Source organism: Rhipicephalus microplus, chromosome 2 (assembly GCF_043290135.1).
Source record: "Rhipicephalus microplus isolate Deutch F79 chromosome 2, USDA_Rmic, whole genome shotgun sequence".
Taxonomy (NCBI): domain Eukaryota; kingdom Metazoa; phylum Arthropoda; class Arachnida; order Ixodida; family Ixodidae; genus Rhipicephalus; species Rhipicephalus microplus.
Window position 1 is genome coordinate 167,110,827 of NC_134701.1, and position 60,948 is coordinate 167,171,774.

Here is a 60,948-nt window from a genome sequence, read left to right on the forward strand (position 1 = left end):
TAGCGAAACTCTTGAGGAGCATCAATGGGATGAGCCTTCTTTATCGACCATGCTAGACAGATTTACCTCCAGCTTAAGTAGCTCTACTGTGAAAATTATCTTCGTGTGAAGACGTCATCATACCACATCATGATGTCACATAATGGTGTCACAGATCACGCAGATCACAACAATTTTGTTTTGGCCCCATCGCGAGATCGCATGATGATTTCATAACATAACATTGTGACTTGGCCAAAATTGGTACTGTCTCCGAGGTGAGGCAGAAACTGCATCACCTTTAGGATTGAGTTTCTGCCTCTTTGAATCATGGAACCATACGGTGGGGCAATAATCTGCCGTACATCGACATGGAGGCCGACCAAAAAAAAGGAGGTTTGTAGGGGAAAGCTTTTAGAGGGGTAGGGGGGCGTATAAATAAATTGACTGACAAGAAATTTAACATATCTTTCTTTCACCTTTGGCTTTAGTGTTTTTGTCATCTTCATCGTCGTCGCCGTCATTGTTGTTGTTGTTGTTGTTGTTGTTGTTGTTGTTGTTGTTGTTGTTGTTGTTGTTGTTGTTGTTGTTGTTGTTGTTGTTGTTGTTGTTGTTGTTGTTGTTGTTTTGGGAGAGGATTCTATCGGGTCTGAGTGGCAGCGTCCACTTAACACTATTGGGACACTCACCACCATACTTGGTTAATACATCTGTAGTGTCTGAACAAACTCAAAGTTCAAGCATTTGTTGAAGCAGGAATTAGGAACAGCCAGCCTGATTGGGCTGGCCAAAGGCTCAATTCGGCAAACCTTTTCACCATTCCTAATACATCTGGAATAGTGGTCATTGTCATTGCCTGGTGAGAATTGAAATGAATGTGTGATAAAGTCGTAATATTTTCAAAGTTACTAATCCTTTGTCAAAATAGGTGCACTGTACCAAATTTATTTATTGGCAATATTTTTAAAGCTGGAAGGCGCAAGCTGTCATTTAGTTTACACAGCTATGCCCGCTAGATTGTATTCGTAGGAAAGCAGCATCACTCTTACTTAGCATTAATCCATAATGATCGTAGAAAGGGTCTCGAAATTTAGTTGCTTTCTGTGGATACCCCACAGTCCCACCAGCAAAGGGCATCAAAATAAGGTAAACGCCCAGATGTAGGGCAGACAGATGGCGGGAGTTTGCGAATTGTGGAATCACACGAATGTCGAAACGCACATTCACACTGACAAGTGCCTTGTCCGAATCGATGCCAATAGTTGCGGTGAAAAGAATTTCACCATCAAAGAATCCTGCACTCAATAGCTCAGAATTTCTGGTAGCACGAGGCTTAATAAGGCAAGATCAAACCTGTTTTCACAGAATGTGACTTTTCGAAACTCGTAAAAACGATTGCAATACTAACATGTGAAGAGACTGCAACCACTGGCACATCTGTGACAGAATTCATCAACTGATATAATTTGATAGGGCGATGAGTCAATAATCAGTGAAAACCAGGTGTAAAACGCAACCTTTTGTTGAGAGACAACACTGAACATTTGGATGGACAAGTAATTAAAATTTAGGATCTTCTCTGGTTCAACAACTAACTTGTAAACACTAGCATGCATGCCTCGCAGCCCGAATGAACTTGTGACACAAATGCCCAGAATTCATAAAGCCTTACATATTGCCCCATTGTCATTAGTTACTCCTCCAGCATGTACGCACTTCTTCACTAGTGAGCATGAAACTTCTTCAGGTCCTTGTTAGACAGCAAGCCTAGCAAGACACGTGTAAAAAAGAGAACAATAAAATAACAATTGAAAATTCATTTTACAGATATATACGAATCAAGATCTAGTAGATGTTTTTAATTGTTTCAGAACTTCATGATATTTCAGAGGATCTGTTGGTCGAAATAAGTTGACCAGCACAAATCCTGAGAAGCCTTTACGAAACTGCCCTACGCATGATAACCTCTTATACACCGTAATAATGCCAGAACCATTCGATTAGTTTCTTGTAAGCGAATCACATGCTGTGCTGTTAGGGTTCAAGACCCCGCTATGGAGATTTTGTCCAATTTATTGGACAACGGTTCTGGGAAAGTACAAAAATAATGGCTGTTCTGACGCCCCTGAAACCGGCTGTCCAACAAATAGGACAACTACTAGCGCCACCAGCGGCGTGGGACAAAAATTGGTCGAGAGCAAGCCTGGTGGGACGCAGTCAAGATGGCAGCCTTCAGCGGCGCTGCGTTTTACGGCAGCGTGCGTGAAAGTTAGTGAGATTTTTCTACTTTTCGAGTCTTTTGCCATGATTATTACGACCAGAAAGAAAGTATAACGTACCCAGAACGCGTTAATTTGCGAGGCGGGTACAGAATTGCATCCGTAGTTTCTACATCTCCATGGGATAGTGATGTACAATTTATTGGACAACGGAACCGAACCCACATTTTTTTGCCCGTTCGTTTCTTTCAATGTGTTTTTATTTGTTTAACGCTCTGCCTGTATTTCGCTTTCTCGTTTTTTTTTGGTAAAAGTGTTACTACTGTTTTTTACAGGAAACCGACCACGCGTTTCTGACGAAACGGCCGAGTGAATACTCGAAAGAATTGCAGCCAGGGAATCATCCGACTTGGACCTGTCTGACAGCGATGAAGAAGCGCCTGAGGACGTTGCCGTTTTGGATGACCTAGAGAAAGATTTAGAACCGGATGTTGACAGCAGTGACGAGGAACCCGTACACACTGCACCTGCTGCTCCAAAAAGGGCCGCGCTTTGGAAAACCACCGAAAGGTATGACTTACTATTTCTGGTGACGAAGACGCGAGCTTACCTTAATTTCAAAACAAATATTTCGCCCTCGTCGTTTGAGAAACGTCTTTTCTAGCACAGTACCAGCTTCTTGTAATGCTTCTTGTAAGAAGCAAATAAATAAATAAATAAATAAATGAGTGAATAAATAAATAAAAAACTAATAAACAAATAAACGCCCTTTACTTGCAGTTCTCCCCAGGCATGGCTGCCGGACTTCAACGTCACCTCAGACAGCGGTGAAGTGCGAGCCCTGTGGCGACCGTTCGAGTACTTTCAAGAATACATTTCGGATGAAATGGGGGAGACGATGTCTACCGCTATGAACACTGCACATGTGGTCGATACCGGGAAGAGCCTTTGCACGACTCCTGAAGAGCTGAAAGTATTTTTTGCTCTTTCGATCACAATGTCGTGTGTTGGGTACCCTCAAATTCGTATGTACTGTGCAAAACGAACGAAAGTGCCTTTAGTTGCAAACCACATGACAAGAGAGCGTTTTTTTACACTGAGGTCGCGACTCAAAGTTGTGAATGCCCTTGACGTAGATGATGCCACGAAAGCGCAGGACAGGTTGTGGAGGATACGGCCGCTTGTTGTTGAGGTACAAAATGGGTGTCTGCGTCTTCCTCGCGAAAAACTTTTGAGTATTGACGAGCAAATGATACCTTTCACTGGGCGTACCCACCTGAAGCAGTTTGTTCAAAGGAAACCTAACCCAGAAGGGTTAAAAAACTTTGTGTTGGCTAGTCCCTCTGGCTTTATCCTTGACTTTGAAATCTATCAGAGAAAAAGTCGCTTCTTCACCCTGGGATCTCAGGCATTGGTGAATCCGCGGTACTGAGGCTGACACAGAGTCTAACCAGAGGAACGAAGCTTTTTTTTTCGACAGGTATTTCACTTCTTCAGGGCTACTCGACAAGCTGGCCGAAAAAGAGATTGCAGCAACCGGCACAGTTATGAACAATCGTGTGCCAAAGACTGTAAAGCTTTCGTCGGAATCGCAGCTTAAACAGAGGGGTCGTGGCGCATCAGAGATGTGGGTCCGAAAAGACGATAAACAGGTTGTTGTCAGATGGTATGACAACAAGCCGGTGACACTGATGTCGTCGTTGCATGGAAAAGAACCATAAGACACTTGCAGACGCTGGTGTGCCAAAGAAAAAAGGCACATAGATGTCCCGAGGCCCCACATTGTCCAGGCATACAATGCTAACATGGGAGGAGTCGATATGGCCGACCGCATGCTAAGCTTTTACCGTATGAAAGCCCGTGTAAAGAAGTGGACGATACGCTGTATTTTTCACCCTTTTGACATCTCACTCTGCAACGCTTGGATCTTGTACATGCAAGACATATCCAGCTTGCGCAAACAGAAAAAAGATATTTTAAAGTTCCTTGACTTTCGTATGTCAGTCGCTGACGTGCTTGTGGCCCAGATGAGCCAGTTGAGCAGTGACGATGACGACGCACTCTGGTCTCCTCCAGAAAAACGAGCTCCCCTGCCTCCAAGTGAGGTGAGAACAAAAACCGTGGGCCACATGCCAAGGCTTGCCGACATCCCCAATGCTGCTCGTTGTAGATGGGAGGGCTGCTCAATGAAAACTAAATTTTTTTGTACCAAATGCACTTTTTTTGCATCACAAAAGAAAGGCACTGCTTTGAGAAAGCACACTCGAAATGATGTTGGGATTGTATGAAGAGTACTACCGTTTTCATGAATATTTTTCGGGGTGCAATGTACGTGGAATTGTTGCAATTATGAAAGTCATGCAAAAAGTGTTTCTTCCACAAGTTCTTTTGGAATCACAAGTTGTTTTGGAATCAAGCTCCATTCTTGTGCGTCGTTTGTATTATGTTGTCCATAAATATTTTACAAAGTTTTTAATTTGTGTGCATTCTTTTATACCAACTGAAACAATCTCTTTTTAATGCTTGCTCCAATATCATCAACCGACAACAGACACCATCAGACCCGATGTACAATACATTGGACAATTGGCCACGCCCAAGCAATGTACGATGCCAGAATACTGGATGACACTTTTTACCATCGTACCAAGAAAAGTCATTTTTGGGAGTTTTACCAAAAATCATTATCCTTAACTCACGCTGGGTCTCACAATGTAGTGGGTATGAATGATAAGCACAAACTTGTAATTATTTTACCAATGTCTCATCATTCTCTGTCAAAAAGGTGGACTGTGTGCAGGGCACTCAACTTAGACAACAATGAAACACGTTTTTTTCTTATGTTTTAAATGAGAAAATTGTTGAAAGTATACAAGAGCAATCTATGATAAAATCAAAGAGTACAAAACATGGAGCCTAACAACACAGTGTGTTCTAGACAGCGCTCGCGAAGTCAAGGGATCTTCTCACAAATTGCTGAAGCCTTAAGGCAAGTTTTAACGGACAGTACACTCTAATATTCTCGCAATACATGATTATAAAGATAATTCCTCTCAACTGTTGATGAAGTCTTAGATTCCAGTCTGACTTCGTAAAAAACAAGTGCGACATTTGCCATGCCAGTTTCAACTTCTTTCTCCAAAAGCTGCAATAATTGTTCTCCAGCAAGTTTTCACAATCCTTTACTTTTTCAGAAGCTGTATTTCGTGGATAAGACTTGAATCATATGTCCTTCGTGAACCTTCTGTTTTTATGAGTTCAGCAGACAGTTGTAGAGATTATTATCTATTTTGACACAGGTTGTTCGGGATATTTATTGCCAAGCGCACACAAAGCATCATTATTTTTATGGAAAAGAGCAAAGTTCATAAAGGTACGCCTTTTTTCTACCGACATGCCAATGCTTACGTCAAAGGCAGCTTTTTCTTTATTTCGTATACTCAAATATACACAAGAGCGTTTCAGAGTGCATTCCTAAATCTGCAAGTCAAGTTGTTCACAAATTTAGAGATCTTCCAATAAGACCTGGTTGAGGAAAGCTATAACGAGAAGTAAAAGAGATAACGTACAACCTCTTAGTTGAAAAGAACAGGAAGGATAAGGAGCTCGTCCTTTTCAGGTACGATAGTTTTCTTCACGACATCATTAAATAACTTGTCAAGTGTTCAGGCATCCCAAATGCATTTGGGTATCAGGGTTATCACGCATTGCATGGCGTCTACTTGCATCGCATCGTATTGCAATACGAAATGTAGTGCCCTGCATTACGGCTACTGAACGGCATACTTAAAGAGCATGTTTAGTTTGACATGCATGCTGTCCCAGTAACACATATGAAAACGCGCAATCATGTTATGAGCTTCTGAATGTGTCGAGATAACTTCACCATCTTAGTCTCATTTCACGCACTTCTTATGGGCAGAACTATCTCAACGTAACTTTCAGACTTTTAAATTTAATTCATGCGGATAGGTTAGTTCATTCTTAAGCATTAGCTCACAAGGTAATATTTCTTGCATAATAAAGCGTGATAGTGACAAATTATCTAGTGGAAAGTGCCAACACGTGCCATATTTCTAAGCAGAGAACACCGCAGCAACAATCTAACGAAGTTTGTCCCCTTATACCGCACAAAACATGCTAAGAACCCAAACGTAAGATAAGGCAAGTGCACACTGTGAGATGTCATAAAAATGCTAATTATCAAACAACAGTGATGGCACATGACAACTGCGCAGTGCTAGCGGTAACGCGCCCCAAGTAATGCCGTTACCAGCAACATGTCACAAAACATCGAGAACTGTTATGAAATCACAGAGCCAATTTTGGCACCCTAGTTGCTCACCGCCACCATCGCCTGTTTTCGCAATACCTTTCGTGCTAAATAAGATTTTTTTTTAAAAGTCACAGCTAATTTAAGAATTGAATGATTTCGAGTGGACGAAACTCCGGAGGCGCATCCGTAAATCATGAATCCCACTCGCAGCTGTTCCACAATTTCGAAGAGCCTGTCCCAGTGTTGTTTGGCGAAAACGTGTGCAGTTCGCCCAGCTGGCGCATCACGGAAAAGAGTTCTTTGCGGCGTTCTTGCCACTATTGCACCGTCTTAAGTACGCCCCGCATGAGTGCCGGGTCTTGGTTGAACACTTCGTCCATGAACTCGCGCCCGCCGCTCTCAAGCTACTGCCGCGTGAACGAGCTGGTGATGAGAGCGAGCGCCGCAGCGTCATCTAGTGGGCACTCCGAGTACTAGGGGCGAATACTACAGGCAACGGTGAATCAGCCCACACCATAAGGAGTTCCGCTCCTAAAATACCAAGGACTTGATGGAATCGAACCCAGGTCCTCTGCATGGGAGCTCTTACTCCAGCAGTGAGCCACGGTGGTGCTTGAACCTTCACTGCAAACTGACTTTACCTAGGCTTCATGCCGAATAAGGAATCATGTCAACATCTGTAATAAAGCGTTTCACAATAGTAAAGTAACAAGGTGCTACGTAATCCGAACTGCGTAACGGTCATGTTTTTCTGATGAAGGACAAATAAGGCGTAGTGGACGCTTCTCTATACACAAAAATTAGGATTCACAGTGTAGTGGGTATTAACTACGTAAGTGTGCTTACAGCAGTTGTCCCAAGAGTATATAAAAATGCTGTAAAAAGGCAGCTCTCCTGGTTTTCGCTGTGACTGTGCTGCGCGTTCCATGCAGGCTTGGCGTTTCTTTTTCCTTGTTTGGTCGCTTAGTAACGTACTCGTTACAATTCGCTGACTGTAATGAGTAGTGTGATTGCGTTACTTTTTTTGGTAACTGTGGTGTCAAATTGCTCGTTACAGTTTCATCTTGAGGGCGCCATTTTTCCAGTGGTCTCCCCTTCAAAAATTTTGTCATGCGCAAGTTCACTGTCAGCAGCACGTCGTAGCTGGTCATAGCCCCCGAAATTATACGCACAAATCTCGGAGGCCGTAATGTACCTTCGTCTGCATTTGCGTTTAAATTACAGATGCCATTCACATTGCTTCTTTCTTTTGATGTTTTATTCTTGCTTTTCGACGCGTTGTTATTCTGTGTTTACTCACACAAGCTGCATTGATACAAGGCATGTACTCGTAATCCGACATCCTAAGACAGGTGAACGTAGATTGGAAGAATAAGTGGATGGTATTTTCGAAGGAGCTAGGCCTCGCAACGTCAACATGCACGGTTATTTTGTACGCGCCTACATGCCGACTCTTCCTTGTGCACGTAAGACTGCCGAATTCTGAGCAAACCTCTCGATTGTGCGGACGCGACAGTAAATCCCCGAAGAACCTTTCCGAAACCACTGTGATCTAAAAAAAGTTAGAACAGGACAGTGGTTTTCGTATTTTCTATAACACATCTTTAGGTCTTCTGCTGCAGTATCCTCGTTACTACACAACTGGTTAGTTGAATACGCGCGTGCATGCGACTGAATTTGCGAATACAAGTTTGATCGTTCACGCCTAAAAGCTTTGCTGTCAATCATTCAGAGGTGTTTACTTCATCCCTGCAGCCCTGACAACAAATATGTGAAATTGTACGCCAGCTTTCATTAGTCACATATTGCTTTTCAATACTTTCTGGTTATACGAATTTCTGGTGATACGAATATTTTAGTGATCTTGTAAAATCGTAACACCAATATTTTACTGCAAACACCATAAAGATCATCACCGCTGTAGGTCTGTTGGTAGCGCATCGGACACGTTATTTCAAGGTCACAGGGTCGGTCATGGCCAGACGCAAGATATCTTTTTGTCCACTGTTGTTTCTTCTCGTTAATATTAGAAGTACGGTTAACCCCACCCCCTATATTTTCTTTGGCATTATAAGCAATTGAATGGACGAATGCATGAATGCGAAACTTTATTTAAAGTCCTGAGGTACATGACTCAACGCGCAGCGGGTCGTTTCCATGTTGGGACGATCAGGCCAAGCCCGACCGCCGCATCGTGGGTCCTCCGGACAGCTCACAGTTGATCCCCGGCGTCGGGGCTCTTGATAGCGGATAACCACTTTTATTAATTGGATTGGTCTGTGCCCCGCTACGAAGGGCAACGCCAGAGTATGTGTTCTAGGCTAGTGAATCCGTTGCAGTATCTGCAGGAGCTATTAGGATAAATGTGGGGATATATTTTATGCAATAAAACGGGGTTGGGATCCGAACCCGTCTGCAGTCGCCTGAGAGTCAAAGCCTGCACTCAACTTAAATTATTGTTAGGAAAAGGAAAGTTTCTCCTACGGAGGTAAAAGTGCTGGGTAAATTTCGTCATGATCTCTGTTCTTCACTACTGCGTGCCGACGGAGGAGTCTTCCGAGGACGCGGAAAGCGAGATCTCGTGATTGCATTATTTTTATTTTGTCTACGTGGTTGGCTATATGTTCGTTAATTTTTTATACCGGCCAATATTGCTTTTTGTAGCTTTCCAACAAATTTATTTTCCTTCGATATTTTTGATATTTGTGTTTTTGCATTGTACACATGCCAAGTCCTTATGATACTGCAAATTAATAAATGCAATTACCACCATGCTATAGTCCCTCACATGAGATTGCAGTGTCACTCAAATAATAATTTTAAAGCAATAATTTTAAGATTGTGATTAGTATCACATACAAATAATCTGCTCTATCACTACTCACCTGGGCCCGAATTCACAAAGCTTTCTCTTTGGCTACGCATTTTCTTAGCCAAAAATTCTCTTATCTGAAGGGATTACTATAGCGCGGGTATGAATTTAACTTATTCGGCACTTAAGAGGGCAAGGAGGACACACGATAGCCGATGAAACGACAAGGAAAGAAAGAAGTGTGTGCCGATAATATTAAGGTAGCACGCAAAGCGTCTAGCATTGAGAGTATACGATGATAGCCAATGATTTGCTACATCTAAGTTTCAGTTCCGCGAGCGTCTGCTACAGCGCTTACGGGATGCCGCGTACGTTGTAATAGACGTTTTGGTGGGCGGTGCAAAGCCAAGCACTCGCCTTTAATCAACGACTGTAGCTAAAAAAATAATTGCTTGATGGCCTTAAGCCACCGAGCAATCCATGCACTATCTCGCCAAGTACAAGTAAACAACACTCCAGGTGTACCACATAAATGAAACCACACAAAACTCGATGCATGCAATGTTTGAAAATGTGCCTCCAATGTCTTCCCCTATTTAACGCGACCAGTTACCTTACATTTCATTGAAGCTGCGCTGCTACTTAACTAATTCCGTGCAATCTAGCACGGTATAGTGGTGAACGTAAGGGTGTTTTGTACCTATAGTCAAAGGTAGCCTTTGTTACAATATTCTTATTACAAGACACATGAGCGACTGTGGTGCCTGCAGACGAATTGTGCTAAAATAGATAACAGCAGTAATCAAATGAAATTGTGAGCGCAATTTCACTGGTTCCATGCACCGCGGCATTTTTATAAAGCCGGAATGCGAGAACGTGCATACGCTTACGCTTAGGTATATGTCTACGTAAAATGAGGGAGACTCGTCGGGAGGTGTCTCAGGGCTAATGCTTTTCACAAAACACGGTGCAAATATTTCGTCCAGCGTTGTTTGAGTGCGCAAACAAAGCAAGGGACGTGTATACGAGTCTTGAGGTCGAGAGACGTTATCACACGTGCGAAAAGGATGAAGAGAGAGAGAGAGAGAGAGACTCTCGTTTCGGCTTCGCGAAAGCTTGAAATTGATAGATAATAAAGACAATTTTCTGGCCCAGCAGACGTCAGGGAAAGTCTCCGCAAAGCAGCGTCAGATGCTCGGAGAGCATAAAAAAGAGGAGTACGCGTTATATGGGAGTGACAGCCACTCAGAAAGCGAGATGAAGTGTTACTGTCCTTAGATGTGAGAATCATTGCTAATTAGGAGAGTTGAGTTAATGAGCCAAAACTTTCCTAAATAACGATAATGGAAGCAAACTGAGCATTCATCTAGTGAAAGTGACACAAGTGACAGTGAACTCGTAATAGTTGATTAGCGTTGTCACAGGCCGATATATATTTTTATTTTCTTACTTATATTTGGCAAACTATGAGAAGGTAGCCTACGTTAGAGCCGGCTATCCCAACGTCATGACAGTAATGTACAAGAATAAATAGCGCACGGTTATACAGTCACACGTGGCGGTTTCTATCTTCTAGTAACCTTGCGCAAACGCATTCTAACTATTTTTTCTATTTTTGACAAAGTTTCACCGGACGTTTTTGCATTTGGCTTCATTCGAAGGAATGACGATATATCAGCAATAGGGCGAATGCAAGCACTGCTGCAGTGGACGAGCGGTTACAGCGCTCAACTGCAATCTACGAGGTACTTAGTTCGATTCGCAGAATCACTGAGAAATGTTTTTTTTTTTTTTCAAGAGGTTGCCCGGCCTGACATTATGCGTGGTGGCGGGTACTAATTTTTTGAGAAGTAGGCTTTCGCACTTGCTTCTTTCACTCCCCTTTTGACCCAAAAGCGCTGTATTGTGCTCCTTCAAAAATTAAACAATTCAGGGTTCATAATTTTTTCCTCCATTCTCTCATATCGCAAAAGTGTCCAGTGCTGAAATACCAAATTATACCTGGTATATTACTTTTCACGTGTTTGGATATTCGACCAGCAATCAGTCTTCACGGTGTTTTGAAGAAAATCTACACATGCAGTGAGCTAACTGCTTGCAGCCAAGTTGACTGCCTTTGTAGGGACACGCTTTCGTGCTAATTTGGTGGGCATCATCAGATGCAGCAAGACCGAAGAGCACGGACAGTTAGCGCTGACGCGAACAGAGTGATTAGTTTGTATCTTCTCTCCCGCTATTTGTCATGCTGCACGCTTCAGTGTAATGTCGCTGTCAATGGTTAAAATGAACTATAGCAGTTAATCGAGTTCTGCTGAGAGGGTCCCCTATTGTCCAGAATGGAACAGAACAATGGCAATTTGATTTGTGTGATAAAGAGATACCCTGCTTTTGGTTACTAGAATAAATTTCTAAACTGAAGTTTATTTTTATTAACAACAGTTCCAGTACAGATGAAAGGTGCATGGACAAAATTCGTGTATTCAGCTTGCCTAGGTTTGTGACCTTAATTGTAATTGCGAACCGGTATCACAGTATGCATAAATATCACACAAATATACAACCACGGGTGATAGCTTGCTTATTCTGATTAAAATTGAAAGGTTGAAGTCGACATATTCAACCAACGCAATGTGTACGAGATATGCAATGTAGAGCAGCTATGCTCTAAACTAATCTTCGCAGGTCCGTTCCATTTTACCCAATTTCTTGCCCATGACTGTAGGTTGGTAAATAAAACAACTTCTTCGAACACACATATTCTGTGTAAGGTTACATTTATTTTTATGCAGTACAAAATAAATTGAATTATGTAATGGCTCAAAAGAGAAATAACTGGAAACAAATTCAGCCATATCATTACCAAACTGACTCACCAATGATAAACGGATTCACATTTAAAAGATACATACATACATACATACATACATACATACATACATACATACATACATACATACATACATACATACATACATACATACATACATACATACATACATACATACATACATACATACATACATACATACATACATACATACATACATACATACATACATACATACATACATACATACATACATACATACATACATACATACATACATACATACATACATACATACATACATACATACATACATACATACATACATACATACATACATACATGCATACATACATACATACATACATATACGCACACACACATATACATATGTACACCCATACATACATACATACACACACTCAGGTGTAAATATTAAAATGAATGGCTATAAAACAACAATTCTAATAAACTCATTTTGAATATACTACAGAAAGTAACTTACGAGAGAAATCCACCGGCACTGTTATGTCTGAACACGGTGTTTCTCGAACCATCTCGCAAAAGCTTGATGCATAGTTTTCCGCTGATGCCCAGTGACAAGCACTCTTTATAAAAAGCACAAGAATAAAGCCCTTGACAATGTCATGCTAAAGAAAAGGGCTGTGCATCAATATTTTGTACATGTCTGCAATATCACTCTATTTACATAGCTTGGCTCATTCACAAGCCACTAACAAAGCATGTTAGGACACTTGGGCTGAAAGTTGGCACAGCACGAGTAAATTCTAGACAATACATGAATAAAACAAATATAAGCTACTAAGCTCCTTGGTGCAAACAGTGTTTATATTGACAGCTAAAGGTGCCATTTCGTTTCCCCAAAACACTTCTCAAAAGTAGAATCAACTTTATTTAGCTAAAAGTTTCTATTCTGGCGCGTCGTAGTGGCTCAACGGTGGAAGTGACTCTTTCGGCCAAGAAAACAAAGACCAATTATTTTTCCAGATCGTGAATTCACCCCATGCTAACAGTGAGGCAGCTGGTAGGAGTGCTTTTGGAGAGAGGAAACCACCACATTCCCACCAGTTGTGGCCTTGGGTAGCTACTTCACCTGGACAAAAATGATGAAAAACACTCCTCAAGAAGACTTCAAAGTTTGCACACCAACACAGTTCCATTACAGCTGTCTATTAGTCTGCTTGAAAAATATTGAGTTTACTGGTGGGCAAAGACTGTACACTATGTGAGGTGATGCTCCAGTGCACTGCATGTATGTCTTGCTGCTGGCCTCAACTGCGATGTTGCTCAGTACATATGTGTAAAATAACAACTAATACTGTGCCACTGCCAAGTAATTATGGGTCATTTGCATGAAACAGGGACCACAATAAAAGAACATAACATTTGCCTTCACAACGTTCAAAAACTGTAAATAAATTTCCACAGAGTTTTCACAGTTCATCTGAGGTTAGTAATATTGGTTGTAAACACATTCTTACTTCCACTAACAAACTATTTTAAGATGCCAGATTCAATACTAGAGTATACCAGCACTTTTGTAGGGCTAAACAATTGTACAGGCACCTAGAAAAACACAAGTGAATGCATGCTATAGCTACATATAAAAATAAATACTTCTATTTCTAGTCTGAGTAGAGCTGCATAGATGATAAGTCACTTGCATTACATTATGAACAAACCTATCAGAGCAAAGTATACATTTAAAAAGTTACACTTACACAGTAGATAAGTAGACTGTTGAAGGACGGACAGGCAGTGGGATAATACCCAAGCACTAAAATCTACTGTTAAGATATACTAGGAGTAGTGATGATCCTCTTCCTTCCAAATAAAATAATCCACATAGATTCACTTCCCAGAGCTTATACACTCATGGCATCATTGGTGTTATACAAATGAGTGTACACTGAAGGATTACATCGACTAAGTACATGATTACTGCATCCATGGCTTTACTTCTTGTACTACAAAGAATGCAAACACAGTTACCATTGGCGACCATGGATGCTGTGATTTCTTGCATGCAAATGTAGAGGCATGCAGGCACTTAACACACATGTTAAAAACTTCAGCTCAAAAATATTTGCCCACTAACACTACAGCAGCCTTTAAATTAGTGTCATAGTTTGGTATCTTTCATGCAAAATTTAAATAATTTCGAATGCAAGTAAAGGAACTGCTGAATAATGCACTGCTAAGAAGTTAAGCAGCAGCTGCTCCTGACATCACAATGTGCTCTTTCTGCTGTTGTAAACTTTGAGCAGGAGAACAGTCACTGGCAGTCCCTTTATACTTGTTGGTCTTCTGTGCTCTGTTCTTGATACACTGTACATGACCGTGGAGCACCGAACCCCTTGTTACTGCTGGAACTTAGAAAAATACAGATCATTGTTACAACCATGCTACATGCAAGAGTGTATAGTTGTCAATTATGTGCTCATATTTACAGATATTGTATTTTCAGAAGCCAATGACAAGCCTCAACACACACACACACACACACACAAACAGTGAAGGCTGAAAATATATTTAATATGATACAAGAGCAAAACCACAATGTTATAGATGAAGGCATGAAACTTCTGACAGGCATAAAAAGCCAATAGAGTTTCTTTTATTTCGACTTTACACTAGGTGCGAGAAGTAGACCACAAATAAGTTCACTAAGAAACACAAGTTAGACTCCATTACAACACAACAGCCAATGTTGATAACTTTAAGGCTATCTAACATAGCCAGCTCACCATACCGCATATAGGAGCAAATGGGCAGTCTAGAAGACACAAAGAACTTGTGGATTATGAGTGTACTTGTTTCTGACATCTATTATTCTAAATGAAGAAAACCTTTCAAAAATTCACTTCATCAGGGGAAATAATCATACACAACAAACACTACAGGTGCCGCCAACACTCACCATTATTGTTGATACCAGTGTCTTGCCGGATGGATATGCTGTGTCCTGCACAGAACACCAAAGGAGCGCTCCATGACTTGGATTGCATTTGTGCTAGCTGCATCGCTCTGCTGCTGAAATAGGCTAGCCACAGTCAGAGAAATGAGAAGCCATGGCTTTGAAACACACTGAACGTCACCTTTAGAGATCAACAATGCATACTTAGATCAGGTACAATTTGTAGAAAAATATATATCACTATGCAATCGTGGTGAACATGTTCGGCTGAAACACAAGCAACAGCACTGAGAGAGAAAAAGCTACATTAGGTAAAAGATGCAGTTACTGGCCTTATGTCATCTGAGGCTTCTTCAATAGGTCTTTCTCCTTGCAATTTGTGAACAGCCAGGCAATTTTCACCCACTTGCTATTTCCTTCCAGAGCACTTGATCCACAGAGGGAGTCACAAGCTGGAGAGCTCAATAAGGAAGTGAAGTATTTGTGCTCGTTTCAAAGCACAAGCTTTTAAGTCTCAGATTATTAGAGTTTCATTCATAAGCTGCAGGCTTTCAGCTTTCAACATTCTCAATTATCTTGCAATTTAGTTCTATAAATGTTGAATAAGAATTATGTGTAAGAATATTACAGGTATCCACTGAAAGCAACCATGCTTGGGTTTTCAATTTGTGCACAGTAAGTGGTGTTCACGTAATCGTTTGTATTAAAGAAAAACTATCCTTGCAGCCAGCCGTTAGGCAGTTTTGTGCCCTCGAAGCTCCCAAGCAGATTGCAGTCCTTCCAAATGAGGCTGCCATGCATGCTTCCATGCCACATCCGCTGAATGATAACAATCCGAGCAGTGACATAGGCTTGCACAGTTAGGGAGAACGTGTCCTTCCTATTTTTGTACAGGTGCTCCAAGTAATGATGAGGATTGATGTGCCAGAATGTGCAACCGATGCATCACAGGACCTTAACAAACCAATCTCTGCGATCTGTGAAGAGCCAAAAACGAGATATTTAAAAACAATCATTAAAAGCACTCACTTCTAATACTTAATTGAGAAAGCTATCACTTCGTTAAAGTGACCAAAGCCTGCTATAATCACTTTGAAATAAACTGAAGCCTCATGTAAAATTTACGTACCGCAATATATATGTCCTACTGAAGTATAGTACTACCACAGTGGTAATTGTCTATAGAACTAATTTTCCAAAATAACATAAATTTTAAGTGCAACCTGGCTCCTGAAAAATAAATTCACATTAACTTTCCAACTATCAAACGTGGTCAATCAACAGGCCCAACCTCATAATCAAGAGCTCACTTGTATCAAATCACAAAAAACTTTTTATGTATTTGCTCCATAATATATGTATGTATATAACAGTAGTAGTAAATTTTTCATGCTTCAACTTACCATAGAGAAACATTACATCTGATGGGCTTAAAAACTTGGACACGTTATAGAACTGCGTGAATTATAGTACCGGTGAAATTTAGTTCTGCAAGGTGAGCTCACCGATGGCAGCATTTAGTGGCCGTGGGTGTCATAAGGAACCAAGTACGGCGAACAGGCAAAGGGCATCTGCAGACTGGAAGCTGCCAATGACAGCAATGAAGGGCTGGCCAGGCGTGCACGTCCATTGATAAAGTGTAAGAACTGGCCATGACCGGCTGTTGTCAAGGCTCTAGTGCCGTGCAAAACGATGGCCAGACGAACTCGGAAACCTGTAGTTAGGCAATATTGGCCTACAACTTCATCCAAAGCAAGGCACCGGTAAAATCTTTGCTTTTTGGGGGGCTGGAGGGAAGCTTGACGTTCACGGGCTCTCGCTGCCACATAGAACTCCTAATTTGTTACCGAAGAACAGTCTAGGCGCGCTTCCAAAGTAACACGATCCACAACAGAATGTAGCATCTCGCAGTTTTGGTTGATCACATCACAGCACTAGGACTATGGTTATCACAAAAAGGAGAAGTGACGACTTAACAAACAAAAGCGCCTAGCTGCCCCACCACGACTTCGCAGGGCAAAACAGTTATCAACGCTGTCTTTCAAGTTTCAGTCACACGAGCACAGCTTGTTCACAAGTTTTGGAACGTCAACACAGCACCACTGTTCACAACGAACATCGTTTCACTCCCGAACAGTACATTGCTCTCAAGTAAATAGAAGCGTGTGGGCTAACTAGTGGCGAAGCAAGAACCGAGCGCGTAGTTCATACGTTTCCGTACGTACTTGGGGTCACTCAAGTAACGTGTCAAAACGCTGTCAATCCGAAATGTCGCACAGCACCAAACTGAGAGACTGGAAAGTGAAGCGAACGAACTGTTACCGGCACACAAACACACATTGCAGGCTTCTCGAGTGATAGTTGCCGTCTATACATCGACGCCGATCCCCGCTTGATAACCACACCGACGCACAGGCTTCGCTGCGCTTCGCCGTACACCATTGCACTTCCACAGCTTTCCGCACTGCTTACACGCACCGAAAGAGCTACTGTAATCACAACACATCCGGTCAAACGCTGAAGTAACTCGTGCGAGAAGCGTTTGCTGAAAGTCGCACCGACCGATATGCTGTTTACGACGCCATGTTGTTTTCGACAACTGCGCAGCACATAAGATGATAAGAGAGCTCTTAGAAAGTACTTGCACTATTTTCACGGCGTGAAAAAATTTTCTCTTATGTGCGAGGGGGGTGATATGACGAACAGGACAGGCGTGCCAGATGGAAGAAGTGTTTTGGCAACGTCACGGAGTGAGCTGATGTAGAGGGTATTGCTTCACAACCAATCACAAGCTGTGCCTGTCGGCCAAGCCGTCATCTGCTCGCGTTTGTCGTCTGCTTCGATCAGAGCATGCGACAGGGGATTCGCCTTCGCAACGCTATTATTCTCAGGTCAAGTGGTCGCTACGTCGCACAAAATACATGTCAGTGGCTCGCTCTACCTTTGAATGATGTTCGTGCGCCAAGTTAAATGGCTGGTAATTGACGCAGGGATGAATTCAGCCAAGGTTTCCTCTAGAATCGTGAGGGTTTGCATATTTTTGGTGTCATACAAAGTTACTAGGGTCATTTCATTCCGATTGCTTGCCATAGTATCACGGTCCATATCGGTGTCTGAACAGTGAAGGTGAAGATGCATGATTTGTTTGTAGTTCCATGCGTAATCATGCGCACCCCTAATACGCTTTGGTTTACAAAGTTCGCTTTGTTCCAGATCGTCCCAAAGTGTATCGACAGCTGTATTTCAGAGATCGCAACCATTGGACAGTTAGAGCCAATGAGAGTACACTAGAGCACAAACTTTAAGAACCACTCACTGAAAACTTCCTCTCATTTTTATTTCCAATAGCGTGCAAAGAATGTGCTCCCATTAACCTCTTTGGTGGTAATTTCCACCAATGAGGCAAGGATCTCGAGTCGCACTTTTAATTGGGTGAGATGGGGCGCAACACAACAACATAACAAATAAGGTTGATCCTATGCCATGTCGCGTTCGAATGCACCGACCATTCACGCATCACATTGGTTTTCATCCAACCACAAATCTTTACATGCGTATTTTATGCCATTGACGCCCAATAGAATTCTTCAATTACTGCGACTTCGAACTTATTGGACGATGGTGGTTGTCAACACCATCCACTGCGTACAAGGGAAACAACACGCGAAGCTCAAAGCGCCGAAAGAAATAAAAACGCACCAGCAGTAATCAGGCAGCCCTTGATGGGCGTGAATTAACTCAAAACCAGCCAGGGCACCAAAGTATACCGCTGCGGCAGCAGGTTCTAAGTAGCCACATTGTTCCTAAGAGTGGTCCGGACTACATTTGGGATTTTCTCTCAGCCATGCTGTTTTTACGCACAATTTCGCTTCGTGAATCCATTTACGAGCACTTTTCAGTGACGTAAGCAAATATAGCAACTGTATCACCATCGCTGACATGTTCCCGGGCAGTCACAGCGCGCTTTATTTGCAGCGGCCGATGTGACAACTATGGCCTCTTACGACGTTTTTTCGTTTCGTGAATCGACTTACGCAAGAAAATTTCTCTTGCGCGAAAATGTTTTCGTAAGTGAGTTTTGTGAATCCGGGCCCTGATGCTTATAGCTCGTTTTGCTTACATCTAGCCTTTTTTTATTGTACCACATCACAATGTTAGAGAACTTTTTGATGGAGCTGTTGACATGTTTTTCTTTCCTTTTATTTGTTTTACTAGCCATGCAAGGGAAGTATATATTTGTATGTTTCGTGCTAGTTGTTGATGCCACGCCATCAAATATACGTGAGTACGATATATGTTCTTTTTTTTACATCAAACGTTGTTAACAAATTTGTAATGTGACGATTATGCTGTTGCATGACTAAATATAGTCAAATCATTCAAGGCAATGAGAGAAAATACGCAGCGTTAAATCGTGCAGCCGGTAACTAGGCAAGCTCTATGACCGAGCTTTTCAGCCTGCATTAGCTTGTGGCTTTTATCCCACAATTGCACTGTGTATATGGCAACAACCTTAAATGAGTGACTTCGAAGCACCTCAAAGGGGATATATTTTGTTTTCATGGTGTGCACTATCAACGTTCTCCACGCTCCAGAATAAAAAAAACACGAAAATATTTTCCTTTCATTTTAAAGTTCGTCGCCCAGCATTGTCAAGCCAGCGACCCTCATCCTATCCCGCAATGGACATTATCACAAGTCAACATAGTTCACTAGGTTTGAGTTTTTTTTTTTTTTGCTTGAAGCCTAAATTTCTGATATCGCTGTCAATGTCTGTGGATTGCAATTCACTCGTTTTTTTTTTATGTGAACCATGAGTGACTGACAGCACACCGACTGTTGTTGCTATCATACAGCGAGCAGCATGTGACATCAGACCCCTCTTGTCACGTTATTGCGAAGCGAATCTCTCGATATCGAAACCGAAATTGTTGTTTTAATGTAGTGGTAATAAATATATTTTCAGTGACTTCTCAAGCACCACGGCACTATACGGTTCTGGGCACCCATGTTTCTATTAAAGTAACAGCCTCAAAATATTAAATGTGCGTGTCAGGATTTCTTTGTCACCACCTTCGAGAAAAAGTTTTACAAATTTAGTCAAAAAGGTATAACTTACTTTAAGGTTGTTGATTTTGGGTGAACGATAAGTTCAAGGTAACGAAATGAATAAAATGAAAAAAATAGATTTATAAAAATGAGAGTGTGTCACAATATGCATGTTGCGCCAAAGTCATAACTAAGAGCTTTTGGTGCAGCTCACACAGGACCTGGTAGCAACGTTGTGAGGACACCATCCTGTGCTTCTAACCCCATAATTAGCATATCTCTAAGCTTAGGTGCGTTGTCACAAAAAGACTGAAAAGTTGATATTTGGCAGGTTAGTTTTGCACGCAGTTGGCCATAATACAAATACTTTCTACTTGTGTTTAATAATTCTGCTTCAATACACAGTTTTTCCGATAAAAAAGCATAAACAATTATGTGAAAATAATGCTTAGAAGAAAACCTGTCCTTCTTCACGTACCTTAAGGATGCAAAAAAAGATCACGTTTTGAGAAAGATGGTTTTAAAGATTTGGCCCGCATGTTTATGTAACAAAAAATTCTTCAATATGCCTGAAATTTTGACATCTTTTTGAAGCGTCACAAGCTTTTTTGAGCAAGCCAAAAGACAAAAGCTTTTTTTTCTGAACTTGTTTCGTGTCCCCAGCTGACTATCATCCTCGTGCTTCACTGTGGGTGCACGCTTGGCATACCGAATCTCTAACTTTCGTTTACGCTTTTTTTTTTTTTGGCCTCTAGTTCGTCATGTTTCATTACGTACCATACCTTCCTCCTTTAAAAGCCAGAACTAAGTTCAAGAACTACAAACGGCAAACAAGACAACACTGACTACCGAATGAAAACGCACTCCAGTTAACCAATCGACTGCGGCATTCGAGTTGCGGAAGCTTTAAAATGAATTGAAAACGTCACGTTTCACGAACTTTAGAACGTACTTAAACTACTTAGCCTTACGTTTTATGCACACAATAATATTTCTGATGAGATGGTCAGTGTTGCGGAATAAAAATGTTCAGTTCCGGTTTTGGATCCATCCATTAAGTGTCATTCATAACTTTCGAACGGCGCAAGATGGCTACAGGATGCTTTTGCTAAGTACTTTCGAATAGACAGAGAGAATATAAAATGAAATTCCAAAACATTTTTAATGTGTTTTTGAAGGTGATGACCTACCTTAACAAAAAACGAGTAAGCAAACCATGTTGTGTCTGCTTGAAACAAAAGTAATCTGCGATTAATTCTCACATTTGAATTATAAATAACGAGTGAACTTGATTTTCTTCGTTCAAACAGCATGACACTTTCCTATGTTCGCTTTCAATCATACATCTTTAAACGGGAAGCAATCACAGAAAAATTTTTCTCAATAACTGGCTTATAATTTTCTGAACGTGGGTCTCCCTACTGTTACATTAACGTTGCAGAGGCTGCACTAAGCAATACTCGTCGTCTGTGCGAACCAGCAAAGCCGAAATCCTACCACAGCTGCTTCGCCTTAACTTACGAGGCCCTGCGGTTGTTTTGGTGCCACTGGCGCGTTCTACCACTGACAGGCACTCAAGCGCAAGCCTACACCAAATCAAAACTTACAAGCTTCCCGGATATAGTTTCCGCTGTGGTGTACGCGGCCCAACATATGTATAACCCGGGGCTACCGTGTAAAGAGTGCGACATGTCACGCCAAGCCTAGATTGGTACTGGCTTTTGTGAGTGCCGTGTTGCCATATGTTCTAAGTTAGAAACCCCGTAATCTCTATCTATAAGAAACGCGGTGAAGCTACAGGCAGCGCAAATCGCCCTGCTGCACAATTTTTAACAGCATAGCTCTTTAACCTCGCCGTAATGTATCTGTCAGAAACGAACATCCCCATCTATTTTCTAGTGGCAAATGCTCTCAACATCCTCTTCTCCTGAACATCATCTTCATCCTCTTCTGCTTAGCTCCCAGAGAACGTGTGTTCTCCGGCATGTCCTGAGATAACCCTTTTGATGTATAGAACGAGTATGGAGAGAGAGAGAAAGAAATGGGTACAACGAACGCAAAAAAGAGATATTCCTGGCGGGAAAAAAAAGCTAACCCCGGTACCCTCCCTCATTCTAAAGGCTTGTGTTACTCATTCGGCTATACAGGCAAGCTAGCACAGAAAAGCTTATTGTTCTGTAGCATAGCATGGCAAGGGGGAAGGAAAGGGGAGTGAGAGTGACAAGGAGAGAAAAAGGGAAGGTAGGCAGTGATGCGTAACATAGTAAGAGGAAGAAAGAAACAGAACGAACTGCAGGAGAAAGAACGAGAGAAAAAGAAAGAATGAAACAAACATAGCATTAAGTAGAGCGAAAGAAAGCAATGTAAAAAAATGGAAGTAAAAAAGAAAGCAAAGAACGATAGAAAGACCGAGAAATAGAAATATATAAAGAAACAGATACACAAGAAACAGCTAATTGAAAAAAAACAAAAAATAGACAAACTAAAGAAGCCAAAGCTTTTAAAACAGAAAAAGTAATGGTGATGCAAACGCCAATCAGCTCTTCTGTCCTTGTAGCATAGTGTATACAGTGCCAGTAACAATAATTTTTCCCGGTTTTGGTCACATGTGGTCTGGTTGTATTGTGATACGAATGAAATAGACATTCCAGCAATTAGTATAATACTTTATATAATGAAACTAGTAGCGGCTGCGTACGTCTCTCCGAAAGTCTCTTCTGTAACAATGGTAATAGTTAATAACTGACATATCAAGAGTAAACGTCATGGGTGCTCCTATTGTTATAATAGTGTGTGTGTGTGTGTGTGTGTGTGTGTGTGTGTGTGTGTGTGTGTGTGTGTGTGTGTGTGTGTGTGTGTGTGTGTGTGTGTGTGTGTGTGTGTGTGTGTGTGTGCGTGTGTGTGTGTGTGTGTGTGTGTGTGTGCGTGTGTGTGTGTGTGTGTGTGTGTGTGTGTGTGTGTGTGTGTGTGTGAGAGAGAGAGAGAGAGTCGGCCAGGAGGATCGATTCATGCGATTCGCCTTACAATAGTTTACATGGTATAGAAAGCCAGCAGCATTTCTTGTGCACAATAGTATTACCTCTCCAAGTTTAACCTAAAGGTAATTTACCAATCTACATTATTACCTCCTAATGCTGAAAGGTGATTCCAAACACTTCTAAAAAGTGCACTTATCGTAAAACTCTTGTGTAAGCCAGTACCACCAAACCTACCAGTGTGTTTCTAAACAGATCGACAAGATGGCGTATTCCTTTTTTGTAAAACTATTGTCAAATTAGTCTTTCCTTTGAATTTCCCAGAAAGCTGCATATCTCCTCCAATCTGCCTTCTTTGGTTTTGTCTCTGATGGCAGGAAAATGCATCAGCAAACATGGCGTCTCCAAAAAGTAACCATGAAAAGCGCATGATAGTAATAACGCACCTGTGAACATTAGGAACCTTTCCCCATACATTCCCCATAACGATTACGTTGTAGCTGATTTCACTTCACACGACGCCTTCAAAGAACGTCACACGGCCGGCCCTTCCTTCTTCCCACATGTGGCTTGCCGCTTTCACGCATAAAAAATAACAGCATATTCATGGACTGAATGGTGATGAGCGGGGCGAAGTGTCCGTCCATACGTTCGTACATCCATTCGTCTTTCCGACAATCGCTCAACCTGTCCATCCGTCTGTCTGTCTGTCTGTCTGTCTGTCTGTATGTATGTATGTATGTATGTATGTATGTATGTATGTATGTATGTATGTATGTATGTATGTATGTATGTATGTATGTATGTATGTATGTATGTATGTATGTATGCATGCATGCATGCATGTCTATCCTTCTAGCGAACACTCCAACTACCACTATCTCGCATCTTTTCATCACGGACGGACGGACGGACGGACCGACGGACGGACGGATGGATGGATGGATGGATGGATGGATGGATGGATGGATGGATGGATGGATGGATGGATGGATGGGTGGATGGATGGATGGATGGATGGATGGACGGCCGGACGGACAGACGGACGGACGGACGAAGCCGTAATACTTATCGAACAAAAAACTATATTTTTTTCCTTAAATAGTGAGGTAGAGGATTCGTACTTTGCAGTGAAGGGCTTAATTTTCACTCGTGCCTTGACTTCAGCCACCAATCAGATAACCTCCTTCTAGTTAGTTGTACCCGCTTAAGGTCTATTTCGCCCTCTCTGTTCCTGAACCCCAGTGCTTTGAAAAACTCTGCGCCATCATTCTGAACTTTAGGGTGAAGTCCTTTACGGACATTATAAAGTGTTCAGCACCTTCCTCTTCCTCTCCACATGCACTGCATACCGTGTCTACCCCTTTGTATTTGGCCCGATATGTCTTGGTTCGCAATATTCCCGTCCTGGCCTCAAACAGCAGAGAACTACTCCTACTGTTACCATAGATCTTTTCCTTGGCAATTTCCTGCTTAAAAGTTCGATAGATCTCTAGTGCGGACTTCTTAATCATGCCAATTCTCAACATGTTGGTCTCAGCTTCCTTCAGCTTCTTCTTAACCGATAATTCTTTTTGTTTTGGCCACCTGCTGTTTTCTAAGTATTTACCAGTCAACTTCCTGGTTCGCTTCCTTCATTTTGTATTGACATTCTTCATGTACAAGTAGCTGAAAACCTTCATAGCCCAACGCTCCTCCCCCATTTCCCTCAATCGCTTCTCAAATTTTATCTTGCTGCTAGCTTCCCTGCCCACAAATGATGTCCATCCCATATCACCTTGTACTCCCTGATTTGGTGTATTCCCATGAGCTCCTAAGGCAAGCCTACCTATTCCACGTTGCTTAATTTCTAATCTTGCTTGAACTTGTGATCTCATGCACAAGACCACATTGCCGAACGTCAGACCAGGAACCATGACCCCTTTCCATATGCTTCTCACAACATCATACCTATTGTAATTTCACAGTGCCCTGTTTTTCATCACCGTTACATTCCTGTTACCTTTAATCGTCACGTATATTTCGTGTTCTCTTAGGTACTCAGCCCCATTGCTTATCCATGCGCCCAGATATTTGTATTTATCTGTTATCTTTAGCGTGACCTCCTGTTTTCTAACCTCACTACCTTCATTGTCATTAAAATCATGACTGCTGATTTTTCCTTACTGAATCTGAAATCTAACCTATCTCCCTCATTACCGCAGATGTCCATCAATCTCTGCAAATCTTCCTTGTTGTCGGCCATTAGCACTATGTCATCTGCGTACATCAATGCTGGTAGTGCTTGTTCAATGAGTTTTCCTTGTTTGACGAAAGGGAGGTTGAAGCCCAGTCCACTTCCCTCTAATTTGGCCACTTATCCTTGTAGGTACATCATGAACAATAAGGGTGACATAGGACACCCCTGTCTAAGCCCCCGTTTTACCTCTGCAGGCTTGGATACCTGTTTTTGCCACTTTATAACTACCTTGTTACCTTTATAGATATCCTTTAAAAGATGGAAGTGATTCTCTTGTGGAACACATCTTGCGGTCTGTGCTGTTTGATCTGCGTTCCACAGCGCAACAGCGGAGTCTCCAGCCCCCTACATCGTGGTCATGGATGTACAATCCCCGGAGATCCCGCCCAGTACCAGTTCATCCATGGGCATTGCTTCAAGAAAGCGTGGTAATCCATCTAGTGAGAGCGAGGACACCAAGCTGTACTCTGCATCAGACTACGAGTCCTCGGAAGACGATTTCGAACCTGTGCTCTACCACAAGGCCAAACGAAGAATCATGAACGCATCATCGGCATCAAGTACAGCCACTGTGAGGACAGCGCCTCAGCGATGGCCTCACTCCATTCTGTTTGTGCCGCAGACTACTACTGCCAATCTACGCTTCCTCAATAGGCAAGCACTGTCCTTGTACCTTGAAAACATTGTGCCTAACGAGATTAAGGACATCAGGATAAACACGAGGAAGAATATTTTGGCAATCGACGTGAGGAACCCGAGTGCACTGAACATGCTACAGCATGTGTTAGAGCTGGGAAACATCAAAGTCCGATCCATCATACCAGCGAATGGTGACACCGTAACAGGAGTTATCTATGACATAGACACTGAAATCGCCAATGAAGATCTTCCTGTACTGATAAAACCAGTGAGTGAAAACAACGTCATTGTTCATGCTGGTCGCCTAGGCAACTCTCGTTGAGTGCGACTAACATTCAAGGGTGACTGTCTTCCCTCTTACGTGAAGGTGGGCCATCCGTCACCAGGTTCGCCCATTTATTCCGAAGCCTATGCAGTGTTTCAAGTGCCATAATATTGGCCACGTGCAGGGTGTTTGCATAAATTCCGCAGTGTGCCCCCGATGCGCTGAACACCACTCAGAAGACGACTGTAATGCAACTACGTTGAAATGCCCCAACTGCCAAGGAGCTCACAGTGCTTCCTCCAAGGACTGTCCTCAGATTAAGAAAGAGATTTATATTCTGAGGCAAATGGTGCGAGACAACTCGACTCACAGAGAAGCTGCGCAAAAAGTAAGGCGAAGGCGTCGTCATCGTCGAAGGTCCTCACGAAGGACAGTGCAAAATCTGACGAGAAAGTCAGAAACTCAAGCGAAATCGACAGGCGCGGCTCCTAGCACGGCAAACATCTGCGCTGAAAGAGAAGATGCTGGAAGATGTCTCTCTCCAAAGGAATGGCCACCCCTTCAGCCTAAACGATCTGTTGAGCCTCAACAAAAGCCGCCTACACGACCTGTCGAGCCTCAACAGAAGCCGCCTCAAGAACAAGCACAAAATGTTGCAACGGCCGGGAAGCCAGATCATCGCGTGATGGTGATGCTAAGATCATTAGTGGACACCATTCGCATGTTGTTAAGCGACATGAATACACCGTTAGCCAAAAGTGCCCTTCAAGTACTGGACGCGCTTAGTCCAGTGCTAGCAGCCTTAGAGTAGACCCTGGCTAACCCACCACTGTCTTTCCGGGATGAGGTTCGTAAAGCAGCAATACTGCAGTGGAATGCCAGGGGACTGAGATCGCGCATTGGTGACTTTCGTCGATTTGTGTACGTCAATATGTTTCCCGTAATCGTCATTTGTGAGCCGAACTTATCAAGTGCAATACGACTCTCGGGATACGAACCTTTTATGTCGTCTACTGTTACTGAAAGCAGCATGGTTCTGGTGTACATTCGCCGAGACCTCACTTACATCCTTCAACCTGTACCACCTCATGACGGAAACCAATACGTATGCTTAAGAGTGAAAAAGAGGAGGCTCAACATCACTCTGGTTGGCGCATACCTATCACCATCAAGCCGTTTCGATCAAAAAAGATTACGAGACATCATAGCGTTAACTCCTGGCCCGTGTGTTATCATTGGGGATTTTAACGCTCATCATACATTATGGGGAAGTCAGAATTCACAGAACATGAAGGGCAGAAGCTTGGTGTCTTTTGCCTCCGACAACCAACTTTGGTTACTGAATGATGGCAGTCCTACATTTTTACGTGGCTCCACATACAGTAGCTGTCTCGACTTGGCTTTTGTTTCGCAAAGCCTAGTGAAACATACTGAATGGTTCACGGATATAGAAACGCACGGGAGTGATCACATTCCAACATATGTCAAGATCAGAGGATTGTCGCCTCTTAAAGTGCGCGTCATCGTTAAAAGAGTGGACTGGAAAAAATTTCAGTCCCGTATGGAAGACCAATGCCAAGAACACATATCCGATTTACAAGAGGCCATCAAGAGCACTATAAAAGAGACTGTGTGTACGATCCCATGCCATGTAAGAATCATGGACATCGACATAGAGCTGGAGCGGCTTCGAGCCTTGCGACGACGAGCTGAAAGAAGGTACCGGCGCACGAAGGACATAGAAGATTTACGGACTGCTAGACGTATGCAGAAGAAGATCAAACGTCGATTGGACAAGCTATAATTCCAACGCTGGATTACTTTCTGTCAGTCACTCGAGCCTCGTAAGCCTTTATCGCAGATATGGAGGACGGTTAGAGGTTTGCGGTCATTGCCCAATCAGAAGTCGCCATTCAAGGCCTTAGCCCTTCACCAAAATCGACCAGATGTGGACGTTGCTGGAGAGTTCTGTGCCGGATTATCAGGGCAAACTACAGCCATCTGCAGCTCACCCCTTTCGAGCAGTTGTCCGCCACCACGTGACTCCTGTATGGACTACCCGTTCACCATTCAGGAGCTCAAAGCAGCACTCGCTTCATGCAACAAGACCTCCGCACCAAGACCTGACGGAATCTCCTATAGAGCCCTGTGTCATCTGGGTGAGCGCGCGAGAATAGCTCTACTTCAGCTATATAATGATTGTTGGCTAGAGGGCACTGTCCCCTTAAGTTGAAAAACTAGTCGTCTGGTACCATTACTAAAACCTGGCAAATCACTATTGGAACTCTCCTCCTATCGCCCGATCGCATTGGCTAGTTGCGTGGGTAAAGTGATGTAGAGAATGATTCTCGGCCGACTCGAGTGGTACTTGGAGTATCATGAGATCTACCCAAATGCCATGGCTGGCTTTCGACGTGGTCGATCATCGATCGATAGCGTCATCGACCTAATCACGTACGTTGAACATGAGAAAGGCCATAAGCGTCTTTGCGCCTCTCTGTTCATTGGCGTTAAAGGAGCCTATGATAACGTTACACATGAAGCCGTCCTTACCGCACTAGAAGAGATTGGAGTGGGTGGCCGAATGTTTAAGTGGATACGCAGTTATCTCCAAATGCGATCCTATTTTGTGAGTACAGAGACCGGGAACACGTCTACACATTTCAATTGTCGTGGCGTCCCTCAGGGTGGTGTACTGAGCCCTGTGCTATTCAATACAACACTAATCGCTCTCCATACGCACCTACCAAACAATATTTATCTAACAACATACGCTGATGACATCTGCATCTGGACATCTGCGGTAACTCGCCTGCAGTTACGAGCGAGAATACAGAGAGCTGCTACTGCAACTACTTTGTATCTACGCAATCGAGGCCTGGAAATTTCCTCCGGAAAGTGCGCTCTTCTGGCATTTACGCGCAAACCCATGTCAAATTACAGAGTATCAATTAACGGTCAAAATATACCGTATCGTCGATCTCACAAATTTCTGGGTGTCATAGTCGACAGAGACATATCACGGAGCCCTCATGTGTCGTATTTGAAAAAGCGATTGACAGGCATATGTCATCTTTTCAAGTTTCTCGTTGGAAAGACTTGGGGAATGCAGCCTAATGCTATGTTACGACTGTATAGGGTGCTTTTCCTTGGCTTTTTACGATACAGTCTGCCTGCATTATCAAACGCCAGCAAAATAAGTCGACGCATGATACAAAGCGTTCAAGCACAGGCGCTTCGAATATGTCTAGGTCTGCCTCAGGGTGCTTCAACAATGGCGACTATAGCTATAGCTAAAGACCAGCTCGTGCAGACCCATATTGAAATTGAAGCTTTGAGAACACACATAAGGCATGTGGGCCGGACTGCCCATCACCACCTAGCCTCTCTGCCAGTGGATAGACCTCATACGTCATTTTGTCGAACAATAACTACACATGGTGACTCACTACCAACTGGTTTTACGCCCGCGGCGAGACCTTCAATTCCTCCATGGTGCCTCAAACAGCCAGTCATCAACCTGACAATACCAGGCATCCAGAAAAAACGAGATTTCTCAATACCAGCCCTCAAGCAGCTCGCCTTACTTCTGCTGTACGAGAAGTACCAAGACTGCACCCACGTCTACACCGACGGCTCCGTCCTGCCAAACAGCTCAACAGCGGCGGTAGTTATTCCAACGCACGCCACAACCATCAAATTCAGGACAACTCATGCAACCACAACAACGGCAGCAGAGCTTGCAGCGCTTCGCACTGCGCTGCGTTTCATTAACGACCAGAGCACGCAATGGTGGACAATTTTCGGCGACTGCAAGCCGGCACTGCAGTCACTTCTGTCAAATCTACGCCGTGGTCCACACGAGCAGTTGGTATTTGAAACAGCAGAAATGCTACACCATATAACAGAGAAAGGGCACGACGTTATATTTCAGTGGTTGCCAAGCCACTGTGAAATTATCGGTAACGAACGAGCTGATCAAGCTGCCCGTTCAGCCCATACAGAAGACAACGACCAGTCAATACCTCTCTCAAGGACGGACGCTGCTAGGAGGCTCCGCATGCTTGCTCGCCAACGCTCCCTGGCTCTTTGGAATGAGCCTCTCTTTACGCATGCAAGATTACGATCCCTTGATCCAACGTTAAGCATGCAGCTTCCAACAAAAATTCGACTAGGCGACGCTACTGCTCTGTGCAGACTATGGTTGGGGTCGCGTTTACCCGTGCGTACGCGTTCCGCATAGGTATGGCCGACACTGCCGACTGTGCACACTCCGGAGATGAAGAAACAATTCGACATATCCTGTGTGACTGCCCGAAATACAACCTGGAAAGACAACACCTTTCTAATAAACTAAACAGGTTAGATGACCAGCCGCTGTCAGAAGAAAGTATACTGCGCCATCGTCATGACTCATCGTCACAGAAGAAAGCCGTGCAAGCGCTACTGGGCTTTTTACGAACTACTGGCCAGTCGGAACGCCTCTGAGTGGACTGATTTTGTGCGTGCGTGTGTGTCGGTGTTTTTCTCTTATTTATTTTTTACTCTCCCTTTCTCTTTCAACCCCCTATTCCCCAACCCCAGTGTAGGGTAGCATACTGGATACTAGCATCTGGTTAACCTCCCTGCCTTCCTTATTTCTCGTTTCTCTCTCTCTCTCTTTAAAAGATTAGTGACTCCATCTTCCACGCCTAGTGTGTCCAGTATTCTCCACAATTCCTCTTGAACCACGCTATCGTACGCTCCCTTGATATCCGAAAATGCTAGCCACAGGGGCCTGTGTTCCTTTTCTGCTATTTTGATGCACTGCGTCAGTGATTAATTATACACAAGTAAGCCATCTAGCGCACACTTCAAGAACTAAACTAAATGACTTAAGGAGCTTCTTTTCATCCCATATTGATTACATACAAGTACCTTCATCCAGCGGACATTCCAAGAAGCTTATTTTTATCATATGTCGGTTTTATACAAGTACTGCCATCGGACATTCTAAGAACTCTCCTGTGGCGCATACCTGAGAAAGGTGGTTGCTGCAGAGGATGATTGGGCGACGCCTTAAGGACCTTCGCCCCTAAAAGTAATGTCGTCAAGCAAATCACTCAGGTTACTTTAAGACTACCATCGGTGGACCTCAAAAATTAAAGACACCGGAACAGCAGGGTGGATACAATGTTCGGTGAAAGTAACAAACTTGCACTGTCGAAAATTGTTCCAGAACCAATCACGTCCTATCATTGCGGCCACAGAGGTACTATCACCGTCATTCCTCTTAAGTGATAATAAAACAGACCCCCATCCCCATAAATATCTGTAGCGACCATGTAGCGACATGTGTAGCAGCCCCAAGACCATAAATGTCCATCGCAATAAATGAATGAATGAATAAACTTGATTTAAACCTTGGTAGTTTTACTGGGCGAGGAGGGGAAGAGGGAATTAATCTCTGTCTCTTGCCGCTTTCCATCGATTATGACGGTGGGGCCTCAGGTGACCGCTTGAAGTCCTTGAACCCGGGTGGCATCTTCAGCTTGCCGGACGGCTTAAAGCTAGTGGCCAGCTCGTCGGTGGTGAGTGCCGTTTCCTGACGCCGCCGATCGGCAACAGTGACCGCGGCCGCGGTGGAGTCTGGCCCGAGCCCTCTCGCGGTGGTGGCAGCAACAGTTGGCCTCGGAGTTCGTCCCTGCCTGACATGAGTCGCGAAGGGAGCGGTGACAGTGACGTTAACGTTTACAGCACACTCCCAAAGCACCTGCCACCAGATATTTATAGTAGCGAGGTGGTATGGCGGTCCATTGTAATCGGTATGCAATATAAAATCACACTTTTTGTACGAATCCTTAAAAGACATAAGTGAAGGGTTCATAAATGAAGACTGGCTAAAAACAAAGTCATCAAATGGACGAGAGCGCTACAATGTTTTCTCATTTCTGTGAGCATGCTTCGACGTCATCCCCACTTGTTTCATGGAGGGAGACGGCTTATGCAAGAAATATAACTGTTCAGCACAGCTATATTGGTATGAAAAACTAACATCTAACCGATTGCACACTATCATCACGTATTTTTGTATACTTAACTGATAGCGGCCACCGGTAGCAGCCACCGTATACAAATTACTTTTAATTGAATTACGAATCGTCAAATTATGAAAGTCTCAAGTACAACACGCTAAATATAACTGGCAGAGCTTTCGAAGTTGTTTAATAGGCGTAAGGTATCCGATGTAAGAAGGTATAACATGTAGAAAAAAGAACACGCTCTGAAAAGCGGAGGAAACGTCAAAGCAGTGAAGAGGAAACTTGGGATAGGCAAAAATCGGATGTATGCACTAAGGGACAAAGAAGGAAAAATAACAACCAATATGAATAGGATAGTTGAAATAGCGGAGAAGTTTTACAGAGATTTGTACAGTAGCCGGGACAACCACGACCTTAATACTATACGAACTAGCAGTAAACCAGATGACACCCTACCAGCATTGATTGAAGAAGTCAGAAAAGTCTTGGAGAGCATGCAAAGAGGCAAAGCTGCTAATGAGGATTAGGTAATATCAGATCTGCTGAAAGATGGAGGATAGATTGTGTTAGAAAAAACTAGCCACCCTGTTTACGAGGTGTCTACTGACGGGAAGAGTACCAGAGTCTTCAGAGAATGCCAACATCATCTTGATACATAGGAAAGGAGATGACAAGGACTTGAAGAATTACAGGCCTATCAGCTTGCTCTCCATAGTGTGCAAGCTATTTATAATAGAAATTGGTAATAGAGTTAAGAAAACATTAGATTTTAATCAACCGAAGTAACAAGCAGGATTTCGAACAGGCTACTCAACAATCGACCACATTCGTACTATCAATCAGGTAATAGAAAATGCTCAGAATATAACCAACAACTATACATAGCCTTCATAGATTACGAGAAGGCGTTTGATTCAGTAGAAATATCAGGCGTCATGCAGACACTGCGGAATCAGGGCGTAGATGAAGTATATATAAACATTCTGGAAAAAGTCTACCGGGGATCAACTGCTACCATAGTGCTTCATAAAGAAAGCAACAGAATACTATTCATGAAGGGTGTAAGGCAGGGGGACACAATCTCCCCAATGGTATTTTCCGCGTGCTTACATGAGGTTTTCAGAAGCCTAGAATGGGAACAGTTAGGAATAAGAGTTAATGGTGAATACCTTAGTAACTTGCGCTTCACCGATGACATTGCATTGCTGAGTAACTCAGGGGACGAATTGCAGTTCATGAATACGGAGTTCGACAAGGAGAGCAGAAAGGTTGGTCTTATAATTAATCTGCAGAAAACGAAAGCAATGTACAACAACCTGAGAAGAGAGCAGCGCTTCGAGATAAGTAATAGTGCACTTCAACTTGTAAAAGAGTATGTCTACTTAGGGCAGGTAATAACCACGGAGCCTAACCACGAGATTGAAGTAACTAAAAGAATAAGGATGGCGTAGAGGACATTTAGCACGCACTCTCAAATAATGACAGGTAGATTGCCACTATCCCTCAAGAGGAAGGTGTATATAACAGCTGTGTCTTGCTGGTACTTAGCTACGGAGCAGAAAACTGGAGACTTACAAAGATGGTTCAGCTTAAATTGAGGACGACAGAGCGAGCGATGGAAAGAAAAATGGTAGGTGTAACCTTAAGAGAAAAGAAGAGAGCAGAAGGGATTAGAGAACAAAGGCGGGTTAAGAATATCATAGATGAAATCAACAAGAGGAAATGGACATGGGCCGGGCATGTAGCGCGTAGACAGGATAACCGCTGGTCATTAAGGGTAACTGACTGGATTCCCAGAGAAGGAAGCGGGTTAGGGGGAGACAGAAGGTTAGGTGGGCAGATGAGATTAAGAAGTTTGTGGGTATAAATTGGCAGCAGCAAGCACAGGACTGAGTTAACTGGGGCAACATGGGAGAGGCCTTTGTTCTGCAGTGGATGTAATTAGTACGATGATGATGATAATGATGATGATGATGAATTACGAATAATCAGTCACCTTACGTGCCACTTATGTTGCAAAAGAAGCTTCAGTCTTCTGTTCGTTTTTATTCTAATTGCAAGAGTCTGTTTAGAGTAATGGCATGCGGAAGCGTGATGTATGCGTTAGATTCGACAGGCAAGCTTGAGTGATATTTTTTTTTTCACACAAGCGACAAGTCACGTCGCTAGTTTTTTTCTTTTGCCCCGAGTAATACACCTATATCTCATTATTCTTAACGAAGGAAGTCATTGCGGATGGTATGTTAGACAATTGATGATATAGAAATTTTGTTAACAGTGGAATAGGCATATTGGTGTTCGGGGCTGTAGGCCCTCCTCGGCTTGCTTTCTTCTCTTTAATTTTTTAGGTTCGAGGACAGACATACACATACCAACTGCTGCTTCTGCCTTCATAAAGACAAGACCAATTTAAAAATTGGCTTCCGTCGAACTGGCCGTTCAAGAATTTTATATCGCCTCGCCACGGTGGTCTAGTGGCTCAGGTACTCGGCTGCTGACCCGCAGGTCGCGGGATTGAGTCCCGGCTGCGGCGGCTGCATTTCCGATGGAGGCGGAAATGTTGTAGGCACGCGTGCTCAGATTTGGGTTTTATATCTGCCTGTCTATATAAAGAATTTTACATCTGCCTGTGTCACCATCATCCGCTGAACTTTTGTCTTGTTTGAGATAATTACTTCTTGGTCACTCATTTCTTTGCTATCGTAAGACAAATGTGAAGAACATTAATCGAGCCTATGTTTGACTGAATTGTAATAAATTACTCTTGGTCTTTAAACTGTACAAGTTCACACCTGATAATATAGCTTTATTATGTGTTTCTTGCTTTCTAGGCTATATTTCATGCAAAACAATGACAGACCGCTGCCACAATCACACAAGACCAAACTGCCTCATACGCAATGGGTTCCCTATTCCATTAATTAAATGTTGTAAGTATTTGGGTGTAAGTATTAGCTCCTAGTACATAACGTACAGCCTGTCAAAAGGAGTAAACCATAACTGTCAATCACCAGTATAGTCTTATGCAAAGGTAAGCCACTATGCTTTACCTGGAGAGCGAAATTCAGACACGCCTTCCACACAGATGTTCCCTTTAGAATTAGACCCGTCTGTATCTCATATACCAAGAGAAAACTAATTGCATCGTTATTTTTCAGCCACCTTAATATCTTTTAATCTGTCATGATTACTACAAAAAAACTGATTTAACGTCATATACCTTGCTTGAATTTATGATCTTCTGTTTGCATTGAGGAACAAAAAAATACGATCCTTCAAAACTGCCTTCGTTCATTAACAGAAAATAATGTTATTTACGATTATCAGTGAATTCCTTGGCAATTCGCTTAGCAAACAATAAAAGCTACCTTGTCGGTGTCAAGTTAATGGTGCTGTAGCAAATTATTGCGATTAACGTCACTGACGTCATGAGTCGCTGCAGCCGCCCGCAACATTCCGTCACCGGCGAAGGATGATCAGACTTAAAGCGGTCATGAAATGTTTTCCGAAAAATTTCAACTGCGTGCGTATTTTAGGTCTTGCATGGCCATCCATCCATTACTAAACCTCGAATCGTTTCAATGTCCGTGTTTATTCCATATTTAGAAAAGCACAACTTCGTTTCCGCAACTCGTGTTTTACAATATACGTAATATTAAGTTAGCGAATCAAGTCTCCATTGCAGACAGAACACGAACCTTGAGGAGCCATAGTTGTCTGAGGTTCCGAGCATCAAACATTTCTACTGCGGTTTCATGAAGGCGCCAGGCGCACAAATGGTGCCGACCGTCTGACACTAACGCACTTGAAGATCATTAGATTGCTGTACGATCATGGCAATACGAAGATAATTACACGTAAATTAGAAAACGACCCTTCACTGTGTACACCCGCAAGTATCACCTTGGACCAAAGAGGGTCCAGAAGAGCGCGCCATTTATTGGAAACTGCCAAGAGTGGTGCAGGCGCTGTTCAGACACCATTCAAACTCCTCCACCGAGGTTAGAAGGCAGTCGGTTTTTGAACCTTGGGGACTGCTACGAACTACAAAATTGTTTTAATATTGTACTAGATGTGAATCAGCTATTTGACTAGCCTGTGGAACACTGTCCATTCATGTCTCCGTGCCAACGCGCCGCACCCTGTTCACCCGTGGCAGTTGTAGGAACGATGCCAAGTAGGTCAAGTCGCAGCTGCGCGTTGACGTCACTCTCTTCCTCATCCGCAGCAGCTACCTGCTCCTCTGAACACACATAGGTGGTGTTGCTCCTCCACCCACTCGCAACACACTTCTCTCTCCCTTCACCTTCTCCGCCGCAAGCAATGCTCAATCACTCGTCAAGTGGAAACACGCTTTCGGCTTGTTTATCTGCGATGAAACTCGCACCAAACCCAACCCGCCTCTCGTGTCATTGCGTTTCTAAAAAACGCTTACTCAAGTAAACGCTCCAAGTTTTGCTTCAGACCATTCTTCTGGCACCTGCGTCGACGCCGATTTCAGCCGGGTCATGGCGTGGGCACCACTGCTGCTTCGCATCCCATCATGGTTATGTATGGAGAGATGGTCCATATTTTTTTTTACTTCCTAGCTTCCTTATCAATTTAGTACGTTAAAGCAAGTGAACGTTCACCTTACGTTGAAGATTGAAAATGTCTAAAGATGATGCCGATTCGCCGGTGCCCATAGCGACTGGCGGTGATGTTTCAAGATCGTGAATGTTCTTGTATTTCGAACGAGCGTTATTGTCCATAGCGTGGATATTACACCGACATATTTAGGAATTGGCATGCCCTAATTATGTTCAAGCAGTAAATGTTACAACCGGATAGCTTCATTTTCGTTTCACAGCTTCTTTATTGTTACTGTAATTGAGGAGAGGAAGGGAAAAAATTCTGCGATACCATGCCGACCAACTAAGAGGGTTGTATTTTCTTAAAGAGATGCTATCCATGGCATTCGGGGGAATTTCGAAAACAATAATTTGTTCTTTTCATAGACAGGTTTTTTTGGTGACAAACTATTGGGTATTTTTTTTAGTGTCTTAAGTGCATGTTATTAACGAATCTAGACCCTTAAGTCGCTCTACGAATGCCCTCCAATTTCGTACAACTGGCACCGACGCTTCTCTTGCATCTCTTGCATACGCGAACAAAGCAGAGCGTAATGTCAGTTTGAACCGTCCGTTGTATGCGACTTACAGAAGCAACAACCAGTATATTTTTTTGGCCAAATAATTATAAATCACTTTCCGAACAAATGGCGCGGACACCGTGCTTTTCAAGTGGATTACGCACATAAACAGCACCATCTGCTTTACAAAGTTCAAAAGCCAAATTAAACTGCTCTATCGTAAACATTCTGCACTCCTTATTGGCAGAGCAATTTCTGAAACTATGCTCGCCTCGCACTAGTAGTGCCTTTCCTCAAGGAAGAGTGAAGTTGAGCGGCCTTAATTTGTTTTTCACCATCTTTTTTTCGCTCTCCCTCTCTCTTTCTGTGTCTGTTGCTTGTATCACTTGTTCATAATGCTTTCTTTGGTTATTTTCTTTCTCACTGTGTCTATCTGTCTTGCTCACTCTTTGTATATTTATTTCTTTTGCCTGACTTTATTTCCCCTTTTGTTTTTTGTCGTTTGTCTCTGTGTGTATTTTTTTCAGTTATTATTTCTATTCCTTTTAATCCACTCTACTATTCGCTACCTCTTTCTTTCAACGTTTTTCTTCCTCCCTTTCCCTATTTTCTGGTCTTTCTTTGTTTTTTCTTTCACTCTTTCTTTCTCCCTCTCTCCCTCTTTCATGCGTCCGTTTTCATTTGACACTTGCGAGTGGTGCTTGCCCAAAGCCTGTGCCCCAAATCATCAGGTCAACTGCTGTGGCGCAAAGCCACCTGTGATGTCTCTCATGGCGGACTGGAAAACTACAGATAGCTGAAGGGCCAAACAACGAAACGTTCCTTTCCTCAGTGAGGAAGCCTTCATTTTTGTGAGGCCGCCTTATGTCACTCTGAAAGCTTCCTCACTGAGGAGCCCTCGGTGAAAGCTTCCTTGGCGCTTCCTCAGCTTAAGGTTGCTTTGGCGCTACCTTCGTGCGCTTTTAGGTCTGCTCCTTGCCCTGAACGAGCGCTTCGCCTCACAGCTAGCCCACGTGATGTTTTCGTTTTCGAGGCAACCCTCCCACCCCACCCCTGCGGGGAGACACGAGCGGCGAGCGTGCGTGCACGGTGCCAGGCACCATAACAGTATGCCCCAACTAGCCCAAGCTGCCACACCATAACAGCGTTTTAAGAGGCGAACGTTTCAGTGTTGCTAGAATGCACCACGTTTTGCGCTCAACTACGGTGGCTTTTCACATTCAGTAATCGTAGTTTGAAGAAAGCGTACACGCGTCTCTATATTAACACTTCAATTTGGAAGTGATGTGGTGACCCAACTTTTTTTTACAGAATAAACGCTTGTGAGCAAAGCTTATATTCGATAATCTCGAACGCAGGAGCGCGGCAACCATTCCTCCCGCGAGGACGGGTTGAGGGATTGATTGATATGTGGGGTTTAACGTCCCAAAACCACTATATGATTATGAGAGACGCCGCAGTGGAGGGCTCCGGAAATTTAGACCACCTGGGGTTCTTTAACGTGCACCCAAATCTGAGCACACGGGCCTACAACATTTCCGCCTCGACGGGTTGAGGGAGCTTTCAGAGTACGCTTGCTTCCTCCGTCGGTACTTGGTTGTAAGGAAGCCTCACGTAAGGAGAGGACGCGGTCAAAGGAAAGGAACGTTTCGTTGTTTGGGCCTTAGGAGATCTACTGTGAAATATTGAAGGCAGCACATGCAGGTTCATGATGATGAAAATAATTTTCGACAAAGCACATGTTACCCACACCTGAAACAACTTTGTTCTTAAAACAGCGCTTTATTTTGATTACATGGAAACAAATTTTAGTTAACTTGTTGCATCTTTCAGCGCCCAAAGGAATACCATGTGAATTAGAGTGGTGTAATGAATGCGCAGGTTTCACCACTTTTATTGTTGTTCAGAGGCCAACGTACTGTGACTGTCGCTGTGGTAAGTGCTAATTCTACCGACACTCTTACCTCAAAAAAAAAAATAAGCGTGACGCCTGTGTGACGCGAATAAAGTCTATCGTTCTGAATAAAAATGCAAAAAATTGGGAAGTTATGGTGCCAAACCTGCCCACCTTGTGTTGTTTGATGGGCGGCGAAATTGAGTTAGACCGGTGTTTTTATAGCTTGCTTTTTCGAAATGGCAGCAACAACTACAATGTTTTATTACTTTGACGACGCACTTAGTACCTGAGAAGCATAGGCACCGAGCCACCAAAGCAGGTGTTTATAATGCACTCTAACTTAAGTATAACCAAATCAATTATAAGGAGTGAATGAATATATTGAGGATTCATAATATTATCGCATATTTCTGTAAGCAACAGACTCGGAATTTTCTTTAAGCGCATAAAAAAACTTCTCATAAGTTAGCGCACATTCTCTTACAGAATATGTCGTTTTTCCTAGAACCTGCTAGTTCGCCTATCATTTTCTACATGTCCCGCCGCGGTGGTCTAGTGGCTAAGGTACTCGGCTGCTGAACCGCAGGTCAGGGATCAAATCCCAGCTGCGGCGGCTGCGTTTCCGATGGAGGCGGAAATGTTGTAGGCCCGTGTGCTTCGATTTGGGTGCACGTTAGAAAACCCCAGGTGGTCGAAATTTTCGGAGCCCTCCACTACGGCGTCTCTCATAATCATATGGTGGTTTTGGGACGTTAAACCCCACATATCAATCAATATCATTTTCTACATTGCTCGGATAAAAAGCCCAAACATAAAAAGAAAGACGAGGAAGAAGGAAGGAATGGGGTCAACCAGATTGGCATCTAGTTTGCTACCCAGCACTCAGGTAAAGGAAATGGGTCCGGTTGCTTGGCAATACATCCAACTACTGTTTCCAAATATGGTGTGATTGTTCCGCATCATGAATTCAATTGCCTCAGCTGCGACATTTTAGGCTCATGGTCTGCATTTACCAAAGGTCGAGATCCAAGGCAAAATGTACAGGGTGTAGCTAGGAAACTTCACAGAATATACGTAATGAGAAACAATTCTTGCTTACTTGTAAGTGTTTCGCCTTCTATCGTTGTGCTGGTGGCCGTCACCTGTTTTATGCGGTATAATGTGTCGCAGCTTTCGCAACCAAGCTGTCTGTCCAGACCGCGAACGTTTTCGACATCTAAGGCTGTTTCACATGCCGCGATTGCCGCGGAAAAAAAAAGTGTTGCGTTCGCTCCACTCGCCCTGTTCGCAACCGCCGCTAATGGTGGTTTCGTTTCAAATGTACCGCAAACGGTCCACGATTTTCGCTCTGCGACTGAAGTGGCGGCCAATATTACTCGCCGCCGTTCGTTGCGACAGACACTGTAGAATTTTTCAGATATGTAACAATCTGTGCGTTATAATGTCATTAAGTTTCTATGAACGGTAACGAAGAGCACTTGTTCCGTCATTTAGGAACACTTTCCAATTTAAGTACACTTTAAAATGCGCAACAGGAACCATTAACAAAACAGACACGTACACAATATTTTCACAGCTTTGCCGGCCCGGCCATATTTCGACGGATCCTGAACAGAAATCGCTGCTGCCGCTGCGATCAGAGTGAAAATTTCCGACTTTTGGAAGCTCGCCGCTGATCATCGTAGCGAGAGCGAACTGCTAATTTTTTCGCTGCGAGCTAACTCGCAGCCTGAAAATCGCTACGTTTTGTGTCATGTGAAACGGCCTTTACGCATGATTTCGTGCCTGTCGCGCTTCTGTCATTTGGCGCTACCCAGAAAGTGAGTGCCAGTATCAGTTTTCGAAATCTAGATAGAGTAGGATAAACAATTTAGGGCTCATGGATGTTGAAAAAAAATCTTTATATGTCAGAAATACTTGTTTACTCGATTCTGCTTATGTGTGACGAGGTGTGTGCTGGCTACAGACATAGGTGCTGAATTGAGAATTCCTAAAGGGGCACAGTATCATTGCCCTGTAGCAAAGGTATTGTGCACCTTGTGTTGCATTGTATAACAGCGTCAGCATAAACTGCCGCACGTTCCAAGGAAATGCCGCAAAAAAAAGGCAAGTTAACACGGTAAATGCAGGAAGCAGCCGAAACTTGTGAATTAGAAAAAAACTTGCATGGATTATCACTTGGTGAGTTCGCTTGTTACAGAAAAGACCTGAAGCTACTATAAATATCTTTTCGTATCAGTACAAATCCATTACATATATCTAAATCAGCGGATTTTGCATTCCTGCATAATATTTCACATAATAGTTAAGACCATTGCAAGGTAAATAGCACACATGGTGCTGACGGTATTCGTATTAGGACTAACAATCCTGTTTTTCAAAGAAAAAACTTCGTTTTGATCTAGCCAATATGGGTTTCGTCCTGATTCATATCATGCAAAAGACGGTTTTTCGAATTCCCAAAAGACCTTTATTCTTACTTCCTCTTTTCAGTCATTCCCGACTCGAACATTTCTCTTGGTTTTACCGAGATTCTGAAAAGTCTAAATTTTCTAAGCAACTGTACCAGCCAAGGTTTTCTAGTGGTAGTTGTGTCCGACTACCAACCAGGAGCTAATGGAATCAAACTCCAACCACGGTGGCAGCATTTTAGATGGAGGCGAAAATACCACCTGACATGCACGTACTCACATTTCGACGGGCGTTAAAGGCCTTCGTGCGGTCGAAATTCAGCAGCCCTCTTAGAAAGGCATCTCTTACGATCATATTGTGGTCTTAGGAAGTTAAGTTTGAGCCAACTCTAATGTTTTAACAACCTCTTGGATCGCGTCTTTGATGCTCAGTTACCTTGTCTGTCAAGCCGCCATGTTACCAACCACTTTCTGAAGCCAAGATAGTCCTAAGAGTTCAGAGACAGGATCGCTTTGCAAAGCGCGGCTTGGATTCTAAGCCTCACATGGACGCCATACGCGAAAAGCTTTTGCACGCGAAGTGTATTTCTCTAGCGTGAGAGCACAACATTTTTATAAAAGATAACCACCTCGATCCTCCTCCAAATTTCAGCAGTATCCGTGCTACTGTTAAATGAAATGCATACCTTGCGGAATTTTATCATAAATGCATCTTTTCGCAGACTACTACGTACATTTCTCACGAAGTGAATACATATTAAGACAGCGAACAGTTGCAGAATGACTCGAACATACTAAAATGTTGCCAATAACAGTGCAAACACAGAACTACACCATAGAAAACCTAAGTTTAGGCACCTGTCTCGCAAATGCACTTATTCATAACATACATACTTGCTTCATCTTCAGCTGAAGCAGCGTCCAGGAGACAAAAACAAAGAGAGCGAGAAGCAAAATCAGACGCTGACTCATAACTAAACTTTATTTGGAAAAACAATCAATTATTGATGACAATAGTTGTGACTGTTCTGCGGTGATGTTATTTTATGGAACGAAATATCTACGCCAGCTCATATCATCACTGCCTCGTACGATACGACCATACAAAACAAAGTTGGAGATCCGAAATCACTCATAACGGCCACATGAGAGAAACATCAAAATGAAAAACGTAAAACTTCCCCGAGACAACCGTAAACTTTACGCATACATAAGAAGATATTTTATCTACCTGCATATGAAGATTTGTTGCCTGTTCCACCATTTTACAGCGGAGCTCTTATGGTCGACATTTGAAGTGCGTCATTGATAGAAGAATATCATCATTATGAGCCGGCATGCACTTGGTGCATCCTCTTTTTGATATCCTTCCTCCTTTTCCTCTTCTACTTCTGAGCCAAGACAGTGCGCCTATTTGTCCGGGGTGCGATAATAACTCCGTAGGACGAAAGACCGAGAACAGACAAAGATAAAAAAATAAATAAAGACAAAAAAGAATGCGAAAAGAAGGAATCCTTAGCGCAAAATACGTTTGCCCAGGTGAGATTCGAACCTGCGTCCTCAGCATGCGAAGGCGAGCGTCATAATCGCTTCGCTGTACATAAACACTTTTATATTTATTGCTGGCTATTCAGATAGGTCATTGTGTAGCCTCGTATAGGTTGCAGTATTTGGAGATGGCAAACGGAAGTTGAGGTGAGAGAAGAGATGTAAGTGTGAAAAGGAGGAAAAATTAGATAAGCCACGTACCTGCGTGCTTCGCTGCAAATGACGTCGAAAAACAATAGCCACTTTCTGGAAGTGAGATACGGCACCATCTTGCGGTATTGTGAAGAAATGAAAGTTCATTTACAACAAAGAGGCGCTGCTAGGTGGCAGCACAAGACCATTTTAGTTAAGGCCCTTGAATTTGTTATCGAAGTGTAGGCAACACTCGCTTTTTCGTTCATAGCGTCACATTGTCAGCGCAGTATAATAAACCCTTCCTTTTTTAGAATTACGTATTACGCATTTTATAAATAAAAAACACACTGCCCAGTATTTACGTATTGATGTTGCGCCTTAAATATCGAAACGTTTTCTTTTTAACCGACAATGTTCACAACCACGAACGCAGCCATCAGATCAAAATAGGTGGGCTCTGAAGAAGGGCTTGAACTTTCGCTTGGTGGCTGAATTGTTAGACAGACACTAGCAAGCAGATTGACGCTGCAAAATTGTTGCGTTGAATTGTCCGAAGAAAGCCTATCGTCTGTAATAACTGGACATAAAGAAAGAGAGAGAAATGAAAAGAAAGAGAAAACAAAGGGAATAAAATATGGAAAGATAGAGTGTTACTATAGAGAGAACCTAATATATGGAAAGATGGAGAATTACTACAGAGAGGAACACGTTGAAAGGAAAAAGAAAAATATAACAGAGAAAGGGAAGGAAGAGCGAAAAAGAACGACAGAATCAAAAAGGCACAAGGGGAAAGAAATGAAAAGACGCACGCAGACACAGAAAAGACAGCGAAAAAGACGGCAAGAATAACCATGCATAGTGTGGTATAGTATATGTGATGACGAAGACTGACATTGGTACTCTGGCCTAGGCGTGCTTTCTAGGCTAGTGCGACCAAGAAAGACCAGGTGCAAGAAGCTCCATGGCTTTCCGTGGCGCATATACACCCAGTTTTGTAAGGACGATCCTGGAATTTCCGACCAGCGTAACCATTTCTACTATTAAAAGCGCATGTGTTAATATTTACGGTGAATATACCAACATTCCACAGTTGCGGACCTGTGTGAATGTACATGTGGATTCCCCTTTGGCTCCCACGAGGTACAGAATTCTCCTTTGGCAGAGGAAGACGAGGTACAGAATGCTACAGCTGGCCCGATATCGGGTGATGTCTCTCTTTTTTTATATGTAGTATACATCAAGAAGTGGGAAAGAGAGAAGTGAGAGGGTAAAAGCGTAACCAAGCCAGGACCAGCTAATGGTCCACCAGCTCTGCGTTGACCCAGCTTTGTGCGACTTGGTGCAAGCTGAGCTAGTTTCATTAAAGCAGTTGCGAACATTTTCTTGGCCTAAATGAAACTATTTATAACGTTTTCCACTTTGTTTTCCAGACGTTCCATCCCGCTTGCCAGGAAACCACTCACGCAGTCCTGCCCAGAGGAATAACCGATGCAGACGCCACGCGGGACGCCAAAGGGCTTAGTGACCATACCTTCATCTTGATATTGCCGACCTTTTACAGCTGAACAAGGGCGTCTTTGCAAGCTATTTGGTATTTCACCGCAGGATTTTGAGAAGACGCGAGTACTAACAAGGTATTTAGAAGGAAACAGGAGAGGGAAATGTTTGAGGCGTATGTCATCAATAAGTTGGGTAGCAGATGCATAAGTAAACTATCTGTTGACCTGTTTACTTCTGAAGTCACTATATCGACAATCAGAGGGGTAGGCGGTTTTATTTGTTTTTATCGTGTTTGAAAATGTGGCAGCAAGGTATCCACATGATACCTATAGCACTGCCACATTTTCTTTATGTGTGAAAGGAACGCAAAATAAACCTTCGTTACGAGTGTGCCTCTTTCGAGTCAACTACTTCTTTTTACATACTTTTGTGCTGCACTACACCCTAAACTCTGCCTGTACAGTATTTGTCGTTATAGAAGTCTTAACTATATCAGAAAGAACATATATGACGTTTATAAGGGTTTTCTCTTAATTCGCATTTCGGGTGTATTGAATACCACCGTCCTTGCGGGCTCGTCAAATGTTCACGGAGCTCGCTACCTTGGCATGAAGTGAACTTTGTGGGTTCTGTCACCACAGACGGATAATTGTTTAATTGATTTGCCCATTATCTGATAATAGATGCGTATCGACTAAACACTACAAAAGATGTTCCGCTCAATCGTTGGCCTTATTACGTCTTGACCTCATCTGCACATACATGCCATGACAAACACCGTTCCTGCTCGCTCAAAATATGCACAATTGAATTAGACACAACATAAGTAACCTATGGACTTCCGTTGGCAGCTTGCTATAGTAGCGTTTTATACGCATACGTGTTATGGTATCCGCCGTACTTATTAACCTTATTTAGGAGCTCGCGCAAGAACCTCAGAGGGTCTAAATTCAGGCAGAGCTCCACTACTGCGTCTGGAATAAGCGTGTAGTTGTTTTTGGTCGTTGCACCCCCATTCTCATTTTTATTACTCGCTTTAAGCCAACGCTGTGTGGCTAAATGTGGACTTGTTTATGCTAATGAGACCTAGTATTTCTTATTATTGACTAGCTCTGGCTATTGTTGTCTGATTGATGGCTTGTGCTCACTAGTGTAGACTTAAGAGGTGACTGAGTGCTGAGTAATGCTGGCGAACTGACTGCTATTGCTTGCAAATGCTAGTTGTCAAGCTTGAGCAGTGCATGCTCGCATTGTTATTGTTGTTTAACTTTGGCTTGTCCTGCCTAGCACCAACTGATCTGGGTTACTTTCTGTCAGGCTGAAAGAGGCTAGTGTTGGCTACAGTTGCCCAATTTTTGGCATTCACTGCAGTAAAAAATGTAATAAATATTGTATACGTGTTCGGAGCACACAATGTGACACACATGCATCAATTATCGCTGCTCGCTAGCGCATGACAGTGCTCCAGAGTGTTCACCCCTCCTTGTTATAACTTACATTACATTAGGGCAGCTACACACTTGTGGAGTGAAGACTGAGGAAACAATGCTGCTGGTGGCCTTCCCCTTCTCTTTTCTCTCCTCGTCACCCTCATTACACTTTGCCACCCTTTGCTATTGATATTATACAAGACTTTGCTATGCCTTACCCATCTCCCCTTATCCCCCTGATTCCGCTCAGTGTTTTTCCTCGCCTACTTGCTACACGTTAATATACACGGCTGTGCTTTGTTTTATCATCTTGACCATTCCGTTCCCTTGTCTGCTCTCACTGTGCAGCCGTATGCCGTACACAATAACGCTACATACGCTTTACCCTCTCCCTTCCTTTCTTGCTCCCGATACCTACACCATTCCTTCTAAGCCTCACTTCCCCTTCCCATCACTTCGCATTACTATACGACTCATCGCTATGATGAGCGAGAAGCTGCTTGGCCGGTACCCGCTTTTTTTCGGCGCATACCCACCCAGTTTTGTGTGGACGATCCCGGAATTTTCGCCAAGCGTAACCATCTCCACTGTTAAAAGCACGTGTTAATATTTCCGGTGAGTATACCAACGTGCCTTAATTACGGATCTGTGTGAAGACACACGCGCATTTTCATTTTGCTCCCACGACTTTCCTAGCTGAGTATAAACATATTTGAAGAACTTTTATGAGAAACCCCTCATAGTATAGTTCGGTGGCAATATTCCTTGCTTCTTGGTGGTGCTTGACTGCTGGCCTGCCAGTCGTGGGACTGAATCCTGGCCTCGGCGATAGCGCTTCCAGAGTGGCGAACGGTCAGAGGACTGTATTCTTATATTTAGGTCCACGTTACAGAACCCCAAGTGATTGAAATTCGCGAAGCCTTCTTCAACGGCGTCTGTCTTAGCCATATTGGGGTTTTGGGACGTAAAACCTCCACAATGGGACTAAAGCTCATGTGCGTCTTTAAATACAGACATATACGCGGCAAGGCAGAACTCACTTGAAAAAAAGGAAGTTAATTATTCTTTTAGAATGTTCTCACGAAGCCAGGTTTTTGTGTTGTTTCTCACTCCAACTGCCCTTTAGGTGCACCAGTGCAACCTACGTGTCTGGTATACCCTCTTGCCATACACTTCTATCGATAAAGTAATAGGGGCCTTGCTTCATCACTCAATCATTACTTTGAAGAGCAGCTTTTGCATCACAGAGTATAGTTATCTATGAGTGAGCTCTGCGGAAATGAACCGTATTGCCTCCCGAACTGCAAGAAGCCCCGCAAAAGTGGATGTGGTCATGATATCTGTCAGTGTAAACGTGTGCTGGAGCGCCGTACATTTCAGGAATGTGCAGAAGGGTAACTTGCTTTAGGCAGATTGGTGATACAAGGGACTTCTGTGTAATCCTATTTGTCTAATTCTGAGACCTGATCTATGCAGGACCCACGTAGGTATCACAGGAACATGTGGGAAAGAGAAACTTGTTGGGGTAACGTTCTCGTACCCGAATATTGCTCTTGAACAACTAAGAGTCTGGGTGGGTGGCAGGGAGCACTGATAGAGGATGTTGCCTGTATTTGGTCAACAGGCCAGGTTGGACTCGAAGAAGCTCTCACAGATCGTGTATATTGATAGGATAAGCTACTAAATCTTATGACGACTGCTGTGTTATCTAAGGAGACTTTATGTTATGTTGTTCCTGTTATTGTGTGAATGGACCTGCCCAGCTCTTCTTTTCTTTGTAAATATTCTTTTTTGATTCCTGTACTTTCAACAAGCGTGAAAAGGAGTAGCCAGTGCTTTACAAAAGCGTCACCGTTTCCTAAATTTATATAATAATAATAATCCCAAGTTTCCATTGGTTCTTGAGCAACGTGGTAGGCCCAACCACGGGCGCAACCGTTGCGCTTGGATGCTTTCTAGTGTGCTCACACAACTATGACTCATACTTCTGAGCACATGCATGCTGTACCGTATCTTACGAAAATGTTTGTTACATTTGTAGGGGAGCTGCCTACGACTAGTATTCTCTTGTTCCTGGCACGACTCGAAGAACGTCGACAAACCTCCGTAGCTTTAACTTCCATGCCACGACGTTTTGACCGCGCTAAATTCCCGTCGACGATCATATTAAGGAATTTGTGTTGCACTACAGCCGGAATCTTTCTTCCATTCACGATTGTCGGGTGCTTTGTCAATACTTTGTCGGATACCTTGCAAGCATTGCACGTTTTTTCAGTTGACAGTGCGAGACCCTGACGTTGTAGGTATTTTGCTGTGATGGCACGTTTGGGGGGCGTGGAGCTCCAGACGTTCACTTGCGATGTCGTCCACATATGTACTAACCTTCGCCATGTCAGGAAGTTCAGCAGCAAGTCTAATGAGCGTGATGTTGGAAAGGGTCAGACTGAGAACACCCTCTTGGAGAGACTCGCGGACCATAATAAAACGATCGCTATCTCCTCCGCTTGTCTACGCATAACCAGTAGGACGGCTAAGGTAGCCCACAATCTATACACACAATCGGATTACAACGTCTGAATCCTCCAGCGCACCAAAGATAGCATAATGCCACACGTTGTTGACTGCAAGGGTTGAAAGAAAGAGAATTCTCCACTGGAAGAGTTTTCTTTCTTTTAAACGAAGTTTTGAATGAGAATTTCGGCACAAGAAACAAGAACGAAGACACAGTAAGCATCAGTCATGCAGTGCATCAGATAACGACGGCTCTGAAGTTATCAATATTGATGATTTATATGTGCGGTTTAGCATCCCAAAACCACCTTGTGATTGTGAGAGACGCATTATTGTTTACTGGTATGATGGACGGCCGATCTAGCACAAAGCAATGTTTCTCAAGCACAAATGAATTGGGCAACTGCAGTAGTTTCCGGATTATTTCGTGCACAGTCTGTGATATTTCGAAGCCAACAAACATTGTTCAAAGTAAATGTGGCAGAACAGATGCTTATAAGAAAAGAACTGCTGCAAATTGTGAATATTCGAGCTACTCAACCTTCATATGATATACACAGCTGTGCCCTGTAGAGTCTGGACGCAAGAAATCATTTCCTTTGTTAGTGCGAATAACAATCCAAAAAAAGGATCTCGAAATAAAGAAGTACGTGCTGTTTTCTTCTCTGCTGATATCACACATTCAACCTACAGTGGACACCAAAAGCGTAATCACACAAATGGGAAGCACACAGATGGTGAAACACACACTCGCATTGGCAAAAAGCCTTGTCTTCCTAAGTTGTAACGCCATGAAAAGTTATCAGTACAGTGCCCTGCCTAAAAAAGGCAGCCACTTTCCTATGACGCGAAGCTTAAACAAACAAGTTCAAGCATAAGTGTATTACCAATACAAGACATGACAATACTGATTGTTGGCCTAGTTGGTACTTGCTTACTTTGCGGCCAAATCATGTCAGTAAACGAGACATGACGTCACCTAAAATATCTCAAGTGTGAAATTTAACTAAACGCCGGGGCAGTAGGCCATGCATGCACTGCTGCGAAAGACTTACTACCAATTGTGTGTGCAAATCCTCTTTATTTGTGCGAAAGACATTCTGTGCGGGTAGCACGACACTTGTAACGTGGTTCAGACTTCAATTTTCATTTTCGGCCCGAGTTGTGGAACCGCCCAGCACACTGTGCCGCGACAGTGCCACTGGCCTAGCTGATATTGCAAGGCCTTAGAACAACCTTCTGCCTAACTTATGCGTACATGACTGGCCGGTAGAAACTGAAGCTCGGGCGATCTGGTAAGGACCTAAAAAAGTCTTTAACAGTGCGTCCACGATGAAAAAAGGGGGACAGAGTAAGTAGAGGCAAAGAGTGCTTCCAATCCTGTCACCCTTTTAAAGACGTACTTATCGCATGCAAACCCACACATCGAATATCAAGCCAGGTGACTAACCAGGCTGATCACTTTCTCTCCTCTCTTTATCTCGTTCTCTGTTTTTTTTTTCAATGATGGCGCCTTCTTCTATGCTCATTAGCTTAAATATAATCTTTTTTTAAATGTCCCACATTAGCAGGGCTTGTCATACTAAATAAATTTCAACTCCCCAAGAATACTTTTTATACCATATTTTGTGCCCATAAGAAAGTGAAAAGTGGTAGAAAACAATAATTTCTCTCTCTCTCTCTCTCACTCTGTCATATTTTATTAAGGTAGACTACGTCATGAGTCGCGTCCTAAAAGAGTGTCAGCACCCAATACCCTATCTGTTGTACGACGTGCATTAATATTTTCATTTCTGCTGTACGTCCAATTCTGGCTTGTATCTGCCTCACAGGTAGCATTGAAACTACGCATATCTTGTGCGCTTTCGAAATTCCACTTTTATTTGTATTTTGGGCTCACTTATTAAGCTGTGATTTAACAATAGGGTGGCGCCATCGAATATTTTATATGTCCACATAAAAGCGAAGTCACAAGCCACCAAGTCACCATTGTATTCGCACTTGTATTCTAAGTTTGCAGCAAGAAGTATGTTCATTCTCGCCTTTTCAATATAAAAGTTTTGTGGCAGCTCGCGCGGAGTGAGCTAGGCGTGTTATTTTGACAGCAAGTATAAACTCATTTTTCTTTAGAATAAGAGAATGATGAATTGATCTTATAATATTTCTTTGCATTTGCAAGGAACTCTTGTCGAAACAGCTAAGGAATCAGTGTAAAAGATGATTCACCTGACTTGCCGAAGTTATTGCTACCTGGTGCTGTACGTTTCTGCAATCGGTGAATAAATACAACGGCAGAGGGAGGCCTATAGATACATTTTGCTTCAAACTAAAGCCACTGCAATTGCGGTTACTAACGGTATTATAAAGACCTCTTTTTAAAATGTAGTTTATATATACAAACACGTCGAGAGACTTCCGATATCATTGAAGCTATGCAGGGAAATGTTGGAAAGTGAGACTTTCTATGACATTAAATTGTAGTTGAAAAAAACGATAGCTCTGAACATTACACTTTGTTCACGTGCGCCGACAGCCCAAGGTTGAGGAAGGCGTTCATCACAAACTTGACGCTTTTGCGTGAGTATAATTCTATGGAAAGGCTGAAAGTTCATACCTATTGTCTTTAGAGCATCGTGTTTTTCCCTACACTGAGAATGCGGGCACATAAAGTTGATATCAGTAAGCCTATCTTATACTCTACCAGAGTATTATTACTGTTATTCAGGTGAAACTCACACGTTTACAGTTCATCAGATGCTGGCCTAGAAAACAAGACTTTCCGTACAAAGCTTTGGTGACCCTCTGCACAACAATAAATATGAAGTATAGTTTGAGCCGGGTTCAAACGCAGGCACTGGTTATGTAAAACATATGCGGCTGTGTAACATGTGTCTGTGCGTTCATTTGTACATACCTTTAGTGTCACTTTGTATTGTGTCATTTCATTACAAACGTCCCAGCAATTTCGGTAACCGCATCAAATGTATTAGAAAAAAATTGTGCTGATTTACGGCATTGAGAAGAGTAAATTGCTAGAATATTTAGGACAGAAAAAAATACTTGCTCACGTCAGCGCTTTCTGAGCTTCCTAGAATGTCGTCTGGGTGTTGATTGGGGAAACATTTATTTTAAAGGTACCCCTATTTCTTTTTGTACCAAATTTAGTTTGCATGTAAAATAAAGGTGCTTGTGTAAAGCGTTTGAAGCTCAGTAACATTAATGCGATTTTCGTGCCTCATGCGCCTCCGAGAATTCAGTCAAAATATACTATGGTCGTATTTTTTCCATTGCAATACTGCACTTTGTATGAATATCTGAACAACGAATACTTACTTAACAAGAAAAAATACTATTTGACCACTAAAATTGTCAAACTTTACGAGGAAAAAATCACAAATTTTACAAAATTGACCATATTGAGACGTGATTTGTACTATGTTGTGGTCCAGTGCTCCTGTGGACAGAGTATGTGCTATCCACATCCCCGTGACATTACTGTACATGCATGGATTCCAGCATATCCGATGATTTATTCCAAGAACAATTAAATTAGTATGAGCTACCAACCTAGCTCTTCATAGAACGCCATCCAGGTCAAAGCAAAATAGGTCTGTGGCTAATTCAGCGCATCAAAGAGCGATTCGTCATTCGTGTAAGACCACGTGTTCTCTCTGTATAGGCCCCTCAAAAAAACAAATTTCTTTTCCTGACCCCGTTATTCGCTACAACATTCTCAAAATAATGAACATGTCATCGTACTCTGACGACACATTAACTTCTTATTAACTAGTTGTTAACAGTTGAGTTGAAGAGTGTCACGCTACCTGCGCACGAAATTCGCTAAACAGTAATAGACACAAGGAGCATCTTTTTATTTCAATCATTTCCTGCACGTTCAGGCGTATAGACATCATCAAGCTTTGTGCCAATAGGGGTGATGACTCTCGTTATAAACAGAAATTATTCCCGATGTAACTAATGGAAACTAGAATTCAGTTGGTTGTGCTGCTTCACGCTCGATAGCCTCATGCTGTACCGTATATGTCGTGGCTTTCACTTTATCGCCCCATTGTAACTTCATGCGGTGATGCAACCTACCGGTTAGTTTTTACACTATTTGTGAAATAAAGGAAGCCCTCTCATTTTACAAAATCACATAGTTTCGCTCGGGCGAAAAAACTCTACGAATTAAGCGAAGGAAAAAACTGTAACCATTTTCTTCTTTTTCACAGTAGCGAAATTCTCAATAAAGTTCTCATCCCATAAAAATAAAACAAAGTGTTTTTCTCTATTTTTCAGCGATGGATCGAAAATGTCTTTTTATATTTATCATGACACTTGTGATTGTTACAGCCATAAGTCCAGGCAAGTAAGTCATATCGTATTAATGATACTTTCGTTGAAATGATAGTTTCGTCACCTCAAGTGTAGCGAATACCTCTTTGGATGAATAGCTTCAGAATTCATTTCAAAGCATTGTGAAAACGTTTACTTTCAAGCCAATCACTGTGAAGGTCGTGAAAGAAATTCAATTTTCCACAAGTGTAGTATTTGTGTTAAAAAGTTGCTTACGTTTTTATATTAGTTGGAATTGTTAAAATATGTCGTTTCTCAGGACAACAAGGACGGAATATTAGAGAAGAAGCAGTAGTGTCGTAGTACAAATCGGAAATCTTTTTATGTTGCAAAGTATGTTTGCCAAACCAAAATTTCGCGAAAAGCCTAGATTGCCCTGTGTGCTTCAAATAAATTTTTAACTCAGCAAAGCGCACTCGCATCCGCTGTCCACTTACATTTCACGGTTCTTTTTCATATCTCAGGCAACTTCACTTGCCGTATGCGACAATCCCAGTGCACAGGTGTGAGAAGACCCAGTTGCTTTGAATCAAGGACACAGCTGCGTTTCGCGTGCTGTAAGCATTTTTATGACTTTTAAGCTTTTCACGTGCACAACAAATGCAGAGAATGTCCGCAATTTCACTCTTTTTTTTTCACTGAAACATTTTTCCTTCACAAAATTTGTGTTAACGCATTCAATTGTTCTCAAATACTATAGTTAAGTGAGTAAAAATGTCTGACATAATGGTATTACAATCCTTTAGCGTAATCATAGAGGCATGATTATTCGGATCTCACGCCCTAGGGGCATCGCAAGATCTTATTGGCAGCAGCGGCAGCGCACTGAGCAACTGACCGAGATTACCGTATAATTTACTGCAGTTACTTCGGCCGATGCCCGATCGTCCAAGCTTGCTTCCCGAGGTGCTGCTTCATCGCCGGACGCCCTGATTGCTGCCACGGACTACCTTGCTCGTGGCGCCTTCGGAGACTGTGCAGCTCTACCTACGGCTGCTTTTCGGTGACATCACCACTGGGCGGCACTGGAATCATCAAGCAACGCTATAAAGGACCGGCACTGTCGACGGGATGTCATTGGCAGCAGCGGCAGCGCACTGAGCAACTGACCTAGATTACCGTATAATTTACTGCAGTTACTTCGGCCGATGCCCGATCGTCCAAGCTTGCTTCCCGAGGTGCTGCTTCATCGCCGGACGCCCTGATTGCTGCCACGGACTACCTTGCGCGTGGCGCCTTCGGAGACTGCGCAGCTCTACCTACGGCTGCTTTTTCGGTGATATCACCACTGGGCGGCACTGGAATCGTCAAGCAACGCTATAAAGGACCGGCACTGTCGACGGGATGTCATTGGCAGCAGCGGCAGCGCACTGAGCAACAGACCGAGATTACCGTATAATTTACTGCAGTTATTTCGGCCGATGCCCGATCGTCCAAGCTTGCTTCCCGAGGTGCTGCTTCATCGCCGGACGCCCTGATTGCTGACACGGACTACCTTGCTCGTGGCGCCTTCGGAGACTGCGCAGCTCTACCTACGGCTGCTTTTTCGGTGATATCACCACTGGGCGGCACTGGAATCATCAAGCAACACTATAAAGGACCGGCACTGTCGACGGGATGTCATTGGCAGCAGCGGCAGCGCACTGAGCAACTGACCTAGATTACCGTATAATTTACTGCAGTTACTTCGGCCGATGCCCGATCGTCCAAGCTTGCTTCCCGAGGTGCTGCTTCATCGCCGGACGCCCTGATTGCTGCCACGGACTACCTTGCGCGTGGCACCTTCGGAGACTGCGCAGCTCTACCTACGGCTGCGTTTTCGTTGATATCACCCCTGGGCGGCACTGTAATCGTCAAGCAACGCTATAAAGGTCCGGCACTGTCGACGGGATGTCATTGGCAGCAGCGGCAGCGCACTGAGCAACTGACCGAAATTACCGTATAATTTACTGCAGGTTGGTTTTCACGCCATTTGCGATTCTTTCGTTTCTCATTTGCTGTCGCAGCTGCCATTGTTCGCATTTTGAGCTTGTCTGAGTGTCTTCTAATTGTGTACAAAATGCCGAAGAAGGCTGAACTGGCAAAGAGATTAGATGAACTCGAGGAGAAGCTGAAAACCGAGGCTTTGGTGGAGTCGGTGTTCGCAAGGATTTTGTTAAAGCTGCATCATTCTGGTTTCGATGCGGTGCAAATGAAGAAAGAAGTTGATGACCTTGTTGCTAGCGCAAAATTCACGGAAAAAATTGTTGAGGAATTAAGGCGAGACAACGCTGCCTTGATGGCCGAAAACAAATCACTGAAGTCTGAAAACCGCATGATGTCTAAGAAACTAGCTGAAATAGAACAATATTCACGGCTCAACAACGTCGAGATCAGAGGTGTACCGTGCACACAAGGGGAGGACTGTGTCGCGATCTTGCAAACGGTGGGTGAAAAGATCGGATGCCCGGTGTCACCATCTGACCTTGACGTCGTTCACCGTGTTCCTACAGCAAAGGAATGCAACAAAAACCTTCTTGCGCGATTTTGTTCAAGGGATAAGAAGACTGAATTCATAAGCAAAGCCAGACAAGACTGCCTGAGGGACATCAACATAACACAGACACCTGACAATCCGGTGTATGTAAATGAGCATTTGACCCCTGTGAACAAGGCTCTCTTTTCTAAGGCTATGGCTCTAAAGAAAGAGAAAAAATGGATGTTTTTGTGGACAACAAACTGCCAAATCAAAGCTCGCAAGACAACCGACAGTAAAGTATACAGGATACGCGATGAGGCTGATCTGAATAAAATAAACTAATTGGCCCCCATTGTACATAATGCGCATGCGCCAGCCATGCCTTCCTCGTCGGCTCTTCTGTCACCTGTGCAACTAAACTCGTTTTTAGGGAGTAACTCCCGCTCTTCTATTCATCTTAATGCCAGAAGCCTACGCAAACATGTTGATGAATTTCAAAGTCTTCTTTCCACGTTTACCAACCCTTTCTCAGTAATTGCTGTTACAGAAACTTGGTTATCAGAAGACGATAGAAATCTGTTCGGTTTCCCTTCCTACACGCCATATTGCAGTCACAGGTTATCTAGCAATCATGGTGGCGCAGCCACATACGTATCTTCTAACGCTTCCTGTAAACGAAGGTTTGATCTCGAATTAAACACGATCTACTGTGAATTGGTCTGGCTTGAGTTTGAGCATACTTTTCTTAATATAGATAACAAAAGATTAATATTAGGCTGTATATACCGCTCACCGTCTTCTCCAGTTACTGAATTTTGCACAAACTTGCAACGCTCCCTAAATGTTATTTCCCTTCAAAATAAAAATGCTATTATCATGGGTGACATCAACATTAATTTACTAGATGATTCGTCACCTAACTCAATCAACTATCTAGCTGCACTAAATAGCTTCGGGTATGAATCTTTAATCAGTCTTCCAACTAGACCAAACAGCAATAGCAATGGGTCCCTCATTGATTATGCATTTTCAAATCTACTCACGGTACCAGACGCTGGAGTGCTAGAAAAAATATTACTGACCACTATCCCATGTTTCTGCGTTTCGATTCCACTGAAAAACGTGATTCACCTTCCTTTATTCGTGATATATTGGACAAGCAGAAATTTATTGATACCGTTGCTAACACTAACTGGTCTGAAGTTTATATTAAAGCTGATGCACAAGAAGCTTTCACCCTTTTTTCATCTTTGCTCCTATCGCATGTTCAATCTTGTACAGATAAGCAAAAATGCAAAAAAATAATCGCATCACCAGCAAATCCCTGGCTGACGAGGGGATTACTAACAGACATGCGCAAACGTGACAACCTCTGCAAAAAAACTAAAAGGCAACCGTTTAACGCGAATTTGATTGCTCGCTATAAAAAATTTTGTAACTTAATAAACACCCAGCTAAAAGAAACTAAAAGAAAATATTATGCGCAAAAAATAACTGAGGCCGGAAATAGTACGACAAAAAAATGGGACATCATTAATTCCTTTTTAAATGGGAACCCACGTTCGGATAAAATAGCTACAGTTCTCCATAATGATGTCACTTATAGTGACCCAGCTGACATCGCCGATCAGTTTGCAAACTTCTTCTTTAACGACGAGCACACCCTACCTTTATTTATGAAATGGCCTTAGATCGCCTACCCCATTCGTTCTTTCTGTTTCCCACAACTCCAGATGAAATAATCAGCGTTATAGGTACCCTAAAAATGACGAGTGCTTGCCTTGACGGCATTCACCCCTCCCATATAAAAATGGTAGCTCACCTTATATCAAATGTATTCTCTTCAATTGTGAACTTAATGTTTAGAACAGGTGTTTTCCCGCATGAACTGAAGCAGGGTAAAATAATCCCCGTACATGAAAAAGGAGATGCTTCGTTATTGAATAACTACCGCCCCATTTGCATCTTACCCTTCTTGAGCAATGTAACTGAAAAACTGATCTGTACACGTCTCACAAATTACCTGAACAAATTTAATATACTTTCGCCTTGTCAATTTGGCTTCGTTCCGGCTACTCCAGTGACCTTGCGCTAATCTCACTTACTGACCATTTAAAAAAGGCTATTGACAACGGTTACTATGCGGGCAGCATTTTCATCGACCTAACTAAAGCTTTTGATTCGATCAATCATCACATTCTTTTCAATAAACTTGAAGCATTTGGTATAACTGGCCCAACATTACTATTATTGCGTAGCTATCTCTGCAACAGCACACAGAAGGTGGTAATTTCCAATGCATATTCGTCAACCAAATTAACTAATATTGGTGTACCCCATGGGTCCATTCTGGGGCCCCTTTTGTTTTTACTCTATATTAACGATTTGCCCAAATGCCTTTCTTCATCCAGTTGTATATTATACGCCGACGACACCACAATTTTTAACTCCGATAGCAGCATTACATCCTTAACTGGAAAACTAAACTTTGATCTGGCACAACTCGTTCGCTGGTGCAGTAATAACATGTTAGAAATTAACACGTCTAAGACAAAATTTGTTGTCTTCTCTTCACCACAAAAACCCTTACCTTCTATTCCTCCTGTTATAATTGCGCGCAATTATATCCATGTGAGCGACTGCTGTAGATTCCTAGGCATTGAACTCGACAGTAACTTGAAATACCACCGACATGTTGCATATGTTAGGGAAAAAATGACATATGGCATTCGACTACTGATTAAATCTCCTCTTTATTTCAATCCATCAATACTTATGTCACTGTATTTTTCTTTTGTTCATTCGCACATTTCTTACTGTATTACTTCATGGTGTAACACATACACCACTCATCTTACTTCAGTTCAGACAATTGAAAACCAAGCGATAAGAATTCTCACGTCAAGCCCATATCTCTCTAACGCTAAGTCACTACTTTATGAAAACAATATATTAATTGTATCTGAGCTAGTTAAATATAACCTTGGTATTAACATGTATAGAACTATAAATAACCAACTTCCACACTTTACTACCATTCTCTCAAATAACAATGTCACAAGATTTGTCTTTAACAATAGCTTTCTACTGCCAAAAGTTCGCACCAATTATGGCAAACAAACCATTCACTTTTCCGGAATTTCTTTTTGGAATAGTTTACTTTCCGACATTAAAGTATGCCGTTCCCTGCAGGTAATTAAATCGAAGTTGAAAAACCATATCATGTCAACTAACTAGCCTGTTTTGCTGTTTCTTAATTGATTCCTGTTCATTGTGAGTTGCGTTCTGTAATCACTTGTCATTGAAGTTAGTGCGTTATTCTTGCTTTTAAATTGTTTCTGTGAGATTACAAGGGTATATTCTTACTTTATTTGTTTCAATTGCATTTTACTGTAGCTCTGTCCTCCTGCTATGTGCATCACAATCATTCTCAATTCTACATTGTACAAGAGGTCCCCCTGCAGTCTCTGACTATGGGACCTCTTTCTGTATATCATGCACATGTATTCTTCTTCATTTAGCACAATAAAACCTTCTGTTCTGTTAAGTTGCGGTGATGAAAATTTGTGTGCCGTCGCTGAATATGTTAGCCTTTAGGTATCATGTCGACTTAAGCAACCTGTTACTGTGATGATGATGTCACAAGTTGCAACATAAATGACATAAAATCAGGCTATACAACGCATTTCATATATTAGGACCTGACGGTACGCGACTAACCAACTAACAAGAGAAAGAAACTTCGTGTAAGTATGTGATGCCTTCAACTGTGCTGTTTAACTAGTCTTCGCAAAGTTGAAATACTGAAGCTGCCTGAATATTTTTACAACCCACACATGCGTACACCGCAATTTTTTACTAGCTTTATAAAAATATTGTATATTTAGGGTTAGTTTTTGCTTGCCACGTCATGTAGAGTCATTATTGTTGCATTACGTAGTATTTCCACTGATTCGCTTGCTACTGATCTCTTAAAGGTATTTTAGCGGGCCTCCACAGCTTCTTTGTAAATAGGAGCGGAATCTCTAGGTGAACTAAGCTGGTGTAAAGGCGCATTTACTAAAAGAAATGACCTTATGGCTTTCTTTAGATGCCATTCCCTAGCACAATATACTGAGGCCACACTGATTTGTACCTGTTCTTGATTTTATCGAGTTGAAAATCTAGCCGCCAGCAATATTTAACGGCAGTGGAGTATCCGCGTGTTTTCTTGTCGCAGCACAGGTACTCTTGAATGCAGCGTCTTGTCTCGTTTTTTATGTGCTTTTTTACCAATTTTTCCGCCGTAAGGTATGAACATTGTCAAAGAGCATGGCTAAGTCATTGCACAAGGCCCTTTGTTATTGCTTGTTGGGACCACAAGGCATACTGCGACTGCCGATGTTGTAAGTTAGGAAATTTTTTTAATTAGTTCATTTATTCATCAAAAAAACCGCATGGCTCTTTAAAACACTCCTCGAATCTTTGAGTCCTGTGACTTTCCCCGTTCGATGGCTTCTCATGTTTATTTATTCCCGCAGAATTTCTATGGCGTTAGTTCTAGTCAATGAAAATAATATTGACGAACACAGTTCTGATTATGCAGAAGACGGTGCACTACAGACCGATTTAGTTGGGCATCCACAACAGCTCTGCCGATGCAGCCTGCCAAAGAAAAGGGCGAGCAGGCTGCGTAAGCTGAGCTGCTGTGGGCACCTAACTAAATTTGTCCATTATCTAATTGAAAAACACCCAACTTACGAACGCTGCACTATAGCTTCAGGTTGTCTTACTTAATATACCGTGACTTATGCCATTATTCTCATTATTATATAAAAAACTACTATGGCACATTTCATTTCACAGATCTTCCTCAAGGAGAAAAGACAAAAAAGGAGAAGGCAAAGTGGGCGCCAGTAGTCTATGTCAGCACTTAGTAGGAACGTAGCCCCTGATACACGTAATTTGTGACGTACTGAAAGAAAACTCAACGCCCGCCATATTTAGTTTCAATAAAGTATAGCTACACTAAACGTCTCGTCATTTCACTAGTCATTTTGTGTGTAATTTTTTTTGAAAACTCGGACACTGTATGTCTAATATATACTAACAAAGCTCCGTTCTTGTTCATCACAATGTAAATGCAGCAAAATGCGGGCATGGCATCTTTTATGCATAATTTTTACACACAAGAAAGCTTTTATTCATAAATCATGTTTTCATGCTTCCAAGTGTAATTTTACGGAAGATGCCCATTGTTTTAAAAATGTTGGTGCTTGAAAAGGAGCTTAACACAAATAACAGGTTGACGATAGTTGGATAACAAACTGAAAAGCTCGCATTGTGTAGCGCGA

At 42.7% G+C, this 60,948-nt stretch overlaps 2 long non-coding RNA genes across 2 annotated transcripts; both read left to right on the forward strand.

Moving 5' to 3' along the window:
- Window positions 1-5,681: 5,681 nt before the first annotated feature.
- Window positions 5,682-45,157, forward strand: LOC142786636 (uncharacterized). The gene is made up of 5 exons (XR_012889100.1): window positions 5,682-5,817; window positions 19,267-19,332; window positions 35,070-35,168; window positions 39,203-39,304; window positions 44,791-45,157. It is a non-coding gene; the product is annotated as an uncharacterized LOC142786636 (long non-coding RNA).
- A 5,982-nt stretch (window positions 45,158-51,139) lies between these two features.
- LOC119169390 (uncharacterized) lies at window positions 51,140-60,627 on the forward strand. The gene is made up of 4 exons (XR_012889101.1): window positions 51,140-51,378; window positions 53,101-53,170; window positions 53,622-53,714; window positions 60,461-60,627. It is a non-coding gene; the product is annotated as an uncharacterized LOC119169390 (long non-coding RNA).
- The last annotated feature ends 321 nt before the right edge of the window (window positions 60,628-60,948 follow it).